This window comes from Meriones unguiculatus, chromosome 2 (assembly GCF_030254825.1).
Source record: "Meriones unguiculatus strain TT.TT164.6M chromosome 2, Bangor_MerUng_6.1, whole genome shotgun sequence".
Taxonomy (NCBI): domain Eukaryota; kingdom Metazoa; phylum Chordata; class Mammalia; order Rodentia; family Muridae; genus Meriones; species Meriones unguiculatus.
Genome location: NC_083350.1, coordinates 148,052,801 through 148,124,889, shown reverse-complemented (window position 1 = coordinate 148,124,889; position 72,089 = coordinate 148,052,801).

The following is a 72,089-nucleotide window of genomic DNA, read 5'->3' as shown; positions in this document are numbered from 1 at the left end:
GGTTTGTAAAGTGCGATCGTGGTGGCTCCCGGGGGACCAGAATTTACCGAGGCAGTCGAGGTTTTTAAAATGCAGTAAGCTGTTCCGTCAGGAGAAAAACGTCTCCTCGCTCCCCACCTTTCCGCCTCTGTAATTGCCATAGACAAGGCGAGCGGTGTCCACCAGCCGTGGCGCAGATGGCTTTCAGAGGCAGACTGGAGCCGGACAGTAAAGGTGCCAGGGGATGCGAGAGGCCGGTCTTCACCTGCTCTGGGCACAGGAAATGCAGCAGCCGGTCACCTGGGATGCCGCCTGGTTTATGCCTCTAATACTGTCACGAGGGGAAGTCAGTACAAATTAGATGAAGAAGAGCTTCCGCCCGAGTTTGAGGGTCCCCTGTGTCTGCTCATGTACATTGTCAGAACACGGGAGCCTACCTTCCTGACGCTTGAGACCGTATTATTTTTTCAGCACTTACATGTGTACCTGAGAATAAATATTGTCTTTGTTTTACCTTTATTTAAACTTGTTTGTTTGAAACTGTTGCTCACAGCTCAAGCTCCACTAGAAATCCCTATGTAAAACAGACTGGTTTTGAATTTGCAATTCTTCTGTCTCCAGCTCCCAGTTACTGGAACTGCAGGCATGTGACTCTACACTCAGAAATTTTATTTTTCAGGGTTGGACATCCTGTATGTTAGGCAAGTAGACTAGCAATGAGCTATCTCCCCATAATATTGATTTTTTCCCCTGTCAAGTTGCAGTGTCTATCTCAGATTGGTTAAATTGCCCTGTAAAATCCATATGTGTAAATGGGTACTTCAGCCTAATTTTTAGGGGAGAAACCTCCACTTACCAACTTTACCCCTTCCTCTCAGAAACCAAAACCAGGTTTGTGTGTGTGTGTGTGTGTGTGTGTGTGTGAACTTTGGTAGTTCTGTAGCTCTTACTCTCATTCTTTTCATAACATAATCATGAAAGAATAAAGAATGGAAGAAATTCTAGTATGTGACTTCAATGACTTCATGGGTTGTTGTGTTAAAGGATATATTTGTATTGACATTTAGAATGTATGTATTCATATATAAAGTGTGTTGTACACAAATACATTAGTTAAAATATTTCTGGTAATTGTATATCCATGAATCTATTGCACATAAAATATCTATATACATAAATGCTCTTACGCTGTATATATTATATTTAAATTCATACATAAATATGAATATAAATAAGATATAAAAGATATTTATATGATACATTTACATTAAAATAAATAATACATAAATGTGCATTTAAAATATTTGTGGTTCCATGTTTACACATGTATAAACTACATAACACATTACTATTTCATACACTGTATTTTATGTATTTGTATTTCTGAGTTTTCCACGGATAACAGAACAAGTCTGAAAAGCAGGTATATTCTTGGCTGATGCGGGGCTTTTGTTTTTGTGTTAATGTTCTGGATTGAGGGGGTGATGCTACTTAAAGGTTTTAGAAGTATTTTAGTCAGCTCTTGAGAGGATAAGTGGTTTAATGCCCACATTTTTTCCCCCCAGTAAGATGTCACACCAGCTTTCTCTGCTGGTCAAATTCAAGTTACAGTAGGATTCTTTAGAACCCAGGGTGTTGGGGGTGGTGGCACTTGGCCTAATTGTTTGGTGACAGAAGGTATTATAAAACTGGGGGTGGCCTCTTGGCACAGGAGAGGAGAGGGAACAGGAATAATTCAGCTGTTGATTAACTTTGCCGTTCTGTGGGAAGGAGCCTTCAGCCTGTCGCCCGGCATGCAGCTGGCAGCTGGAATGTTGTCTACGACCCCTGAAAGCTAAGCAAAAAGGCTGTTGAAGGATGGATGGGGTCAGGCACACTCCAGCTGCCTCCTGTACCAAACTAAAGCCTCAAAGAGACTCACGTGGGCTGCTGAGCCGGACTGCAGAAGCAAGGAGCTAAGGACTTTCAGCCGCCAGTTTGTTCCTGGGCTCCAAAGGACTCATTGTTAAAAGAAGGGAGGGCTGTGGCGGTGGAAAGTATTACCATGTTAATATCACCAGCGAGCTTTTCCAGCGTGCTTTTTCAGAGGCATAGCCAGCCAGCAGTGACAGGCAGAGGTTGAAGCCCATCTTGCCATCGGCAGTTCTGTGGTATAGTTGCGGGGTCTGCAGGGAGGTAGGTGGCTCAGGACACCATGACATCATCTTCCTCAGTGGTGCAGGCTAGGAGCTGGGGTGTGGATCCTGAGGTGCCTTGGCATCACCTCCTTCCATTTGGATGTGGCTTCCAGAAAGAGGATAAAGCGTTAAGTTAGAATTCGTTGATGGCGATGAAACCATCCAGTTTAATTGTCTCCCAAAGCCTTGCTTCAGTTGTTTTGGGCTTCAAAGGTCAAAACAAGAGGGAGTGCTCTGCCATGTGGAGTGGTAGAAAGAAATACTCTGTTTGTCGTCTTCATTTCAAGACCCAAATTCCTTAGAAATTGGATGATTGTTTGGGTACATAATGTTTTGCATGGCAAATGGGATCTCTATGGATTTCCACTCCACCGGTTGCTTCCCTTTCCTAGGGTGTCTCTTCAGCATCTCCAAACACCCAGAGGGAGTTTTCTCTCTGCTGCTCTTTCTAAACACCTGTACCTGACTGCTGGGACAATCTTGTGATTCATTGTTTTTTTTTCAGGATGTTTGGAATGACCTAAGAGTAGAACTTCTATTGGCGCTCTAGGCCTTGAACTGACAATCCTCCTGTGTCTCCCTCCTGAGTGCCTCAGTTGTCCCTGTGTGCTGGCGTGATTCACAAACAAGAGCACGTTTACTAAGAATCGTTAGAAAGTCAAATACCAGGCAAGAGGTGCCAAGTGCGTCATAGACGTTCAGGCAGCAATGAGATGGGGGGACTATGAAGTGAACGATGCCGGTTGGGATTAGCTGACAAGGAGACCTGGAAGGAAGTGGGGTGGCTTTGTGAACTCAGATGGGAAACTTGAAATGCTTCAGGGGTGGCTTTGAGACCAACTGGGGTACTAAATAGAGCAATGAAGCACTGAGCTACAAAAGGAATTCTGGTGACTGGTCAAGATATCCTATGAGATCCAAAAGACGGCTAAGCACTGACACGAGGACAGAGGCACTCTGGAAAGACTTCCCCAGTGGTCCTGAGAAAGGTACAGTCTTATTTTTGGACATTTGTTTACCTGTATGATGTGCCACTGTGTGTGCATGTTTGCCCATGCGCATGCATGTATGTGCATGCGTGTGCAAGTCTGTGGTTGGCTTCAGGTTTTATGCTCAGTCTTTCTCCATCTTATTCACCAGTCTTTCCACTATCCCAGAGCTCACCAGTGTGAGCACTCTAGCTAGCCAGCTTATCCCAGGGACCCTCATTCCTACCAGCTATCAGCTGGGATCACAGGCAACTTTCTCATTCCTTCCTAGTTTTTCCTGGGGGCTCTGGGGAGACTGTGGTTCTCTTGCACAGCAAACACTTTACTCATGGTACCATCTTCTCATGCCAAGGAAGGTGCTATTTCCTCCTCTGCCTGAGTGGGAAAGAGGGCTTGGAAGTGGTCTTGAAGACAGTATGCGTGTGTTTTCCATGTGAATGTAATGTTTTCTAAGGTCACTTGAAATAAAATAAAGCATTATGCTATGATGTAGCCATCTAAACAAACTAGATGGTTTTGGTTGTCTCACAGTCTCAGATGGTTTTGATCTTTTATTTCAAAGAATGAAAAAAAATTGGTTATGCCTATTTCAATTAATTTCCAAACAGTGCCAAAACAGAGTGAAATGGCCATTACATGCTAGTTATCATTAGAAGAAACAGCCTGTGTCTGCAGATAGCTTATGTCACGGCACTGTCATTGGTAAACTTTGTGAACATATTTGTATTTAGAGCATGTACTGTTCTGGTTGGTTTCTTTTTGTCAACTTGACACAAGCTAGGGTAATCTGTGAAAAGGGACCATCAATTGAGATTATCTGTAATCAACTCTGTAGGGCATTTTCTTGATTAATGATTAATGTGAGAGGGTCCACTCTCTTGGGGTGCTACCAAGGATGCTTGGTCCTGAGTTGTATAAGAAAGTAGGCTGAATGAGCCATAGAAAGCAAACCAGTAAGCAGTGTTTTCTCAGGGCCCCTGCTTCTGTTCCTGCCTCTAGATTCCTGCCTTGAGTTCCTGCCCTGACTTCTCTTCAGGATGAACTGTAACTATAAGGTGAGACCAAACATTTCCTCCCCAACTTGCTTCTGGTCCTGGCGTTTATCACAGCAACAGAAACCCACCCAGTATCTAAATGCTTCATCTGTAAGCTGAACACTCAGAAAAAGACCATTTTTTTTTTTTTTCAGAATGGAGAGAGATGAGATGGGTAGTCATGCTCTCTGGCACTTAAAACGAAATGCGTGTATGTGTGCACGCATGCATGTGTGTGTGCGCCCTCATATTTGTATGCATGTGCATGTATACATGTTTGTGTGCAGGTAAGAGGACAACCTCAGAAGCGTTTCCTTTGGGGGCCTTCCATCTTTTATGGAGACAGGACTTCTCAATGGCAGGGAACTTAGAGTTTACAGCAAGTGACCTGTTTCCACCTTGCCTTCATTCTCACCACGGCTCGAATGACAAGTGCATGCCACCATGCCAGGTTTTTGCGTGGGTTTTGGGGTAGAGTTCAGGTTTTCACACTCATAAGGCAAGCACCCTTGTGATGAGCCCCTAACCAACGCTAAATTCTTTAGTGAGCAATTTGCTCTGATTAACCTGAGAAGAGTGGGAAAGAAAGAATGAATCACGAATTTATTACAGAAATTTATGTTGTATTCAACAGATAATTTGTGGCTAAGATTTGTTGTTGGCTTAAAAACATAAGTCTAATTATTTTACTTTTCCTAGAAAAGAGATGAATTTATTTTTTGACTGTTACATTCTTGACAGTTTTATTTTATGGGGTAAATACTCAAGATTTTAGTGTGTTCTAAGAGAGAAGCATTTATGTCCAAAGTGCTCATTTTAAAGTGTTCCTGGTGGGTTATGGAGGCGTTTGTGAGCAGACATGTTGGATCAGTTACTGGGTTTATAGTAATTTATTTCTGGGTTAGTCAAACTGTGAACTTGTTTCTAACAGCTAACCCCCAGTTATTTTTCTAAAGACTTTCTCTTCATGCTTCTGAAATTTAGCTGTTGATAGCACATGGATACATATTCATTCTTTCTCAAGCTCTGAGGTCTAAGCTGTTGAACAAGCCAGACTAACCTTTGACATGAAAAGAAAGCTTAGAGGGAAAGGGGATTTAATTCGCCTTTTATTTTCAAGGCTGTGTCTTGTAATATGGATTTATGAAGAACATGAGCCTCATTTTTCACACCTCCGTGCACTTTGGGACGTAAACATTTAGAGAGATCCACAGGCACAATGGCTACTCTGTGCTGGGGAAAATAATGACAAAAACGTCTAAGAAACTGGAATGGAAAAGAAAGTCCTTTGTATGTTCTTGTAAGTCAGAGAGTTTTGTGGGCGTTTGGGTCTTCTCACATCTTCTAGTAGGTATTTCTGGAACAATAACATGGCTGGACTTGTCCTTACAACCATTCAGGGAGCCTGGGAGGAAAGAGGGCTCATTTATGGTGCAGTCTGGTGAACTGGTTACAGGTCTGCAGAGAGATTCTGTCTTTCCCAGCTAGTGCACTAGGACAAACAGTGTTTGGTAAGTAGATCTGGGCTTTGTAAACGGACTGAAAGTTCATCAAGATGGAGAGAAAAATGTCAAAAATTACTGATACATAAATGTTCTGATGCTTTAGGTCATTTAGACCACGGTGAGGTGACAGATTTAGGAAGGGTTTTGCACCAAAACTTTGGCTGCAGTCTCTGTGGTTTGCCTATTTCAGTCCCAGTGACAGTCTTAGCTCAAGGCCTGGCGAGCTTCAGAGGAAAGGGACAAAGGTGTCGCTTTAGCTTGCATGTGCTTCAGCCCTGTTTGGTTGCCCAAGAGTGCTACAGTTTTTATCCATGGAGCGGCAAAGCAGCTGGAGGCACCATGGGTTCCTGGCAGAAAGATATTACGTCAGATCTCTTGTGGAGAATGTTCATGTTGTGTGTGAGGAGGAGACCACAGCTCTCTTGCACAGCTTGGGGAGGAGTGCATGGGAACTAAAAGTGGGCAACTGTGCAGAGATCCTTGCCTCTGTGAGGAGGGACCCACACTGGCAGTAGCACTGATGGGTAGGTGTCCCCTGAGCAGTCGCCAGCCTGGAAGCCTTTGTCCAGGGAGGCTGGGCTGCCTGGTAGCAGAAGTGGATGCTGGTGAGGAAGTGGAGTCTTTCCCCAGGACCATGACAGTAGCCCAGCTGGGAGAACCAGAGGTTGAGCTGTCCCATATTTGTCTGAGAACATACCGAGTTAGCTGAGTTTAACTTGAGCTAAGGTGTTCAAAATTTCTCTGACCAAGTGATAAAGGAAGTGGGTTAAATTTAAGAAAAAAATAGTACATTACCTAGACTTTCTGGCAAGTATATGGACTCGAGGGGAAAACTGGAAAGTCGTCTCTCATTTGGCTTCTCAATGTAAACCACTCTGCCTTAGACATTTCTGTCAGCTTGTTGCTGATTTGGTCTGGGAAAGAGTTCATGCCTGGCTGGCATTTAGAGCAGTGATTTTTATTGTGTGGCAGAGAGAGGCATGCTGGGTAGTAAGAAACTTAGTTTTCTCCCACGGATGGCTATAGGGCTAGAGAGTAGTTAAAGGTGGCTCGGCAGTTAAGAGCACATTTGTCCCTGCTGAGGACCTGAGCTTAGTTCCTAACAGCTATGGAAAGTTTCTCATAACTGTCTCTAACTCCAGCACCAGTGAGATCTGACGCCCTGGTCTCTGTTAGAACCCACCCTCACGTGCACCCTCCCCACATACACATAATTAAAAATGATGAAAGTAAATATTTTAATAAAGAATTTCAATCAGCTTTTTTTTCAGCTGCCAGATTAAATACAGGCAACATTCCTAAGCAGACATTTCTCAAAGAAGATGCATGTGCCCAGTGAGTACATAGGTACGTGGCCAGCATCTTCAGTCAGCGGGGAGTGTAGATGGAAGAGTACAGTGAGACACTGCCTCACCCCGGTGAGACTGGCTTTTCTAAGAAAGACCAAAGACAGCAAGAATAGCCGATTTTGTGAAGCAAAGTGAAGCTTTGTGCCGGTGAGAATGTAAATTATGGGACTAGTTTGCAGGTTGCTAAAAAACTAAAAATAGAAGTATTATGTGGTCCAGCAATCCCTCCACCAGGCGCGTGCATATTCAAAGGAAATGCAATTAGAAGATCAAAGACAGATCTGCATACACACACTGTCTGCAGAACTGTTCACAGCAGCCAAAAAATAAAAAAAAAATAAAAAAAAATAAAAAAAAAAAGGAGGCAACCTGTGTGTGTATTAGCAGACGCCTGGATAAAGAAATACCCTGTGTGTTTCAATTATCCTGGATAAAGAAATGACACTGTATACACCATGGAATACTGTCCAGCTATGGGGAGATAGACTTCTGCCACTGGTGACAAGATAGATGGGGTTGGAGATTCTTACCTTAGGTAAAACCAGCTTGGCCAGGGAAGACGAGCGCCACATGAGCTCACCCACATGTAGAATGAAAATGCTGATCTCATAGACAGTGAAGTAGAAGGAAATTGCTCAAGGCTTGGGGGAGCGCGGCATGAGGAATGCAGGGCATGAGTTACAGTGAGGAGAAAGAACAGCGAAGCTTTGCAGCTATAGGAAGAGCCCGCGTTGCCCGTCTCAAGAATGAACCATTAAGAATGAATTTCATTAAAAGTCGCACTAAATTTAAAACAAGTCAAATTCGGTCAGAGGGTGGCTTTTTAAATCACTTCTCCACCTCTACCGTAGTTTTGGGGATGACAGACTGTATCGGTGGAGTCTTAGAGCGGCCCCCGAGGTTAGAAATTCTGCAGCCTCGCAGCCAAACTTGATTTCCAACCACGCTTGGACACGCCACGGGCTCCCCGTTTTCTGAGAGCCATTGCAGATTTCAGTGCCTTCGTTTTGTTCCCTCCCTCTTACTCTGAGCGTCTTGTCTCTTCCACTCTCTGCACACGCGATTCGTCAGGAGCCGAGTCCCCGTTGCCTATGTGAGGAGCCGGCCAGGGCCCGGGGTTTGATTGAAGGAAGCGAGAAGTAGCGACTTTCCTTCCTAAACTGGCTGCGTTACAAGCACATACCTAGCATCCCCAACCGCACGGAAGATAACCCACCATAGAGCAGGCTGTTCGTGCAGAGCAGAGCACAGCGTAAGAAGGGGCCGCGTGTTTTCTTCTGGTGTGGTTTTGAGCTCCCAAATCTGATCAGTCCCGAAGTTCAGAGAGCTTGTATTCCCAAAGGGCAGAATTTAGCGGCTACTGAATAACTTCGCAGTGCCTACCCTGCAGCTTGGGGACTAACGGAGTGAATGAACAGGAGTCGACAGCTGGAGATGAAAATCAGCCTGTGGCGCTAAAAAGAGCTGGATCTGTGGATGCAATTTGGATGTGCGGGCCACGCTCCTAAGTCCCTCCCCTGAAGTGGATTTATGTAGAGCCAAATCCTTCATGGTAAGTGGGACTCAGGGTAAAAAGCTAGTCTAACCCTGTCTCTAGTGAAGTGAGGAGAGCATCCCTGGCCAATTCACACAGGAGATAACGTTTGATAATGATGTAAATAAGTACGAAAATATTTTATGCCTTTGCTGCCCTATGCTTTTTAATCACTATTTTAATTGATTAGTTGCAATTTTATTGCAGTTTTTAACGGGTGTGAAAAAGGGAGGGGGCATACCACAGTGTGCTTGTGGAGGTCACAACTTTTGGTTGTTGGTTCTCGCTTTCCACCATGTGGGTCCTGAGGCTTGAACTCAGATCACGAGGCTTGGTGGCTTTTCTGTTGAGCCATCTTGCAGGCCCCTAATGCTTATTTTAGTGTTGCAGGGTATTTGATCCTGTTGTGAACCCCAAGACTGTGAGCTGTGAAAACCTGTTCCTAATTGCGGTATGGCTCAGCCTTTGATTGTAGAGCTTTCTGTTTACTGCCAACAAGTACTTGTGGTGTAGCTCAGTCTTAGCACACGCTTTTAATCCAAGAGTTTTCTGTAAACAGGATTAAATAGATTTAAAACTAGGCCAAGAGGTAGAGCAAGCAATTAGGTTGATAGGAAATGAACATGAGGAGAAAAAAAAACATAGTGAGAGTCTGGAGGACAGATAGAGAGAGACACAGAAACTAGATAGGGCATTTAAGACACATGGAGAAGGAGAGAGAAAGAGCCTTTTCCCTTAGGGACATGAGCTGAGTAGGAAGGGCTTTTTCATTCTGGGATGTCAGCTGAGTAGGAAGGTCATCTGGGTGCTTTCTCTGCCGCTCTGAGCTAGCAGGTTTTCACCCCAGCATCTGGCTTATAAGTCTTTATGCTAATTTTATTTTTTAAGATAGGGTTTCTCTGTGTAGCCTTGGCTGTCCTGGACCCACTTTGTAGACCAGTCTGGCCTCAAACTCATATAGATCCATCTGTCTCTGCCCCCCTGAGTGCTGGGATTACAGGCATGTACCATCAAGCCTGGCTTTTGAAAATTGAACGTTTGGGCTTTTCTTTCTTTATAATAACATTTTTTAGTATGCCACACTCTTGGATTTGTCAAAGTACAAAATGACAGCTGTAAGAGGAAACAGCCTGATTATACATTTTCAAAATATTTCCCATTACTAAGTGATGAGTAACTATGTACTCATATCTAACACCGTCTCCCGTCACAGGCTGAACAAACGTCACCTGAGTTCAGAGCACCAGAAGATTCCCTTAGTCTTTTCAGGCATATGAATCATAAACTTCCTTTAAAGATTTATCGTTCCATAAGAACATCGACTGGATATCTCCTTTATTCATGTTGTGAGCAGGCGTCATGTGTTTTTAGGCCGGAGTGACAACTGCGTACAAAGCTGGGCTCTCAAGAGCTTGACGATCTAGATGTGAATGTGGACACTGTGCTGGGTTAAACTGCTCTGCCCTGTCTGGAACATGGCCAACAGAGATAAGACTGTCAGAGAACAAACACCTCTCTGTGGTGAAGGAAAATTGCTAGGTGTCTGTGTGGGCAATGAGGTGATGTCCTCCTTTCACTGCAGGGCTTCGAACTGCTGCATTCTTTTCTTTTCCAGCAGGTCTACTCCATTCGAGAGGGCTCATCTCTGTGTCCTCATACTTAGTACTGAGTTGGAAACATGATGGACCTTGGGAAATTATTCAGTTGCTCCTTAGTCTCAAGGAGCAACTGAATAATTTCTGAAACTCATGTGGAGGTAAGTGAAACCATTTTTGAAAGTAATGTATTTCAAAATTCATGATTTTCAGAAAATGGAATTCTTGAATACCGCAGAAGAAATTTGAGCCAGGAAGGACTCTTTGCAGATACAGCACTGATCTATTATTATTCAGTGACACTCAGACTGTCACAGGAACACAGCGCTAACCATCATCGCTGTAGTGACAATGGCCTGGTTTACAAAACACTTCCAGTATACTTTCTCATTTCACTTTAAAAAAATGGACCATCACGTTCTTGAACAGGTTCTGGATGTTCGGGAAAACTAAAGAAGGTAGAGAGGACTCTCAGCGCTGCCGACCTCTTTCCCTTCAGTGTCTCTGCACAGCTCATTTGCTGCTGTTCTCAGTATGGACGCACAATCACTCAGGCCGTGTTATGATTTTACCCAATTCCTTCTTTCTGTCCTGGGATTCTGTCTAGGGCACCACAGTGCGTTTAACTGTCGTGTTTTCTGTTCCTCTCTGTTGTGACGGTTTCTCAGGCATTTCTTGTCTCCGACTGCCTTGGCATCTTGGGGGCTTCAGGTAAAGTGTTGTAAAGAAACCCTCAATCGGCCCTGACTTCTTGGGTTTCAATTGGGGATGTAAGATTTCTTTATCGCTTCTAATGTGGACCATGAAAACCTGGCTGAAGGAATATTTCTCAGGCTTTTCCAATGTGGAGTTGCTTTATTCTTTCCCTCGTCGTCCATCTGGCTCCATCAGGCCAGCACCCATAGCCAGTCTTGGTGTTATGAGCAAGAAACAAGCAATTGTTTTTGAGGCAGGGGCTCATGTAGCTCAGGCTGTCCTCAGACTTGCCATGTAGCCAAGGATGACCTTGAACCTCTAGTCTTCACCTCCTGAGTACCAGGATTACAGGCATATGCCACCAAGATCAGTTTTTATGGTGCTGGAGATTGAACCCAATTACACATTCTAGACAAGTGCTCTCCAGACTGAGTTACATCTCCATGGCTAGAAACAACAACAGAAGATAAATCATGGGCTCCTTGTGAAGATTCAGTACATAAGGTTTCCAAGTGTGTCTTAAAATAGTAATTAGTTAATTAATTAATTAATTATATTAAAGGTATTAAATGTATGCAGTTAAACCAATACTTTTACTGACAATTCAAATAAATAAATGTTCAAGAAATTTGAGAGCTCGGACCAAGATTACGCAAGAGAAACTCTGGACGGGAGTATCTTTGATATATCTTAAAGCTTGCATCTATTTAGGGCAGCCACTTATTTTTTTCAAGAGAAAAACTTGTTGACTGGTTTGCAACATAGATATTTTAAGCACCTGTGGGAGAGAGAGCCATATCCATCATCATCATCATCATCATCATCATCATCATTATTTTGAGTTAGTTTCAGACAAGAACAGTTACAAAATGACTTCTTTCTTCCTTCGTTTCTTTCTTTAACTGAGGCTGGAAGTTTGAGATGAAAATATGAAAGAACAAGAGAGGGAGAGGTGGGGGCAGCAGCAAGCTTTAGCCTGGAGGGGCTGAGTGGGTCTGAGTGATTTATGACGGGCCAGGGGAAGCTTCGTGCCTCTTCCACACTTCGTAGGAAGGCTGTGATGAGTTGCAATAACAATCCCTCGACTCTTGCAGGCTTGTTCCAATGAGTCCTTCTTTAAGGGTGCTTCCTTTTAAGCCTGCATTCGGTACCCACCTCGGCTGACATGGCTAATCAGTTTTGTGCTGCCTCCAAGAAGGAAGTCTCTGAGGAGCTTTACAGTTTTACTAGTTTGAGAACATCAACACTCAGCCTGGACCAGACACGTCGCAGAGGCAATAGTTGCCTCCTTGTGAAAATACTTCTCTCCCAGGGCTTTAAATCACATCTTTTCTCTTTCTGCCACTGGTTTTCTTCTTTGAAATGGACTGTACTATGATTGTTTTTCTGCCACTCATCCAAGAATTTCTGGCTCTATGGGAATTGAATGCAAAACCAAAATGATGTCTGATTTTTCTTTCCGTGAACGGGAGAGGAGGGCCAATCCCGAACACCCTTCCATAGTCACTAGGGAGAAAGACCTCAAGAGATCTTGAAGCATCAAAATTACCTTCTTCTGTTGACTTTGTATTCAGAAATGCTGGTCTGGGTAACTGTTTTGTGGATCCATGGTTTTTAGGTGGAAATCAGTGTCTTAGTCAGGATTACTCTCGCTGTTATGAAACACCATGACCAAAAGCAGCTTGGAGGTGTGTGAAGGTTTATACGGCTTATATATCCTAATTCACAGTTTATTGCCAGAAGCCATGATAGGATCTCAAACCAGGCATGGGTAGGAACCTGGATGCAGGGGTTAATGCAGAGGCCATGATGAAGAACTTTCTGGTTTATTCCCCAACGCTTGCTCAGCTTGCTTCCTTAGAGAACCCAGGACTATGAGCCCGGGAATGTCACTACCTATAGTAATATGGGCCCTCTCATACCAATAACTAATTAAGAAAATGCCCTTCCTACATGGTTGCCTACAGGCTGATTTTATGGAGGCATTTCTTCAATTGAGGTTCCTTCCTCTCAGATATCTTATGTCAAGTTGATATTAAACTAGCCAGCACAAGCAGGCAGGGGCACAGTCTTGAAGAGTATGAACTTTGGAGGCAGGCCTTATATGTTCTAATGCTGACTCTGCCAGTTACTAATTGTGTACCTGGTACAGGTTCCATAATCATTCTCTGCCTCAGTTTCCTTATCTGTTCATAAGGATAATAATAGTCCTTAGTCCTAACATCATTTTGAGGATTCAAATGTAAAATGCAAATGTAAAACCATTAGACTGGTTCATTACATAGCAAATTCCCTGTGTTGCTACTTAGTGTTTTTGACTAAACTATTAGTTTTGAGATTCTTGAGAAAGAAAGGACCAAGATGGTAACTGTCTAAATTAAAGGAAGCTGTATTTGGCTGCACTCATGACTGCCCAGCTGGCTACCTCCCCGGAAATCAGGGTTTGAGAGAGAAGCCACACTGGCCTCTTGAAGTCCCTCTTACAGGAGAGATAAGGTGTGCACAGCAGCGAGAGGGTGGGTGGTTCTTCCTTGTTAAAAGGATACAATGGAAAGAAGAGGAACAGAGGCGAGGATATGACAGTTCCAAGCAGGAACAAAGGCAAGGGTGTTCATCAGGGAGCGAGGGTTACAAAGCATTTTACCTCTGACCAGGATTGCATTAATTAGCAAGGAGGTAAAACAGGGCAAACTTAGCTTGTCTCTTAGCTGGGATTTGGGACCAAACAAATGGGAACTTCTTTTTAACGGTTTTAGCTGTAAACACCTAAAGGTATATTCTCTGTTTTGGTCTTACATCAACCTGTGAGGTATTTGTTCTGGTTTTAGTCTCATGTAAACGTTCTCTGGCGTGTCTTCTGGGAGTTCACATTTGTCCCCCTTCCCTCCCTGACTGCGTCCCAACAGGTGACGACCAGTTGTGAGCAGCATTTCCTGAACCCTCTTTCCAGCTGATTTTAATGCTGGGTTCAGCCAGGGGAAGCGGGTGGGGAGGATCTGGAGTGTATAGATGGGTAGAAGGGAAGGGAGGCCTGGGCCTCTTTTGCAGCTCTTTCTCCTGCAGTGAAAGCGCTTCTGTGTGCCTCGGCTCCTGTCCTGCAGCTGTTTTTGCAGTTGCAGCTCTCACTGGGCCTACAAACACCAGCTCTCCCCTTTCCCTTCCCCAGGTGAGCCTCTGGATGGCCCAGTGCCCTTTGTTAGCTCAGGCTTCCTCTGGCATAAAATTGGTAACTGGCAGAGTCAGCATGGGAACCTCCGAGGCCTGGCTCCAAAGTTCATGGACTTCGAGACTGTCTCCTGCCTGCCTGTGCCGGCTAGTTTTATGTCACTTGACATAAATAAGTTAAAGTCACCTGAGAGGAGTGAACCTTAGTGAAGAAAACATATCCATAAGCTGGCCTGTGGGCAAGCATGTCGTGCATTTTCTTAGTTACCCATTCCAGTATCTCCCCACTTGAACCATGTTGGGGAGAATCTTGTTTCCTGCTGGGCTGTGATCCATAAAGTGTTCTATAATCTCATATTTTAATTAGACAGATTTTGGAGTATCCCATCTCTGAATCCGTTCTTATTAACAAATGGGGAAAGCTTCATTTAGAAGATGTCATTATTCGTTAGAATATCTTTCTTCTTAATTCTTCCACTGGGTTCTTTTTTTAATAAAACCTTTATTTATAAAACTTATTTTATCTCATCTGTATGTGTGCCTGAGTGTATGCATGTGCACCACATCTGTGCAGGAGCAGAAGTTAGGAGAAGGCACTGGATGTCCTGGGACTGGAGTTAGAGATGTCTGTGAGCCTCCGTGTGGGTGCTAGAAACAGTGTCCAGACTCTCTGCAAGAGCAGCCAGTGCTTTCAACTCCAGCCATCTCTCCAACTTCTCCATTGGATTTCTTGAGGATTGAAATAAAGAAGTGTGGGTGCATGAATATGTATTCCTCCTATTGTTCGACACACTGCCAAATTTATAGTATGTGTTAAAAAATTACGTGTCATAATGATTGAGATAGCTTCCCAGAACAGCAAGCATGATGGTCTACTCCATGGCATGTTAAAAGCTTCACAACTATTGAGGCTTTTGTTCCAATCTCTCAACAATTGCTTGTTAGATTTTAAAGGATTTATTGCTTGTGAAAGGTTTCAAACACTAGTGCCGAGAAAGAAAACCCCAGAGTCTCACAGCACACTGTGGACATCCAAGCTCCTCCTGCCTCCTGCTAGAGAGCTCAGCTAAGCTCACTTAAAGATGAGCTCACTTTCTAAGTGGGAGTTTTGATGTTCTTGGAGACAGGGAGGTTTACATCCTCAGAGAATTCTATAAGATTAACTTTCCGAGTCATTCATATGAATGTCTTGAATGGTCCTGGGCTTGAATTGAGGTGGGGTTAATTGATTTCATGTAGATGGACTTTGCTCTGTGGAAGACAATGCATTTGATGGGGAAGTCAGTTAGTTGCTGAACTGACTGGTGACCTGAATAACTGGCAGCAAGATCCTAGATCTAATATGTTGGCATTAGCACAGAGAGTACCAAAATACAGCTGGAGAAGAACCCGGCAGGCCCAAATTAGTCCACCCCATCCACGAACTGCTGTGTGTGAAGGGGCCTGCAGAACTGAAGCTGCAGGATCTCCATGACACAGGATAACAACAGAATAGCTAAGAGGAGTCCTGGTGAGCATCCAGTATTGATGGTGTAGCAGAAGCCGGAGGCCTGGAAGCAGACCAAGGACTCATTGCAATGTGCATTTGCAAGTGAAGTTGTTGCCTAGCAGGACTGCTCCTCCCTTGGGGGTGGGGAGGTCAAAGAACCTGCCATTGAGTTCCTGTCAGAAATAGTCCCTGTTCCCCTTACTATGGGAAACCAATTGGTTACTGAGCTACCACAGGCTACGTCCAAGCAGAGGTTCACAGAGGAGGACTTTGCAGCCAGTCTTGAAGATACCTGATAAAACAGGGTCAGATAAAAGGGGAGGAGGTCCCCCCTATCAGTGGACTTGGAAAGGGGCAGGAAGGAGAGGGAGGGTGGGATTGGGAGGAAATGAGGGAGTGGAATACAGCTGGGATATGGAGTTAATAAAATGTAACTAATAATACAAATTTAAAAAAAATACAGGAAAAAAGTTGTTTGGACAAAAAGGTGTATTGTGGGACACATCATACCACACAGCAGTTTTCATGGGGAGATTTTTTTTTTGTGTGTGTGTATTCTTTTTTGGTGGGGAGAGGTTGCAAGGGCAGAGGGCAGATAAGGAGGGAGGAGGAGATGAGTGATATTGGGGTGCATGATGTGAAATTCAGAAAAAAAATCAATAAAGTGTAAAAAAAAAAACCCCACAAACCCTAAAACAACAACAAAACTGAAACAACTAAACAACAAGAAGTTCATGGAGAAATGTAAGAACTTCATTGCAAACCAGCTTGAGCCCTGAGATCCTTGCTTGTCTAGTCTTTAAAGAGTAAAGGGCAAGAACCTGGACCTTGTGGGGTTATTACGCGGAGATGCCTATGAAAGCAGCTAGAATATAGGAAGTGCTCGAGGAATGAGAGCAAGGAGTACTGAAAAGGACCACCTAGAGACTGAAGCATGCGCGCTTACGGAGATGCGTGCTATATTTACTTGGCTAATGTTCTCTCAATGGGGGCTGGAGAGATGGCTCAGAGGTTAAGAGCATTCGCTGCTTTTGCAGAGGACCTGGGTTTGGTTCCCAAAACCCACATGACAGCTCATCACCAACTGTAGCTCCACTTTCCAGGGAACTGATGCCCTCTTCTGGTCTCCGTGGGCACCAGGCATGCACATTGTGAACCCACATACATGCAAGCAAAACCACTCATAAACACAAAATAAAAACATCTAACATACTGTATCGCTATTATATTCTATTCATTTGCAAGTAGGCCAAGAGAGAGATAGACACACTGAAGAGAACCTCTGGGGTTTGATCAGCTAGTGTTAGGGCAAAATAAATATCATCTTTTCAACTTTTGAGGAAGACTTTAGCCTGTTGGTGCTTTGACATTTTATCCTGTATCTTATAGTTCACATCACCTTGAGAGCGTCTTAACGTCAATGTCTGACAACATTAGTTAACTCATGTATTCTGCCATTTTTAGGGCTGGTTTTGAGCAACCCGGGAATGAGGTGTTGTATGCAAATATACACACGTGATTACACCCTTTCCTCATCCCCTGTGTAGAGTGCCACCTCAGAGGAGACACTTAGTGCTTCTAGTTATAATGTCCTACGTTTGTACAGAATCCCTGAGCCAGGGGCTGCGGAGACAGCTTGGTGGATAACACGCCCCCAAGTGTGAGGATGGCAGTTCAGAGCCCCAGCATCCGCACACACAAAGCTGGGTGGGTGTGTCCCAGCCCACCTGTAATCCTGGCAATTCCAAGATGGAGACAGGGGATCCCTGGGGTAAGATGACTGTGTAGATGATCTGAATCTGCAAGCTCGGGTTTACCACGAGACCCTGTCTCATCAGATGAAGTGGAGGAAGACACTAAACTTCAGACTCTGGCCTCTACATGTACAAGCACACATGTGCTCTCTCAGATGCAAATACACTCACAAACACCCCCCCTTCCTCTCTCTCTCTCAAACATTAAGAGAAAAGGTAAATGAAAGAAGCAACCACAGGGAGAAGATGGGACATCAAGATGTGTTGCACAAGTGAAGAGCTGGGACTCCTGGTGGCTCTCCCTGACAGTGGTCAGGATTCTCCAGAGAGACAGAGCCAGTGTGATAGCCTGCTGCTTGTGTACTGTAAGATGTTGGTATACTGATTGATTTGGCAACAGAGGAGGGAGGGCATGTGTGAGACTCTGAGAGCCAACGGCACACCTTCGGGTCGGGTCTGAAGACCCAAGACCAGTAAGTAACATGAAGACCAGAGATGACTGATGTCCCAGCACAAACTGGCAGAAGGCGAATGGTTTTCCTCTAGTCAGGCCAAAGATTTGGATGTTTGGGCTCGTGTTGGCTTCATCTGACGTTTTTACTCAGGCTACTAACAGTTTGCGTATAGTATCTCTCACAAACACTCTCGTGGACACAACCAGCTATCTGAGCATGCCATGGGCCATGCTAGCCGACACACACAACAAACTATGTCACAAGGTGAGGTCCACTTCATCCTCTGTGCCCTGTGTTGTTACTGTTCCTTATTGGCTTGAAATTTGTTTCCTATGATTTACTCTGCTTGGCTAATGCATAAATAAAGATTAATGTCTCTCTACTATCTCACAAACCCACTTGATCAGTGTAGAAAACCTAAGAAGCCAGGAAGACACGGCATCCAATCTCCCATCAGTGTTGCCCACTGTCTACAGGCAATGTCTGCTAATGATCTGGGTATGCTCAGCTCTTCTGAACAAACCTATGTTTACATATAACTGCCCTCTCAGGTGATGGTTAGTTTAAAAATGTATTAGTCTGAGAACACTTTAGAAAATAGTGCCTTTTTTTTCTAGCCCTCTTTAGAATATTTAAAATAGCAATCTGTTGGAAATAATGCTACCATTTTTTGACAGTAACTTTCAACAACAAAAGAATCTGATTTCCTGAACTGAATGAAGGTTGGTATCTACCTTCTTTGGAGAAGTCCACTTATCTGGACCACAAATCAGGCCTTCTTATTATGGTTAGATTGTGTGATGTTTAACATGGATTGTCTACTAGACAGGATCTAGAATCACCCAGAAAACAGGCCTCTGGGAACATGTTGGAAGGATTTTTCAGATTTTCATTGTTGAGGAGTGAAGAATTTCAAACATGTAGGTGGCACCATTAGATGGCTGGAGACCCAATCTCACTAAAGAAAAGGACCCAAGCCCCAGAATCCATCTCTTTGCTTTCCAACTGGAGAAGCAGAGCGATGTGGCCAGACACATCATGCTCCAGTCGCCATGCCTTCCCTCTGTCATGAACTGCATCCTCAGACTGTGAGCCAACCCTCGACTGTGAACTTAGCTGCTTCTGCCTCAGCATTCTGTCTCAGCAAAGCGAGATCCAGGTGAGTTCCACTAGATGGCAGCATTGCCACACGTCCCCGAATTCTGGGCTGCACGAAACTGGCTCAAGTTTAAGTGCTTACTGAAGACAGACGTTTGGACAGGAGTAGGAAGCCTGAAGGCCAACAGTATGATTTTTTGATTGTTTTCTACCTGAACACCAGGGGAGGGCTTGTTTAGAGTTGGTCACATGGAGCCTGCATGTGCTTTTAACATGCCTGTGTGAGCAAACGCACCTCCTCTGTATAAAGCAGACCTAGGGAATGGAGCCATCTGGGAAACAATCTAGAACGGCAAATTTCCCTTGGGCAGGTTAAAAAAAAAAAAGAAATCTCTGTATGTAATTTAATAATTACACAGTACACAACAAGATGTGTTTTCAATGTGTCAGAAATAAACGTTTTAGGCACAACTTCTGTTGCCAAATAATAATAATGATAATAGCCAGAAGATAGCTACAGCCTGCGGTTTTCTTGTAATCCTTTCCAGTAACACACGTGCACTGCACACACACACACACACAGACACACACACACACACACACACACGAAAGTGAGGGTGACACACATATTTCAGGATAAGTTCAATAAGTTGAACTCTTTGAAGCAACACAGTCAGTAAAACAAAACATTGAAAAATCACAATATTTAACTTCCCTGTCAAAGAACACACAAACATTAGCAAAGAATGAATACGCCCTCATTTAAAAATTATCTTAAAAGTTCTGGGTTTGAAACAATGGGGAAAACATGTGATTTTTAGACGGGATGATTTGTGACCAGTCAAGTCTTTCTGAAGCATTATTCCAGGCTTTAGTCACTCTCCATGTATAGAAGGGACTCCTTTTTTTTTTTTTTTTTACGTTGGGGTGTGCTCTCACACAGCCAAAGCTGGTTTTGAAATTTCTGCACAGTCTAGGATGCCCAGGCACAGAAGTGTCCCCTACCTCTCCAATGCTAGGATTATTGGAGTTTGCCACTGTGCTCTGCTTATGTGCTAGCAGGGGTTGAACCCAGGGCCTCATGCATGCTCGGCAAACACTCTTACCAACTGAGCTACATCGCAAGCCTCTATGCCTCTTTTTCCCATCATTTCCTCCTGTAATGGTCTCATTTCCATTGGAAATAAGGTAAAGTAAAAGGCATTTTTTTTTAAATTTAATTTTATCACTTTTCTCCACGACATGTAGATGGAAACACTGGACACAGAGGCATTCATTTACAATCCTAGGTCTTGAGAATCTGGTGCAGGAGGAGTGAAAGTGAAGGGCCAGCCTGGGTTACACCACAAAACTTATTTCAACAAAGAACACAGCAGTGGAATTTGTTCATCACGTGGTTTAAAATGGAATTAAAACTCCCCAACTAACTGTGAACTCTGACACCTGAAACTGTCCAAGCGGGAAATTTCAGTATTGGAATAAAAATTCTAATTAGATTTGTGAGCAGCAAATTTTGGAGTGCTGCGAGCCTTGGCTGACTTCTTCCGCTCAGGTTAGTCTCAGGTCAAGTGTACCTGGGAATTCTGGTCGGTGGCAGGACTTTCTCCAGAAATCCAAACTTGCTTTAAGGCGAAAAGCAGGTCTAGCAAACAACTGAGAGGTCATTAAGGAAGCAGCCCACATGTAAAAAAAAAAAAAAATAGTCTCTAACAGACCAAGGCCACTGGGGCAGAGATCTGTCACCTGAGTCGGCTTTGGCTAACAGGAATAGAGCTAACAGGAGCTTCATGGCTCCTGGCTCCCGCATGTGTGTGAGGAGAGAAAGTCGTAATTTCCTTTGAGCCTTCATTTAAAATTGGCTTGAAATGCTATTAGTTGTTGAGTCTGGGGAGGAGGAGCGGGCATGAAGGTTAATTAAAAGAGCACGCGGCAAGGCGGCTCTGTCTCAGGACACTTGGCAGTCAGAAGCAGACCAGCACGAGGTATGAGGTCTCCTCTGGGCTGCAGGCTTCCTTACTGATGGAAGCCTTGTCAGTTGCCGAGTCTCTCTTCCGTGGATGTTGGCAAAACTTCTGCACATTGCTAAGCCTCACGGAGAAATCTGAAGCCTATCTGAGATATCTGAATATCTGTTCTTATTATTTTCATCTTTTGGAAAAATATGAAAAAAACAAGAAGACAGAAGAATAAACTGTCCTGGTTATATTAACTTGATTCATCCTCTTAGTATGAAAACCTATTTTAAAATTATTTTTGGTATGGTGCTTACATAAAATCAATATATGTATATTTCACACAGAAACCCAATATACATCCAATACACATGTATATAAGGCAATAAATAAGTCATATTTTTATGTATTACATGATAGGTTCTTTATGGCATATTATATTTTAAATTGCTTGTGAATTATGTGAAACTTTTTTTTTCCTTCTGTTTACTCCTCCCAGTTCCTTCCCACATCCTCTCATATCTGGATCTACCTCCTTTCTGTCACAAACAGGCTTTTAAAGGATAATAAAATAAAGTATAATATAATATAATATAATATAATATAATATAATATAAAATAAAAAAAAAAACTAATACATCAGAATAGGGCAAAACCAACAAACAGAGGAAAATAACCTAAGAGAAGGCACAAGAAACAGAGACTCACTCATTCCCACACTCAGCAAATCTCATCAAGATGTTAACTTGGAAGTCATATATGCAAATGACCTGTCGGATAAAATGAGAGAAGAAAAACATAAATAAAACAAAAAAGATAAAAATTTAAAAAGTACAAAAAAGGGAGAGAGAAAAGCCCTGACACAACATTAGGAGACAAGGAACCTCCAAAGATGCCTTTGAGTTTGTTTTCTCTTGGCCATCTATTGCTGGGCATGAGGCCCACCCTTATGGGTAGTTGCTTCCCCAGTGAGACTTCTGTGGAGGAAACTAAATTCTCATTTGCAGGTCATATCAATTGAAGCTATCTTCTGGGCTAGGGATGGCAGGATGTGTCCACTTTTCCTTTCAGCTCTAGGCCCCCAACTGATGCAGACCCAAGAAGGCCCTGTGCAGGCTGCCTCTGAGTTCTGAGTCTCTGAGTTCATATGTGCATAGATCTTGTTGATATAGACGATCTTATTTTCTTGGTATGCTCCGTCCCTCGGGCTTCCTCTTTTGTAGGGTTCCCTAAGCACTGAGGGGAGGGATTTGATGGAGACATCCCATTTAGGACTGAGTGCTCCAAGATCCCTCAGCTTCTGTTTTCATCTACTTCTGGAGGAAGCTTCTCTAATGATGGCTGAGTAAGGCACTGTATCAGCGTGGCAGAATGTCATTAGGAGTCATTAAAATTTTTTCCAGCACATTATTTTTATTGATTATTTTGGAATTTCATATCATGCACCCTGATTACACTCACATTCCAGTCCTCCCAGGTCTTCCTCAACCTTGTGACCTCTTTGTACAGAAGAATAAGAATAAGAATAAGAATAAGAATAAGAATAAGAATAAGAAGAAGAAGAAGAAGAAGAAGAAGAAGAAGAAAAAGAAGAGGAAAAGGAAGAGGAAGAGGAAGAGGAAGAAGAAGAGCAACAACAACAACAAAGTCCAAATTATGTTGCCCATATACTTACTAGAGTTTGGTCAAACACCTGGTGGCCAGACACTTAAAGAAAGCCGTGTCCTTTCTTACTCCACACCTCTGCCAGGAGCCATCATCAATTGTGGAGAGCTACACTTCAGGATTCTTATTTTAAGAGTTCTCTCTGTGTGTCTAGGCTGTTACTTACAGGATGAAGGTACGGACTGTCACAGAAGCCTCCTATGTCACTCATTCTCAACTGTGAGTCTGTAGTCAATTCCACTGCAAAAGTAGACCACAGGTATCCACATGGTCTCCAGTGTCAGCACGTGCCATGGACTTCAGCATGGTCGCTCAAGGCAGTAAGACCTTAGACATCATATGGCCTTTGGTGGTACATTATAGGCGAGGCTCACGACCAAAAATAGGAATCATTTTACTACTTCTATCTATCTATCTATCTATCTATCTATCTATCTATCTATCTATCTATCTATCTATCTATCTATCATTTATGAACAGTAGTATTTTGTTTTTACCTTTAGTCCCTGGGATATCCAGCTCAGGCTCTTGGTCATGCAAGCAGTGTGGGTTGCATCTCATAGAGGGGGCCTTAAGATGAATCAGACATTGGTTGGTTATTCCCACAAACATTGCGCCACCCTTGCACCAGCATATCTTGCAGGTGGGAACCCTTGTAACACATAAGGCTGTAAAATACTTTGTAGGCCCCGTTCATGCTCAGTGTTTGTGGGTTCCCGTGGGTACCCTTTGGATGTAACCAAATCCAGATACTAGAAGCATCACTTGGTGGGAAGAGATGTCCATTTAGGGCTCTGACTCTCCCCCATTATTTGGTGATTTTTGTCTTCATAGATGCATGTATTTTAGAAGGCTTCTGCTGTATTAGGTATTCTGCCATTAATTTTACCTGTCTCTTCCTGTATTTCCTCCCTCATCACCTTCTTGCTTCCCCTTCTCCACTTGATCCTCCCATTTCAGCATCTCCCCATTAATTCCTAGCCATCTATTCAGTTTCCCTTTCCTGGAGAGATCTGTTTTCCCACCCTGACTCCAGTTCCTTACTCTGTACCTAACCTCTGTGATCCTATGGATTGTAGGTAGCTTGGTTATTGTTGATGTAACAACTAATATCCACTTATAAGCAAACACAGACCATATTTGTCTTCCTGGGTCTAAGAAACCTCACTCAGTATAATTGTTTTTTTTTTTTGTTTTTTTTTTTTTCGTTCTATACATTTACTTGCAAATTTCTTTCTTTAAAAAAAAAAAAATGATTGTTCAAGGTTCCTGAATAAACTGCATTGAAAAAAAAATGGCTGAATAATACTCCATTGGGTGCAATGCGTTGCAGAGGGACTTGCAATAGTTGAGCAAGTATCTCGGGTAGGGTGAAAGGTATAGGCCAAGAGTGGTATAGCTGGATGTTGAGGTACATCAATGCCCATCTTCCTGAAGAACTCCCACCCTGACTTCCATAGTGACTGTACAAATTTGCACTCTCATCAGAAACGCGTTAGTCCTCCCCTTGCTCCCATCCTGGCCAGAATGAGCTGTCACTTGTTTTATTGATCTTAGTGATTCAGACTAAGATGGTATCTCAAAGTAGTTTTGATTTGCATTTCTTTGATGGCTAAGGATGTTGAACATTTAAGTGGTTCTCAGCTACTTGAGCTCCCCCTTTTGGGAACTCTCTGTCTAAATCTATACTCTATTTTGCAAGTTGTTTAATTTCTTGATATCTAGTTGCCCGGGTTCCTTATATATATTAGACCTCTATTGGATGTGTTGTTGGTAAAAAAAAATCTTTTCCTATTCTTGCAGCTATGTCTGAATGATGGTGTCCTTTGTCACTAAGATTTCAGTTCCATGAGTTCCCATTTATTAATTATTTATCTTAGTGCCTGCACTAATGATGTTCTGTGCAGAAAGTCTTCTCCTGGGCTGATGAATTCAATACTATTCCCTATTTTCTTTCTATCAGGTTCAGTGTCAGTGTCTCTGGTTTTATGTTGATGTCTTTGGTACATTTGGAGCTGAGTTTTGTATAGATTGATAAATATGGATCTATTTGGATTTTCTACATGCAGCCATCAGTTTGACCAGCACTATTTGTTGCAGATGCTGTCTTTTTTTTTTTTTTTTTTTTTTTTTTTTCTGGTGTGTTTTTGGTTTTTTCAGGTAAACATGAGTATGTGGATTCGGGCCTGGGTCTTCACTTGGATTCTATTGATTAAAGTGTCTGTTTAAGCCTTTTTAAGTCTGGAAAAATGTTTCAACTCTGCTACGGTTTCTGACAGGTGATTGGACTAGGCCATGCACAGCACTGGCTGCAGATTTTTATATTTTCAAGAGACTGAGAGCACTATGATGGTTCTGCAACCACGGTGGTCTCTTTCCCTTTGAATTCTGAAGGACAAAGTAGCTGCCAACAGATATAATTCCTCCTGGATCAGAGATGGACCTACTCCATAGGCTTACTTTGCAGTGAGTCAGAGAGCCGAAGCACATGAATTCAATAGTGAAGGGGTGCTTGCGAGCTGTGCTAGCAGAGGAAATAAGTGCTATTAGGTGAAAGCTGAACAGTGTAGAGGGGCAAAACATTCCTCATTTTCATCAGCTAATAATCAAAACAGTTTGACACTGGCCAGACAGAGCCAAAAATATGGAAGCAATTATTGAATTAAATGAAAATATCACAAAATTATATGTTATTATGTTGTGTTTTAAAGGTAAAAACATTTCACGAAGATTCTATTACGTATTGATTGAATGAAAGAGAACGTTAGAGGGTTTAAAGGCAAAATAAGAAGACTGATATCTTAAGGTATCAGTGGAAAATATATGGAGAATTCTTACTCCACACACAGAGGCTTACTTTAAACCGCGGGCTGACGGCCGGTATCATCAGATTGGAACAAACCAGTTCTTTGATGGAGTGAAAATTGCTTCACTGACAAGAAAAAGATGCCTTGAAATTCTACTTAGGGGTTTGGTCAAATATATATAGTCTTCAACAACAACAAAAATATGACTATGGTTGTTATAAATCTTCCACTCTGTTTCTACTTTTATGGGACCATTACGCACCCTAACTGCATTAACACTACAATAACAAATAGTGTTTCCTGTCATTTCAAGAAGTCTGAAATGGCGATGAGAGATGTTTCCTACCTATGATGTCAGAGGTTATTTAACTGCCATTAAGTTGATAATGACACTCTTTCTTGTCACTTACAGGCGATGAGGTATTCTTGATCGGACCATGTGACACAAAATGGCCCCTATCCTATGACAAGTGCCTTTTGAATACTCAGTTTTCATTACTCTAATGACATTAGCAGAGCTCCCGAATTATGTTTGGCATCTGGAATGTCTAAACAGTATTATAAAAATTAGAATTTCCTCTGTTTTTATACTAAACATAACTTCCTTGTTTTTTGAATTATAAGAAAGTCGCTGTTTTCCATGTTGAGATATGCACAGATTGTCTATCACAGAGCTCAGGTTCTGTTGTGTTAACTGTAGCTACCAGAGTCATTTATCTTTCCTAAAGACCAGAGGAATGTCTAAGTCACACTCATGAGACATGATGAAACATGTTTTCATTAACTGTCTGGTCTTTTTCTTTTGGCTTGAGGTATAAAGTAAAGAATGTGTAATGGTCCAGGCATCTATCACACCAATCTTGGTATTTCCTAGTACCTGGTATCCTGGTTAGACTTAACTGTCAATTTGCTACAGCCTTGAGTGGTCTACAAGAAGAAGCCTCAGCTGTGGATTTGCCTTGATCAGAATGGCTCATGGTTGTGTCTTTGGTTGTGTTGTCTGTGTTGAAGACTGATGTGTCAAGGCAAAGTCCGCTGTTGTAGGTGACGATTAATATTTATTATTGATTTATCTTCTGGTAATGCTGCTGTTAATCCTCAGCAGCTGTATAATCAAATCACCACACAGAGACTGGGTTTTTAGTTAACCTAGAACACAATGCTGGGCAATATTTACTCCCTCCTAAACCTCCAAGCCCTCAGTTTCCTAACATTTAGATTTCCCACATTATACTTGCTTTTTGTGAAATCTTAGGTCTGGTTATGCTCCACGTCCTCCAAGATCTCTCCTACAGCTCCACTCCCCTAACCCCTTCTCCTCCCACTCATCTCCTGCCTTCTGGCTCCTCCCCTCTTTCCTATCTTCTGGCTCCTCCCTTCTCAACATTGTGTCTAGTTGCTTTATTTTGTCCTGTTTACGCAAGAGTTGAGACAGGATGCTTAGAATGAGTATCACAATGCAATATCCGGATTGAAACCAGAGAGTTGGGGGTGGGGTGGGGGAGAAATCAGTATTTGAATGAACAAAAGTAAGGTGTATACATTAAAAAAAAAATTATGCCAGCAGTCCGCTATGGGTAGCACTTTTCTCTGCCAAGGTGGGTCTGTGCTGTATGAGCAAGCTAACTGAGCATGAATCATAGAACAACCCGAGACACAGCATTCCTCCATGGCTTCTTCTTCTGGTTCCTGCCCTCACTTCTCTCGATGATAGATTGGGACTTAAAAGCGTGAGTTGAAATAAACTCTTTCCCCCCCTAAGTTACTTTGATCTAAATGTTTTATCACAGTAACAGAATACTTACCTCCATCTTTTGCTTTCCTCTGCTTTGCAGAAGTCTTGGAAGGAAAGAAAGAAGACGCCTAACTATATGACAAGCAGAGATGTTACAGCATCAATTTAGAAGCTGAAAAGAACACCGACCATGGAATAAGACGAGTTCTTTCCCAGCTACCACACATGTGACTGAGGCCTTACTAGACAATTCAGCCCCAGACAAAATGAATATAGAGCAGATCTGCTCAGTCAATCACAAACTCACACAAAATTAAAAGTTCTAATGGTTTAAGCTGATTATTTTTAGGTTAAAGTTGCACATAAGCAAAAGATGATTGATATAAATAAAATTGGAGTATTTGTTTACAAGATGTATTATCCAGATAAATTTTTTTTTTTGCTATTGCTTTTAAATCTATTATTGAAAATGTCTTCTATGGAAAATTTAGTTGCACAAACTCACACAACCACATCTTTAAGGATCTCATGATTTGATCCTCTTAGTTGAGAGTTATGTGTTCCTCATGAATTCCTGAGTTTTTTCTTAGTTTTCCAAAAGCTAGTTGTAATTTGTCAAGATGCCGGCACTTTTTTTTTTTTCATTTAAATTTTGCTATAGTATTTTTAACTATTATTTTTTTTTATGTGCACTTGAGAGCATTTGGGTACCAAACACACTAGCTACCGTTAATTCAACATGACACATTGTAGTTGTAACATTAGCACCAACATGTTTTTCACATTCCTGCCGGAATTTGCACTGAGCTCTGAAAGCTATCAGGAAAGTGCTCTAGCTGTACTTATTGCCAATAAGAGTTCTATTTCAGATGTGCACAAAGAATACGCCACCCATTTTTCTATCAGGAAATATCTGGGTGAAAAAAATCATTTGTATTTGCTGGACTGTTTTGTTTTCTCTTCTGATTGTTGTGGGTTGGGAAATTCGAGAAGTTGCAGGGCTTAGAAAGTGTGAGCATTAATCTTATTCCAGAGCTGTCTTGTTTACTGTTGTTATTTTGTCCTGATGTTTTGATCAAGTATGTGAACTGGTTTCCTCTTGTCTAGATTGGTTTGAAAGAGCAGACTCCAGGGATGTCTAGCATGCCCCTTACCCTGCCCCCAACCCCAGATGTGCAGAGTCAGCCTTCTGTTTCCTCAGATGATCTGGATCATTGTAACAGCTGGCTCTGTACCGCTCTTTTTCAGGGAATGCATTTTAAAACCTGTCACATAAAATCACACGTTCAAATTAGTGACAACTTTGCATTTGCAAAATCGAAGTATAACTCACGCTAAGAGTTATGATTGGAGAGGGAAATGATACGTAATGAGTAATAGAGAACTCCTTCTCAGAAATGGAAATAAGAAAACCCCAAATTTCCTATGTCTAAAATATCTATCTTCAGAATTTATTGATAGAAATTTAAGAGTAAGAATCTTAGTTCCATAGTGGAAAAGCTGTCATGTGTGCATCAAACTGCACAGGAAGGAACGTAAGGATCCAGTCTTTCTTCCATCAGTCTGAGGAAACATCAATGGATGGGTTACAATTCAAAGATCTTCTCTATTAAGACCTAGTTTATGCCATGATTGTTTCCTTTGATAACGTGTTCTTGTTAATTCTATAGATGATGACGGCATTTTTCCCCTGGTAGGTTAAGATTAGATCTGTTGTGTTTTATTCTAAAAGACCATTTTTTTGCTTGTTTATTTTTGGTGGAGGCCAGAATTTTATGTGATCATTCACTACCTCAGAATGGATAGAAACAAATCTTTGATGTCTTATGAGTACATCACAGAATTCTTCTAGTGCTGACTTAAAAACCCCAGAGAGTTGTGCTTTAAAACAAAGTAGAATTCAGAGTTAGGTAATTTGGACTCACTCTGCTGGTTTGCTGGGTAGCCTTCAAAAAGTCACTTAACCTCAGTCAGAAAATGCTTTGAAATCCTTTGATAAAGGTTCCTGTGTTTAACCCAAGTATCACACTAAATTCTAATTTTATATAATCCTCAGGGGAAATTTTGAGAGCATTACATAGAAGCAGAATTTGGCACAATAGAGTCATTATGGATTTGGGAATTGAGTAAGTATGTTCAATATTTATGATTCTTAATACTTCAGCAACTGGACTATGAATGATGGGAAAAGCTTGTGTTTGCAAAGACACTGTAGAGTGGAGACTGGATGCCATGGAGTGAAATGATCAGGAGTCCTAAGTTGCCTGGCAGCTAAAGCTAGGCTCCCTGGTGGTGATTTATCAGCTTGTCTTCTAATGAGGGATGGAGAGATACTCAAACAAATTAAATGGTCTCTCTGCATAGACATCATGCTTTGAACATCTCTGATTCTGGTTCTGGGAGGAGTAACAGGGAAAGATAACCTGTGGCACCATTTCTACAAGGTCATACATGCCCAGCCTGATACCTGGAGTCTGTGCCAAGATACCAACTCTACCTCTTCCTTTATGCCCTGGCTATTTCAGTTAGCCTTTCAAAAGAAAGTAAAATACTTATTTTTATTTCATGTGTATGAGTGTTTCCTGCATGCATGTATGTTTTGGTACCATCTGCATGCCTGGTACCTTTGGAGGCTAGAAGAGAGCACTGGATTCCCTGGAACTAGACTTACAGACAGTTGTGGGGTGCCCTGTGGGTGCAGGGAACTGAACCCAGGTTCTCTGTAAAAGCAGCAAATGCTCTTAAGCACTGAGCCACCTCTTTATCTCCCATCCCTTGCAAAGAGGGTCTTTTTGAGAAGTGTAAGATCTGGTTTTACCTATTGTAAATTAGAGAACCTCAAGTGTAATGGCAGACTGGATGACATTAGGTGATCATTACAATGATGTCTATGATCACACTGTATAAACAACAGTCTTAGGACCAGGCAGGCCTGAAGTTGCCATGTCCCTGGAATTAACTTAGCGATTACTCTGGAAGCTTGTGTGTAATTTCATTTCAGTCACACAGAAGGTTAGTGAGTGACATTGAAAACATTTCTGGATTCTCAAGTTGTTCCACAGATCTTCACTGTGCACCTGCTTCCTTCCAGAGCTATTCTTGGTTTGAGGGATATGGTAGTTCAGGAGACAGACACTGGCACTGCTGTTCTGAGTGACTGTTTTGAATAAACTCATCATTTCCTGTGAAATGTAACCTCTCTCTCTCTCTCTCTCTCTCTCTCTGTGTGTGTGTGTGTGTGTCTGTATTATGCTCATTTTAGAATGCTATGCCTTGTCAGCTACTGCAGTCTCAGGTGACCTGAAAGAGCACCAGGAGGCAACTTGTTTCATTAGATAAGTAAGCATTTCTTCATTAATCTTTATGGTGAGTTGCTTTTCAAGCCATTGGCACATTCCCACTGAGTTCTAAATGAACCCGCCCTTGGCTAGCTTCTGCTCTCTGCTCTCCCCAAAGGTTATTGCTGATCTGAGATTGCTCTTGAAGGTGTGACCGCTGCTTTCTCGATGGTTACTTCCCCCCCCGACATTCCATAGCTGATGAGGTACCACACAATTTCATTATTTGCACATACTCAGACATAGTCCAGTTGTCCTGTTGTAGGCAACAAATACATCTGTCATGCATTAATCGTGTTCCTGGAATGAATCTGGAGCCACAGAACCTCTGTCCAACCTGTTTGCAATCTGGGGAAGATGGAGAGGATTTCACAGTTGAGGATCTTAAGTGACAGAGCAGACACATACGGAACGTTGAGGAAACAGGAGGATGAGCTATCTCAGATGTTTGGGGATGTCCAGACACAAAGGAGAAGACTCACTGGTATTACTGTTTCTGTGTTCACAGGTTACTATAAAACAAAAAGGGTTAACACAACTATAAACATTTCTGCCCTAGTGTCCCTGGGCCAAGAATCTGCAGGTATTTATCTGGACTATCAGGCTCTTGTTTCTCTCAGGAGGTAGAGTTGGGATGTCATGTCTGAAGACTTGCCTAGGGCAACAGTATTTGCGTTCAAGATGTTTTCTTCATGTGGCTTTCACATATGTTGTTTACTGAGGGGCTGGCAACCTCAATTCCTTCACACCACAATCTGGCCCCCGTTCTTCGTGATATAGTGGCTGGCTTCTCCAGAGCTATCCAAAAGCAGCCAATGCAGAGATCCTTGTGCCTTGAAAATCCTTTACCTCTCTAGGGTTCTACTCACTCCACGGACCAGCCATGTGTTACTTGAGAGGGACCAAACACAGGTGTGATCCTCAGGATGTGAGCCTCTCAAGAGCCATCTTGCAGATTGTGAGTGCACTGCTTATCAGAGATGACTCACTGTAGTTCAGTGCTTGTCACTAGAATATCTACTCCATGGGGCCTTGACAAGCATGGCTGATAACGTTAATCTCAAATTTTATTCGCTGTACAGTTATCAACATCATTTCCAGACCTCACAGCCACCCTAAAATGGTTTCACTGAGTATGTGCATTTAACTGAAGCCAGAGGCGCAAAGACGAAGACCTGGGCCCTTGCCCTGGAAGATGCATAGACCCAAGAGATCCAGGTCACCAGCTGCTGTCACCCAGGGCCTCTGTGGTTTTGCTGGAGAGGGCAGTCTTTGGATTGTAGCTCATCTGTTTACCCCGAGAAAGTAACAGTGATTAATTGTTTATTGATTCATGTATTTAAATTCTATTTTCTATTTCCCTCCCTCTTTTCCTTTCTCCCTTCTTCATTCTCTCCCTCCCCCACCTTTCTTTTTCCCTCTCTCTCCTTCTGTCTCTGTCAGGTTACCTGATGGTGGAGTTCCAGGTCGGGTCTGTGTAAGAGCAGCAAATGCCCTTAGGTGCTGAGCCATCCCTCCAGGTACACCATGTCTTTTTTAGAGAGATAAAGTCGTGTATATATGATTGAAAAATTCAGCTTATTTTTTCCATGAAAGATGTCTCCTTTTGGTTTTCATAGATAGCTGAATTCATTGCATCTTCCAGAGTCAATCTTGATTTGTTTCATTATTTAACAGAAATTGAAGCCAGTTTATTCTGTCAAAGCACCCGAAGGATTGTTCGAGAAAAACAAAGAAGTATTGTTTCTAATACAGAAACAATTTTGTAGTTTGAGCTTTCCCTTGCTCCACTCATTTGTGGCACTAACCCCTCAAGTTCTATTTCTGCCTGTTATAATGTTGCCTCATAACTACCCACTTAAGGCAGCACAGCCCATTGCCACGGAAATGAATTACAACTTTCAGATTTGGCATCCTGGCTCTGTTTCTTTACCAAATAGGCAAGGTATACTTTCTGCAAAGCCAAGCCACTTTAAAACAGAAAACAGACGGGTAAAGTCTAACATTAGGAAGGCTGGAAGGACATGTTCAGATGCCTTAATGATACATTTTAGATGTCTGCTCCCACAACTATGAAAATCCTTGCGATACCCATCATTTCTCTCACAACATACATTTATTAAACAGTATTGAGCTTTTACTTGCTTTTAATTGATTAGCTTTATAAATCCCCCTCTTTTACACACAGTATACTTAACAGTGACCTCAGGCACGTGCTGCTGTGTCAAATTAACCTTCCTTTGTTAGGATGCTAGACTGAATATGTGAAAATGGATGTTTTGTGTATAAGATGGGGCTGGGTCTCTTCAGTGTCTTTTCTCTCTAAGCGTATGCTGCATGTGTGCATCGCATACACAAGTCCTCCTGAAACAGACTGATTACATAGTGTTCTCAGTATTTATTGTCTCAAGATCTTCCTCTCTTTTCTCATCAGTCTGGAAGAAATTTAGTGCGTAAACAAGAAGGAATTGATGTGATCATCTCCACCATCAGGCCTAATGAATGTCTGGCTTTGTCCTGGCTTCCGCGTAGCAGCTGGTGCTGTGCCGATGGATGGGTGCACTGTGAGCAAAAATCTACCTTTTAAGTTTTGATTCACACGTGTGTACACACAGCACACAGAGCACTGATTTCCAGTTCCCGGACACAGGATATGTCATGAAAAAATATTAATCATAAATGTCCTGAAAATTGGATCTGATCTTCCTAATATTCTCCTCGCTGTTGCAATGGAAATGTTTTCTAATAAAAAACATCCAAGTCTGCCAAACCAGTGCAGCGATCTCCAGAGTATCATACCACTTTCCAAGCACAGTTTTATGAGCCTGATGTCAAGTGGCCAAGCTTGGCCACCAAGCTTGCTCCAAAATGCTGAACTCTTAGCAAAAATGCTTTTTATAATAACTCCGATCCCTTGCCCAGACTAACTCTCGAATCTGATAGTGTCCAAGTTTGTTATTAATTTTTTTATTGGTCCTCTCTGAGTACCCCCATCCAGGGCTGTCTGTTGGAACACTCCTTATTTCTTCTGTCTGCTTTCATTCACTTAGTTTTGTTTATTCTGTTCTATGTAAGTTATCGCGAAGCATTGATAAGGACAGAAACAAAAGTTCCTATCTGCATTTCCTTATTTGCAATATTTGTATTGATACTTTCTTAGCTACCAATTCAGTGTTTAAGGTTATGGGATTTTTTTTAATTGGATTGTTTTGACCATTCACATGCAGGGCATTGATTTGTGGCTTGATACTTTCCTCTTCCCTTGCTGTTTTTAATTCTCCAAGTTCTGACTGAAACCTAAGTTTCCCCCTAGCATATTATGAATGGAATTGTACGTTAAATCAACAAAGTCATACAAGACATTTTGGGGGCAAATGTTTGTAGCGAGGTAGCCTGTGAAGTTCTGAGCATGTCAGGGGTTGAGACAGAAGAAAATTGAAAACGAAAGAGGAGGTGAAAAATACACTATTTTGTGTTAGCATTAAAGTTTTATCTTGCTTTATTATTGGGATTTCCAGTAAATATGTGAATTCAAATATGCTATGTGCATTCTTAGTGCCTCTGTCCACACCACTCCCCTGACATACGCCTTTGCTTGCACCGTAGTTCAGAGCACACTGTCCACTAGAGTTACTTAATCTCACCTTAGAAATGCTGTAATTTTGGAAAACATTAAGAGCAATTATTTGGTTCTCAAGTTGCTTTGCAGTATTTCAGCATTCTGAGATGTCTCCAGGAGTATGGAGACACCTCACTGCTAGAAACAGACCTTTCCTAGATTTAGTCTCTGGAGTTGTTCAAGAAATTTGATTAAAAAAAGAGAGTGGGAGGGAAAGAGCGAGGGGGCTACAGCTGGGATACAAAGTAAATAAACTGTGATTAATATAAAAAAATTAAAAAAAAGAACAGCAACTGAAAAAAAATACCATTGATCCATGGTGAAGTGAAAGTATAAGTATATTATAATCAGTTATTTAAGTAGAGTCTTAAAAAACTTTTATTTCAGCATCTGACAAAATCCAACATCCATTCATGTTTAAAGTATTGGAGAGATCAGGAATACAAGGCACATATCTAAACATAGTAAAGGCGATATACAGCAAACCTATAGCCAACATCAAACTAAATGGAGAGAAACTTAAAGCAATCCCACTGAAGTCAGGGACAAGGCAAGGCTGCCCATTCTCTCCATATCTCTTCAACATAGTTCTGGAAGTCCTTGCTAGAGCAATAAGACAATTGAAGGAGATCAAGGGGATACAAATTGGAAAGGAAGAAGTCAAAGTATCACTATTTGCAGATGATATGATAGTATACCTGAGTGACCCCAAAAATTCTACCAGAGAACTCCTACAGCTCTACAGCTGATAAACACCTTCAGCAAAGTGGCAGGATACAAAATTAACTAAAAAAAATCAGTAGCCCTCCTGTATACAAAAGATAAAAGGGCTGAGAAAGAAATTGAGGAAACAACATCCTTCACAACAGCCACAAATGACATAAAGTACCTTGGTGTAATCCTAACCAAGCAAGTCAAAGACTGTTATGAAAAAAAAAAATCAAGTCTCTGAAGAAAGAATTAGAAGATATCAGAAGATGGAAAGATCTCCCATGCTCATGGCTTAGCAGGATTAACATAAGAAAAATGGCCATCTTACCAAAAGCAATCTACAGATTCAATGCAATTCCCATCAAATTGCCAACACAATTCTTTACAGACCTGGAAAGAAAAATTCTCAACTTCATATGGAATAACAAGAAACCCAGAATTGCTAAAACAATCCTCTACATAAAAGATCTTCTGGAGGTATCTCCATCTCTGATATCAAGCTATACTATAGAGTAACAGTAATAAAAACTGCATGGTACTGGCATAGAAACAGAATGGTGGATCAATAGAACCAAATAGAAGACCCAGAAATAAATCCATACACTTATGGACACCTGATCTTTGACAAAGATGCCAAAACCATATAATGGAAAAAAGAGCATCTTCAACAAATGGTGCCTGGATGTCTACATGTAGAAAAATGCAAATAGATCCATACTTACCACCTGCACAAAACTAAAGTCCAAGTAGATAAAACCAGATACATTAAATTGGTTAGAAGAAAAAGTGGGGAAGACACTAGAACTCTTCCTGAACAGGAGACAACTTCCTGAACAGAATACCAACAGCACAGGCTCTAAGAGCAACAATCAATAAATGGGACTCATGAAGCTGAAAAGCTTCTGTAAAGCAAAGGACATCATCTTCAAAACAAAACAAATGCCTACATATTGGGAGAGAATCTTCACCAACCCTCTGTCTGACAGAGGGCTAATATCCAGTATATATAAAGACCTAAAGAAGTTGAAAAGCAACAAATCAAGTAATCCACTTAAAAAATGGGAAACAGAGCTAAACAGAAAATTCTCGACAGAGGAATATCAAATGGCAGAGAAACACTTAAAGAAATGCTCAACGTCATTAGCCATCAGGGAAATGCAAATCAAAATGACCCTGAGATTTCACCTTATACCCATCAGAATGGCCAAGATCAAAACCTCAAGTGACAACACATGCTGGGGATGTTATGGAGAAAGGGGAACCCTCCTCTACTGCTGGTGGGAATGTAAACTTGTACAACCACTCTGGAAATCAATCTGGTGCTTTCTCAGACAACAAGGAATAGCACTTCCTCAAGATACAGCTATACCACTCCTAGGCATATATCCAAAAGAGGCTCAAGTACACAATAAGAACATTTGCTCAACCATGTTTGTAGCAACTTTATTTGTAATAGCCAGAATCTGGAAACAACCCAGATGCCCATCAACTGAAGAATGGATACAGAAATTGTGGTATATCTACAAAATGGAATATTACTCAGCAATGAAAAACAAGGAAATCATGAAATTTGCAGGTAAATGGTGGGATCTGGAAAGGATCATCCTGAGCGAGCTATCCCAGAAGCAGAAAGATGCACATAGTATATACTTACTCAGATAGACATATAATATAGGATAAACCTACTAATATCTGTACACCTAAAGAAACTAATCAAGAGGGAGGACTCTGGCTAAAATGCTCAATCCCCATCTGAGAGGCAACGAGGATGGACATCAGAAGAAGAAGAAAACAGGAAACAAGTTAGGAGCCTCCCACAGAGGACCTCTGAAAGGCTCTGCCCTGTTGAGGTCCAAAGCAGATGTTGAGACTTATGGCCAAACTTTGGGCAGAATGCAGGGAATCTTATGATAGAAGTGGGAAATAATCATAAGATCTGGAGAGGACAGGAGGTCCACAAGGAGAGCAACAGAACCAAAAGAGCACGGGGGTCTTTCCTGAGACTCATACTCCAATCAAGTACCATGTATGGAGATAACCTAGAACCCCTGCACAGATGTAACCCATGGCAGTTCAGTGTCCAAGTGGGTTCTATAGTAATGGGAACAATGACTGTATCTGACATGAACTGATTGGCCTTCTCTTTGATCACCTCCCCCCTGAAGGGGGAAGGCCACAGAAGATGACAATGCAGCCACTCCTGATGAGACCTAACAGACTAGGATCAGAAGGAAGAAAAAGAAACCCTCCCCTACCAGTGGACTTGGAGAGGGGTGTGTGTGGAGAAGGGGGAAGAAGGGAGGGGTTGGGAGGGGAAGAGAGAGGGAACTAGAGGGGGAATACAAAGTAAATAAAGTGTAATTAAAAATAAAATAAAATTTAAACAAACAAAAAACTTTTATTTATTCTCCACAATAAAAGAGAGAGAGAGAGAGAGAGAGAGAGAGAGAGAGAGAGAGAGAGAGAGTAGGATCAAGAGGGCTGGTTGGCTCAGGTGCAGTTGGCTGGACCTAGGGATTAGTGAATGTACCAATAGCTACTAGAAGGGCTAAGTATGCAGACAAAGTGTCGTACTACCTCTCTTTTTCATTATTATTAATTATTATTATTAACAATTCATTTGCTTTATATCCCTGGTATAGCCCCTTCCCTCATCTCTTCCCAGTCCCATCTTCCCTCACTTATCCCTCTTCCCTAGTCTGTAGATAAGGGGAAGTCCTTCTCCCATACAGTCTGACCCTAGCCTATCAGGTCCCATCAACATTGCCTGGATCTAAATATATGCTTAAAATCTAACACTGTAAGAAATAGGGGCTGCTCCCTTGGGGGGGGGCGCAAAGAGCCCGCCACTGAGTTCATGTCAGAGACAGTCCCTGTTCCCCTTACTGGAGAAACCCACTTGGATGCTGAGCTTGCTAGGCCACAGAGGAGGACATTGCAGCCAGTCCTGATGAGACCTGATGAACTTGGGTCAGATGGAAGGGGAGGAGCACCTCCCCTATCAGTGGACTTAGAGAGTGACAAGGAGGAGATGAGGGAAGGAGGGTTGAGTTGGGAGGGAATGAGGGAGGGAGCTACAGCTGGGATACAAAGTAAATAACTTGTAATTAATATAGAAAATAAAAATTAAAAAAGAAAAAATATATATGGGCTGGTGAGATGGCTCTGTAGTTAAGAGAACTAGTTGCTTTTCCAGTGGACCTGAGTTCAATTCCCAGCACCCACAATGGCAGTTCAGAATTGTTTGTAACTCCAGTTCCAGGGGATTTGACACCCTCACACAGACATGAATTCAGGCAAAACGCCAATGCACATTTTTTTTTAAAGGAAAGAAACAGTTTCTTTAACAATAACTTGCTTAAAATAATGTGGTAATAAATTTCTGTATTTATTACAAGAGGGTTGAGACAGGAGGAGTGCCACAAATTAGAGGCCAGGTTTGGCTATAAAACCTGTCCCATTGCTCTGGGGGTCTCTGCCCTTCCTGGGCAGCAGAGTGACAAGCTGTGGGAGGCTAGAAGGTAGCTCAGTGTAACATGAGTCGGTAGTCATGTTGATTCAGACTTTGGGAGTCTGACCCCAAGCAGTTTCCTTAAGCACAGCACAGTCTGGTGAACACCATGCTTGTGATGGCCATCTCAATCCCGAGTGCACAGCAAAGCATTTCTAAGTCTCCTTGAGGAACAAAAAGTCCAGCTCAGAGGGACTCCATCAAGACTTCTCATAAAGTACATGTGACACCTTCCGTAAGACAGAATCTATAGACTGACTGAGAAAACAAGTTTATGAGGAGGGTCTGGAGGAGTGTAGTTGTAGTAGCGGGTTTCTTCCTTCCCCCTTAAGCTTCAGGAGTAACAACTCCTGAGACTCATTAAATATTATATAGACACCTCGGCCACATGGCTAGGCAGTCTCTGACTAGCTCAAACTTATACTAATCCCCATTTTGCCACTTGATGGTTACCTGAGCTCAGGCACCACGCATCCATCCTTGTCACATCTTGGCAGCTGAATCCACTTGAGTTTTTGATCTTAGCCATTCTGATAGGTGTGAAATGAAATCCCAGAGTTCATTTTTATTTGCATTTCCCTGATGACTAAGGACACTGAGCATTTAATTAACTAATTAACCAATTAATTAATTTATTATTATAATTTATACACTTTATGAAATGAGCATTTATTTATTTATCTATCTATTTATTTATTTATTACAATTAATTCACTTTGTATCCCAGCTATATCCCCCTTCCTCATCTCCTACCAGTCCCACCTTCCCTCCCTTCTTTTCCCCTATGCCCCTCCCCTAGTCCACTGATACTATCTGACCCTAATCTATCAGGTCTCATTAGGACTGGGTGAACATTTTTTTAAGTGTTTCTCCGCCATTCAATATTTCTCTGTTGAAAATTCTCTATTTAGTTCTGTACCCCATTTTTTATTGGATTATTTTGGTTTGTTGGTGTTATTTACTTGAGTTTTTCTATATATTCTGGATATTAGCCCTCAGTCAGATATAATGTTGGTGAAGATCTTTTCCCAGTCTGTAGGCTGTCTTATTGTTCTGTTGACCATGTTCTTTGCTTTACAGATGTTTTTCAGTTTCATGAGATCCCATTTATTGATTGTTGATCTTAGAGCCTGAGCTCTTGGTGTTCTGTTCAGGAAGTGGTCTCCTGTGCCAATGTGTTCAAGGCTCTTCCCCACTTTTTTTTTCTAACAGATTCAGTGTGTCTGGTTTTATGTTGAAGTCTTTGAGCCATTTGGACTTGAGTTCTGTGCAGGGTGATAAGTACGGATCTATTTGCATTTTTTAAAAAAATGTAGACATCCACTTAGACCAGTGCCATTCGTTGAAGATGCTATCTTCTTTCCATTGTATACAGGAGGGCTATTGATTTTTTTTAAGTTAATTTTGTATCCAGACACTTTGCTGAAGGTATTTATCAGCTGTGGTAGTTCTCTGGTTGAATTTTTGGGGTCACTCATATATACTATTATATTATCTGTGAATAGTGTGATACTTTGACTTCTTCCTTTCCAATTTGTATTCCCTTGATCTTCTTTAGTTGTCTTATTGCTCTAGCTAGGACTTCAAGAATTATGTCGAAGAGATACAGAGAGATGGGCAACCTTGCCTTGTCCCTGATTTCAATGTGGCTGATTTAAATTTCTCTCCCTTCAGTTTGATATTGGCTATAGGTTTGTTGAATATTGCCTTTACTGTGTTAGGTATGTGCCTTTTATCCCTGATCTCTCTATAACTTTAAATATGAACAGGTGTTGGATTTTGTCAAATGTTTTTTCAGCATCTAAGGAGATGATCACGTAGTTTTTTTTTTCAGTTTGTTTATATAATGAATTACATTAATGTATTTCTGTATATTGAACCATCCCTGCATTCCTGGGATGAAGCCTACTTGGTCATGGCGGATGATATATTTGATGTATTCTTGAATTCTTTTTGTGAGTATTTTACATTAATGTTCAAAAGAGAGATTGTTCTGAAGTTTTCTTTCTTTATTGGGTCTTTGTGTGGTTTAGGTATCAAGGTAACTGTGGACTCAAAGAAGAGTTTGGTAGTGTTCCTTTTGTTTCTATTTTATGAAGTAGTTTGAAGGGTATTGGAGTTAGCTCGAAGTTCTGGTAGAATTCTGCACTGAAACTGTCTGGCCCTGGGCTTATTTTTGGATGGGAGATTTTGATGACTGCTTCTATTTTCTTAGGGGATCTAGGACTATTTAATTTACTTACCTGATCTTGATTCAACTTTGGCAAATGGAATCTACCAAGAAAATTGTCCATTTCATTTATATTTTCAAATTTTGTTGCATATAGGCTTTTGAAGTAGGACCTAATGATTGTTTGGCTTTTCTCAGTGTCTGTTGTTATGTCCCCCATTTTATTTCTGATTTTGTTGATCAGGATAGTGTCTCTCTGCCTTTTAGTTAGTTTGGCTAAGGGTTTGTCTATCTTGTTGGTTTTCTTAAAGAACCAGCTGTTGATTTTGTTCATTCTTTGAATTGTTCTCTTTGTTTGTAATATATTGATTCCAGCTCTGTGTTTGATTATTTCCAATTGTCTACTCCTTTTGGGTATGTCTGCTTCTTTTTTTTTTCCCTAGGGCTTTCAGGTGTGCTATTAAGTCCTTATATGAGATGTCTCAAATTTCTTTATCAAGTAACTTAGTGCTATGAACTTTTCTCTTAACGCTGCTTTCATTGTGTCCCATAAGTTTGGGTAATAAGAATTTATTTTCATTGAATTCTAGGAAGTCTTTAATTTCTTTCTTTAGTTCTTCCCTGACCCAGCTGTTGTTGAGGAGAGAGTTGTTCAGCTTCCATGAGTGTATAGGCTTTTTGCTATTTCTGTTATTGTTGTGTTCTAGTTTTAGACAATGGTGGTTTGATATGATACAAAGTATTATTTCAATCTTCTTGTATCTGTTAAGTCTTGCTTTGTGCCTGACTATATGGTGAATTTTGGAGAAAGTTCTGTGCGGTGCTGAGAAGAAGGTATACTATTTTGTATTTGGGTGAAAAGTTCTGTAGACATCTATTAGGTCCATTGATTTAAGACCTTTGTAAGTGGCATTATTATTATTATTTTATTTAGCTTTTGTGCTGATGAGCTGTCCATTTGTAAGAGTGGGGTTTTGAAGTCTCCCACTATTAAAGTCTTGGGATCTATGTGTGATTTAAGCTTTAATAAAGTTTCTTTCACAAATGCAGGAGCCCTTGTGTTCATAGATGTTCAGGATTGTGATGTCCTCCTGGTGGATTTTCCTTTGATGAGAATGAAGTGTCCCTCCCCATCTCTTTTGATTAATTTTGGTTGAAAGTCTATTTTGTTAGATGTTAGGATGGCTACTCCAGCTTGTTTCTTGGGTCCGTTTACTTGGAAAACTTTTTTTTCCCAGCCCTTTATTCTGAAGCAGTGTTTATCTATTTTTGTTTCAGAGGTGTGTTTCTTGAATGCAGCACAATATTGGATCCTGGTTCCACAACCATTCTGTCAGTCTGTGTTTTTTTATTGGAGAGTTGAGTCCATTGATGCTGAAAGATATTAGTGACTAATGATTTTTAGTTCCTTTTATGGTGGAGTTCGTGGTGATTGTGTGCTTGTGTACCTGTTTTCTTTTGCTTTTTTGTTGTGAAGATATCTTTTTCCTGTGTTTTTTTTTTGGGGGGGGGGAGTTAGTTGATCTCATTGGGTTGGAGTTTTCCTTACAGTATCTTTTGTATAGCTGGGTTGCTGGGTATATAGTGTTTAAATTTAGTTATGTCATGGAATACTATGTTTTTTCCATCTATGCTGATTCAACTTTTTGTAGGGCATAGTAATCTGGGTTGGCATCTCTGGTCTCTTAGGGTCTGCATGATATCTGCCCAGGCCCTTCTGGCTTTCATAGTCTCTGTTAAGAAGTCTGGTGTGATTCTGATAGGTCTACCTTTATGTGTTACTTGGCCTTTTCCCTTTGCATCTTTTAATATTTTTTCTTTGTTCTGTATATTTGGTGTTTTGTTTATTATGTGAGGGAAGAATTTCTTTCCTGATCTAGTCTAGTTTAGTTGGTGTTCTGTAAGCCTTTTGTATGTTTAAGGGCATCTCCTTTTTTAAGGCTGGAGAAATTTTCTTCTGTTATTTTATTGAAAATGTTTTCTGGACCTTGGAGCCTGGAATCTACTTTTTCATCTATTCCTATTATTCCTGGGTTTCTTTTCATCATGTCTTTGATTTCTTGGGTGTTTTGTGTCAGGAGCTTTTCCCTTTTTATGTTTTCTTTGAGAGACTTATCAATTTTTGCAATAGTATTTTCAGTGTCTAAGATTCCCTCCTCCATCTCTGTATTCTGTTGGTGATGCTTACCTTTGTGGTTCCTGATCTCTTCTCTAAGTTCTCCAACTCCAGATTTTTCTCTATTTGTGTTTTCTTTATTCATTCTAATTCCATTTTCATGTCTTGAAATATTTTATTCATTTCCTTCACCTGTTTGATTCTGGATTCCTGTGTGTCCATGATGGCCTCTATTTTTTTTTTGTATGATTCCTCTTTATGTGCCTCTAATAAATGCATAATCATAGCTTTTAAGATCATTTTCCTGCATTTCAGCTGCATGAGAATATTCATTGATTTGGGGGGATTCTATTGAATCCATGATGTCTTAGTTTTTGTTAATTTTATTCTTATGCTGGCCTCTAGTCATCTGGTTGTCCACAGCCTTCACTGTTTTTTCCCAGAGCCTGGACTGCAGACTGGGTCTACCTGTTTCTGCAATCTAGAGTAGTCTACAGGAAAATGGGAAATGTCCAGGGGCTCAAGAATGTATACAGGAGATTCAGATGAGCCTAAGGAAGGGAGGGTACTCTGCTGAGTTCACTGTCTCTGCTGGCTCAGTGTTTGTGACCCAGGTAGGCCAGGCAGCTGGGGCGCAAGCAGAAAGATCTCCAAGTCTAAAGCTGCTCCAGTGTCCTGTAGAGTTCCTGTAGAGATGGCAGATAATGACTTGGGCCCCGTGCCTAGCTCAGTTCTGTTGAGTTCACTGTATGTTCTGGGCTCACAGTTTTTGGCCCAGGTAAACCAGGAAGCTGGAGAGCAGGCAGAAAGATCTCCAAGCCTAAAGCTGTTCCAGCGCCCTACAGGCCTCCTCGGGATGGAGGACAATGAGGCTTTGGTCCTGCACCCAACTCATCTCCACTGGGTTCACTGTCTCTGCTGGCTCATTGTTTGTGACCAGGTAGGCCAGGCAGCTGGGAGCAGGTGGGAAGATCTCTGAGCCTAGAGCTGCTCCAGTACCCCACAGACTTCCTCGAAATGGCAGATAATGGGACTTGGGTCCCACACAGAGCTCAACTTCGGCGGTTCACCGTCTGTCCTGGGCTCCTTGTTTCTGATCGAAGTGGACCAGGCAGCTGGGGAGCAGGCAGAATGGAGGCGTGCCCCACCCCTCAGTATCGGAAGGTATCCACTCCACAGGACGGTGAGAGGTAATGCCACTAGCCACCGCAACCAGGAAGGTGTCCACAAGATGGTGAGAGTGTGCGTTTGTGTTTGGAATCTCACCCCCAGTACCAGTGAGAGTGAGTGCACAAGGTCTGAGCTGCAAGCCACCAGGACCAGGAAGTTATCCACAGATAGTGGGCTTGGGCAGGTGGCCTAGGGTTGTGGCAATGCCAGGTGGGAGCCTGACAATTTTTCAGGTATTAGCCAGCTGGCCTGAAAATCGGCTCTCTCATTTCCCAGTGGGTTCTTCTCTCCCCCGAGAAACACAGCTGTCAAGGTTTTGGGGTCCACAGTCCGGCCTGCTGGTCGTTCTGCTCTCCCTGCTGAGCAGCTGTTCAGGTACCCTGAGTGGTGGGTGCTGCCATCTTGGATCCCCAAACTACCTCTCTTATTATTTTGCCAAGTTGTTTAGCAATTGTTCTCTTATATACATCTCAGAGGGTTGGTTGTATAGGGTGTATTTACAGTTTTTCTAAATTTCATTCATTAATTTTCTTTCCAAGAAAGCATGTGACTTAAAAGTCAGGAAGGGAGGTTTCAATAGGATCAGACAGGAGTCACGTGAGAGTCTGAAGTATGCTCCTGACTGCCTCAGAGCTGTTTTCATCTCAGTCAGGCAGAGTCTCCTTTCTCCCAAGATGCCCGTGAATCACACCCCTTTCTCCTGCCTTGAGGTCTGGGGTCTCCTCTCAGCTTTCCCTTCTCTGCCTGCAGTTTGGTCTTAGGTTGTTTACCGGGCCCCTCATCTCTCTGGTCACTGCAGTCACCTCTACGTGGGCTTCCTCGCTGTGGATATTTCTTGAAACGAGGGTCAGGGAGGTGAACGGTGTTGTGTGAGTAGACACGCAGGGTATTCTTGCTCTGGAGAGCAGATGTGTTCTGTTTCATTTCAGATGACTATCTTGATTAGACCATGAACTTTGATGTTCTGTTTTGTAAAGAGAAATATTGGGTTAGCTTATGGCTTCTTTCTAGGGATAAACCTTTCAGAGTCTGTCACTTCCAAAGCATAATTTAGATTTGATTTCTTAATCTTCTAAGTTTCACGGTATCTCGGTCTCATCTGATATCCTACCAATCCTTTGCACATACTTTTTGGAAGTCATTTAAAAAGTAAGACAGGAATTTATTCTTATAGACCCTGCTCTTCACTTTTTTTTCCTGCTTAAAGAAATACACATAACTTTAGCCAAAGCAATAATATAAACTTCACTCCCTTACTCACTTTTCTCAAGCCACAACAACTCAGCCTCCTCCACCACCCTTCACTCAAAATTAGGATAAAAGCATCTTTGGGTATGGAACGTCCTTAAGGGCACTTTGACAAATCCACATGCTACACAGAACACCATATCTAACAATAAAGCTAAAGTTTGTGTTCAGACAAAACTTGTCTGCCTGTCTGTCTGTCTATCTATCTATCTATCTATCTATCTACACACTCACATATATACACATTATATATACATTATATACAACACACACACACACACACACACACACACACAAACAGTTTCACTCTTAATCAAAACTGGATGTCCTTCAGGATCTGGATAGATAAATGGTGTTACATCTAGATAGTTAAATATTGCTCATTGCTTTAAAAAGAAAAATGAGCCATTAAGCAATGGAAACACGAAGAGAAAAATCCCAGTCGCCACATGAAAGAAGCTTGTTTGACAATGCTACATCATATATGATTTCAACCATGTGACACTATGGAAAAAGCAATTAAGAAATAGCTGGTACCCAGAAGTTAGGAGGAGTAAGGGATAGATAGGCAGAGCACAGGGGATGCATTAGGACAGTGAACAGAAAATATTGTGTGAAACTGCTGTTGTGGACACACGCTGCTATGCATTTTGTTTCTGCTTAAAGAATCTGCAGTGCCAGGAGGGGCTGAATACACGTCCTGGGCTTTGTGTGGTAACAGCTCAGGAGTGTGGGGATGTACTGCCTGGAGGGAAGGGACTGGTAATGGGGCATCCAAAGTGGGGGCAGTGGGTGTGGGGACTATCTCTGTATCTTCACCCCACTCTTGCAATGAACTTAAAGATAAAAAAAAGAAAAAGCGAAACATCTAAATGCTTGACATCCATGCTGGTCAACTTTCTGCCATCATTGCAAAATATCTGAGAAATTCAACAGAGAGGAGGGAAGGATAATTTTGCTTCTCAGTTTTAATGACTTCAGTTAATAACACTTGGCTTCCTTGCTTTGGGCCTGAGGTAAGCGGGATGGTCAGAAAGGAGAGAGAGAGAGAGAGAGAGAGAGAGAGAGAGGGAGGATGTACCCTTTAAGAGTGTGCCCACGTAACTTACTTTTTTAAACTAAGCTCCACCTCCAAGCCCCCCCACCCATTAGTGGAGCGTGTGGTGAGCCCATCACTGGAGAACTTCACAGATGGGGTCTGAGCCTCCCTGACTCGGTCCTCTCTGAACATGCTGTGTTGGGGACTGAGCCTTCAGCACGTGGGGATCTTCCAGATCCAAAGCATCTCAGATGTAGTAAGCTCAGTAGGAACAGGAGAGCTGAATGGGAAGAATGACCGAAGGACAGTAGGCGCTGCTCAGGCTTTGTGCAGTATCAGGACCTGCAGTATCGTTTACAAAGCCCGTGTATGACCTCACATGCCCCATGCCAGTGCAGGTCTCCACTCCCTCCACACTCTTCATCAGCACTTGTTGCTGTCCATCCTTCGTGCCACAGCCTTAGGTGGGTGTGGATTTGTCGGCCATGTTTATATCCACTTTGGGAAACTTCTACTTAGAACTTAACCTAAGTCTCACTTGGGGTCTTTTCATTCCTGAATCAGAATCGCCCTTTATCCTGGACATGGTTACATTTTGCATATATGATTTACTGATGTTTCTTCCCCTCTGAAGGTGGCTTTTTTACCTGCCCTAAAACAACCTTTAAACACACACTTCAGACTTTAATGGAGTCTATTTTCTCCATTTTTAATTTGTGGCTTGCCCTTGGTGTCATTGCCCAGAGGGCTTTGCCTAGCTCATTGTCAGAACATTATCTTTTGTACTTAATCTAAGAGATCACACCTTTAGCTCTTACATGTAGATTCATGATACATTCCGAGTTACTTCTCTGCTCAGCTCTTGAGATCATCCTTTACAAGATACTTTCACCACAATTAAAAGTTTGCTTTGTTATTCCTGTCACATGGACTTATTTTCCCTCTCAACTTTGTTTCGCTTCTTTGCTAGGATCCTTTCCTTACTCCTCATGCACTTTCAACCACTTCTTGATTCTATGTAGGGTTACAGTCTGGAAGATAGGTAGTTACAATCATTGTATTTCATATTTTCTGGATGCCCAGAGTTGACATCAAAGCCAACACAAGGGGCTGAGCTACCATTACCTCTTCTTTATAGAAGCTGCCTTGTCTCTTGAATGTTAACTAACCTCATCCGAATGCAGTCCCTGAGAGTGACTCCTGCAGGTTTCTGAACTCCTCTGACTCACTTGCTTCACTGGAAGGCCTCTTGACTGTGTCTTAGGACTCTGATGTCTGCTGTGGTATCTTTCGCCCACCTTAGTGTCTTGTACATTCTGCTTTCTCAGGTGGCTAATTACTCTTTCTGTTTAGGCACTCACCTTATTGCTTGATCATTCCTGAAGGAAAGCGCATAAATCAGGTTAGAGACAATATTTATTGCCAGGGGTATATGATTAGTAATGATTTATTTAATTATTGAATAAACAAATGATTGAATTACCTGTCAGATTTTCCTACTGCTTGGTTTATGAGAGAAGTATTATTTTAACCTTATACATTTTCTGGAAACCTACTGAAATATAACTTCAAGGGAATGACAATTTAATAGATTTTTGTTTCAAAAAAAAAAAAAAACACCTCCACATAGTTTGGGGGCAGGAGATTTTCTTTCTTTTTACAATATAGAGTTTGAACTCTTTCTTTTATTAAAATTGTGATGAAATTTATAGAACTTACAGCAAGACATAGCTGGCCAAAGAAAGTTCTTATAAACCTAAACGAAAACTTACTTAAGCTTTCAGAAGCCCACTGTAAGCTCAAATCGTAGCTCAGATATTTTCTATGGGTACTTTCACGAAGTTTCTCTTCATGCTGGTCAGGCGTCATTTAAAGTGCTTATGTTTGCTTCTGGTTTAGCATTGCCTACGGTTTCTGAATGAGTCTTCTGTGGCCTGAGATGTCTGAAGCTAAGTGGGACTTGGGGATCTATGGAAATCATGAGCCATCCTTCTCACATTCATCCATTGGGTATAAATAGATCATAAAGATGGTTGAGGCATGGACCCCAAGTGCCGTTACTCTTCTCATTGTAGCAAGTCATGATGAAAAATACAAGAGAGCATACATAGTGCTCTGACAGCGTGATGATTTCTGCTGCTCCTTTCCTTGTGTTTGTACTCAGAACATTTTACGGCAATGTAAAAATGACTATGACAACTTCATTATTATTCCTACAGGATTTTTGGTGGAGACAGGTATTTTGAGGAAGGAGACATTTATTTATCATCCTGATTGTTTAGATTGATTTTTCTTACACCCTGTGTACATTTTAGTAATTGGTTCAGAGCAATTGCTAAGGCAAACAATCCTAATTCTGCACATTGTTATTCACCCTCTTTTTCTAATTTGTTATTCATTCACTAAGCAAACATCTACCTGAATTCTAGACACTATGGTAGGAGTGAGAAGGACTTTATAGAATTCATGTATCTGAAAGTAAGGAATCAAAAGAATGATGTAGTAATATGGTGGGTACTGGGGGTATCATATAAAAGAGCATCCAGAAATGTGCATAGGACATAGGCTGAAGATTAAGGAAGCCTTTGTAGAGTGGATCTCAATCATACTGGATCCTGACAAATGAATGGGAGTTTACTAGAGCAAAAAGCCAGGGAGATTATTTAGTGCAGGAGAGAAGCCTATCAGCTGAGGTTTATGAATGATGATTTCGTGAACCACATTTTTGGTAGAGGAAGACTGCAAGCTTTGAAATCATTTTAACAGTTTAACAGTTGGAACAAAATCTATAGACACTTCTGGAAGACTCAAGCATATCGCTTTTAAGGTCCCCCAAAAGCATTTGCCATTATTGATCTTGCTGCTCCCTTCACGTCAACAGCATGGTCCTGAAGACTTCTCCACACGCTCCCCTCTCCCATCACAGTTTCACAACTGTGTAAGACACGTGTGTTTTACAGTATGAACTTCTGTGGAGCATGGCCGGGGTAATCACAACCTGTAGCCAAGAGCAGGTGACCATATGGGATGTGCAAACCTGTAAAGATTGTTCTTGCAGCTCTAGATAAGCCTTTACATATTGTGACACTATATTAATTTTATTTAGTTTTGTTTTTAAGCAGTGCTTTTATTTTCATAAAAAACACATGAAGAGAAGAGTCATGTGAAAATCTGAGACCTAGCTCTGCTGTTATTTCTAATGCAATATACATTTTAAAAATGATAGAATGGGCTGAATGAGGTATAGAATCTTTTGGAGTACAAGTGTTCTGGAATATTTTTCTGATACAGGAAGGAGAGCTCTGTTTGGTGTTAATGAGAGAAGATATTCCTATTCTGTGCCCTCAGGTTTGATGATCACCCCATGATCATTTTGAAATAGTATCACTATGATTTCATTTAGATCTTTAAATACTGTGTCTTGTACTGTTTTACTCTATACAATAGAGTCTAACTCAGCAAAAAGTGGTCCCATGGATGAAGTTGGTTCCTGGGTGCCCTCCATAGGAGAAGATTAGAGATGTATAGAGGCGGTTTTCTTTCTTGTATGTTTGTGTATGTGGTGTGCACACGTGTGTGCATGCCCATGTGTGTGCATGTTCAAAGGCTGTTGTGGAGGTCAGCATTCTTCCTGTATTGCTCTCTACTTTAGCTGTTGAGAACGACTCACAACCTAGAACTCACTATTTGACTAGTCAATAAATCCCAAGGATCCTCCTGTCTGTACCCCCTCAGTATGGTGTTACAGCCTCTGTGCCCAGCTTTTTATGGGGGTCCTGGGGAATCCAAACTTCAGGCTTAAAGAACAAGCTTTGTAGCCACTGGGTCATCTCGCCAGCCCCCAGTTTCAGCCTTCTTTCGAATTATACGCCGTTGTGCAACATCCCAGCACCAAATGCAGTTATTATTTATTCAAGGCTTGTGCTGGCTTGGCAGGAAGGAAGGTGACTTCCAAGGTTATTCACTAATGGCTCCAAGATGGCTTTGACGGTTGGTGAAGAGTTTGGCTGGGGCTGTAGGCCAAGCCCCTTCGTTCCTTCTCATTGAGGCCTGCCTCTCTGCCGGGTACTTGAACTTTGTTACAGAGTGGTGGCTGGTTTCCAAGGAAGAGTGTCTGTGGGTCAGGAAGTCAGAGAGTCAGGATGTGGAAGCTGCCAATTTCGTTGACGTCGGGTGTGGAAACTGGCACTCTACTGCTGCTTATTTGCTCGACAGGCTACTCAGTCGGAGGCCAGTGACCAGAGCTGAGGGGGGGGGGACCACAATCCCAGCTCTAGGTGGGATGTGTACCAAGTAACTTGGCAGAATGCTTTAAAACCACCACACTCCTGTCATGAAAGTGCTCTGTTTTTATTCTGATTTTTCTTTTCATGAGGAAAATGTCTCGGCCTCACTTGCTATGAGTTTAAAATGGAAAGGTATGTGTGTGTGTGTGTGTGTTTTAGCAATGTTTTCCTGTGTTATCTGAGTGGTCATGTCTACTTGATGCAGCCTGGACTCCACACGCCCAGTTTCCATGTTTGTAGACAGAACATTTCCATTCAATTTGATGAGTTAATTTTTTATGCTTCATTCAAAGCTTTTGCTAGTTCTGATTTAGGATTGGAGTCGAACAATTGTATATGGCTATGTATATGGTCATACACATGCTCTTGTGTGCATTTGTGTCGATCTTTATGGAGTATGCCCACTTTTCCTCATTCTATGGCCCCTGACTTTTGGATTTGAACTCCTCCATTCAACTTTGGCACACAGTTCAGGTTTCCATCAAACGGCTGACCCTTCTGTTACATCTTTGGCAAGCAACTGTCCAGACTACATCAAAATAGTTCCCATGATAGACAATTTAATGACTCAGTGTCAGACAAGTTAATCTGAAGACACACTTAGGTTTTAAAATGTTTTTATCTTATTAAGCTAAATTTGAGTTCCTGAACTTTTTAATGTGCTTGAAATTTCCAAACTTTTCTACTCAATGAAAAGCCTTCGGAATTGACACTATTTATTATGGTTTTTCCTTGATAGGTTGAATCTTTTTATTTCAAACTCAACAGCTATTTCCTGGCTTCAGTCAGTTGAATTTCCTCTTGACACCTTAACTGAGTTTATTCTTGTTTTTGGCATTCTCGAATACTCAGCATGCTTAAGGACAAGGTACAGCACCCAGAAGGGACCCTCTCACTCAGTGCTTAAGGACCGAGCACCTAGAAGGAAACACTCATGATGATCTTGGCTGGGATTAAGAAGCTGGAACAGGTTGTGAAACATCTGTGAGGAGTTTGAACTGTCTGAGCAAGATCTTCTCCTCCTCCCCATCACATTCTGTTGTGTAAATGTACCACAATTTCTGTATCCATTCCTCAACTGAGGAACATCTGGGTTGTTTCCAGATTCTGGCTATTACAAATAAAGCTGCGACAAACATGGTTGAGCAAATGTCCTTGCTGTGTACTTGAGCATCTTTTGGATATATGCCCATGAGTGCTATAGCTGGATCTTGAGTAAACACTATTCCTAATTGTCTGAGAAAGAGCCAGCTTGATTTCCAAAATTGTTGTACAAGGTTACATTCCCACCAGCATTGGAGGAGGGTTCCCCTTTCTCCATAACCTCTCCAGCATGTGTTGCCACTTGAGTTCTTGATCTTAGCCATTCTGATGGGTGTAAGGTGAAATATCAGAGTTGTTTTTACTTGTATTTTCCTGATGACTAAGGGAAATGCAAGTAAAGCACTTAAAGCATTTCTTTAAGTGTTTCTCTGCCATTTGATATTCCTCTCTTGAGAATTCTCTGTTTAGCTCAGTACCCCATTTTTAAATTGAATTACTTGATTTGTTGCTGTTTAACTTGAGTTCTTTATATATTCTGTTTATTAGCCCTCTCTCAGATATAGGCTTGGTTCCCTGCCTGTAGGCTGTCATTTTGTTCTGATGACAGTGTCCTTTGCTTTACAGAAGCTTTTCAGTTTCATGATGTCCCATTTGTTGATTGTTGAACTTAGAGCCTGTGCTGTTGGTGGTCTGTTCAGGAAGTTGTCTCTTATGCTAATGAGTTTAAGGCTCTTCCCCACTTCTTATTCTTACAGGTTTAGAGTGTCTGGTTTCTGAAGAAAGAAATGAAGAAGATATCAGAAGATGGAAAGGTCTCCCTTGCTCATGGCTTGGCAGGATTAACATAGCAAAAATGTCCGTCTTAACCAAAACAATCTAGAGATTCAATGCAATTCCCATCAAATTACCAACACAATTATTTACAGACCTTGGAAGAAAAATTCTCAACTTCATATGGAATAACAAGAAACCCGCTAAAGCAATCCTCTATAATAAACGATCTTCTGGGGCTATCTCCATCCCTGATCTCAAGCTGTACTATAGAGCAACAGTAATAAAAACAGCATGGTACAGACATAGAAACAGATTGGTGGATCAGTGGAATCAAATAGAAGACCCAGAAATAAACCCACACACTTATGGACAACTGATTTTTGACAAAGATGCCAAAGCCATGTAATGGAAAAAAAGATAGCATCTTCAACAATTGGTGCTGATCTAACTGGATGTCTACATTTTAAAAAAATGCAAATAGATCCATACTTATCACCCTGTACAAAACTAAAGTCAAAGATCTGAACATAATAACCTGTTTCTAATCCTTGATGTCAGTGAGCTTAATCTCCTGAGCCAACTACGGATCTGGGCCTTCAGAAAGCCAGGAACAGGAATATAATGTCCACTGCATTTTGGTTGGCTCTTTTCAAGTGATTTCTTTCTTTAACAATGCATAAATTGCTAAGGGGTTTATTTGATATATGTGTAAGAATCATGCTAAGGTTCTTTCTTAGCAGTCAATGTTGAGGGGGTACTTTTAGTTACAGAGTAGTAAATTTGATGGGAGGAGAAGAAACAGATTGATCAGTTCTGAACCAACAGTAAATGTGACTGCTTCCAGCTGTCTATCGGTGTCTCCGTGGCTACAGTTATGTCCTCCATTGCATCACCCAGGCTCGAGCTGTGGGCAGAAAAATAGTACACCACTATGATGACTTCAGACCACAGAACGAAGAGATGCACACGCGTGTGTGTGTCCATGTGTGCGTGAGCACGTGTATGTGTTTGTTCATCAGTTGCAGATTCTGAAGATTCTTTTCAAAAGAACTGCATGAAAAAAGTTAGCTCCTACCTGCCCTAGGAAATAGTACATATGCAGAAGTTAAGTGCTTCATCGTGCAAAGATGGCAGAGAAGTTTGTTTCAGATGACTATGAAAACTTTTGTCAGGAAACCCTCTCTGTTCCTCTGAGATGAGGCCATCTTGGATTTGCTAACCCAAAATACAAGCAAATGCATCTGCTACTGGTTTGTTCTTAGTGCATTTTTTTCCTGTTTGAGAATAGTAACTTATTTTATAAATCATACATGAAAAATCAATTATATTTAACAGGGTATGGCACAAATCCAAGCAGTACCATTCCAGAAAGGAACTGCAAAAGCAAAGAGTAGAACATTTGGGGGTAATTTTCAGGAGTTCCTCTTTTTTTTTTTTTTATACATGGCTTGCTTGTATAGAGCATATTTTAGTTGTAATAGATAGTAGATAGCATCATTTCATGGATGGAAAACAGAGCAATGGCATTTTAGTTTGAGGCACATAAAAAAGTCAACTCAAAGGGTTGAATCCTCTGGCTTTTCTTACCACTGTCATTTCTGCCTTCTTTCGAACATTTCCAAAGCACGAAAACGTTTTGTCTTACCCTGTGGCTAGTTTCCTTTTAAGGAAATTGTGCTCAGAAGACATTTCTCACATTGAATTGAATATGGTAATGTGACATTTACCTTCTTCTGTATGGTTTGACCTTTTTACAGGTTGACTTTTCAGAGAAATTGAAGATCACTGTTATACAACCTTATAGTTTCCTTTGTACAAAGCATATATAAAAAGGTAAATTTCCTTCCGTCTTAGCGCTAATAGGTATGATTTTTTTTTTGACTGCACTCCTGATTAATGTCACTGTTTGATATTTGGGGAACAATCGCAAAAAACCAGCACTCTCCCTGACAAACTAATTCTCAATGTTGTTAAAATGAAAAGTTAATTAAATTCATACAGCGCATTCTCTGTCCTCCTAAGATTAGGGGCTGGAGATAAATTAGAACCAAGAGAATCATGCTCTGAAGAAAGGCAATAGAAGAGCTGGCTTGCCAATTCCTCAAAACCTGAGACATTGTTGGCAATGTCCACATGGCATCATCTTGGGCAATGGGTAAAGACTCCGTCTGTCTTTTAGCCCCTTCAGTGGCAGTAGACTCTGTGGATGACAGTGGCCTGTGGACTGAAGCCCTAAAGTGGGGACACTGTAGATGCTTGTTTTCTGGCTCCCAACCAGCTTTCCCTCCACTCTTGAGCAGCCTGCCATCCAGGTCCTAAAAGGTGCTGGTCACATTCAGGGTGGAGCTTCCCAATCGATTAACAATCAGAATAACCCCTCACAGACATGCTCAAAGGCCAGCCTGATCTAGATAATTCCTTATTAAGACACTTTCCTCAGGCGACTCTAGATTGTGTTGATGGTTAAAGTGAAAAGCACAAATGTGGTCCACTTAATTTTTTTTTTTTTGAGATGGAATCTCTCAGAATCCTGTGACTTACCAGGTAGGTAAGGCTGATTGACCAATGATTGATCCAAGGAACCATCTATCTTTCTAATACTGGGTTTATTCCATTGAAGAGAGTTTTTCAATGAAAAAAGGTTTTCATTCATTTTTTTATGTGTATAGCTGCTTTGCGTGTACGTGTGTGTGTGTGTGTGTGTGTGTGTGTGTGTGTGTGTGTGTATCATTTGCATGCCTGGTACCCTTGGGGACTAGAAGAGGGAGTCAGATCACCTTGAGCTGGAGAAAAGATGGTTGTGTGTAGCTGTTGGGAAATGAATCATGGTTCTCTGGAAGAGTAATTAGAGTTCTTAACTGCTGAGCCATTTTTCTCTTCTGCACTATACTCAGGTCCTCATGCTTTCAAGACAACCAGATGAGCCAGCTGAGTCATTTTCTTAGCCCAGAGCCACAGACTAGATGCAGCTCTGGATTCTGCTTCTGCTCAGGTTCGCGCTTCTGTGACTTGAGACTTGAGGCTGCTTTGGAGTGTTCAGCTCACCAGTCACGTGATGGGCCCTGTGCTGGTTGCTGGGGAGCTGCTGCAGGGAAAGACAGAAGGGACTGTGTGGACCATGGGCTGTGCTGTGGCAACACTGCCATGGCTTCTGATTAAAAGAATTCCCAGGAACTGGTGACCATGATATGGAGAAGCTGCCATCCAGAGAGATTCAAATGTTTGAAAAGAGCTCTCCCTGTAAGACAATAAGGACAGCGTGGGCACAGAACCATGCTGTGTGTTTCAAGCAGAACAAACCTAAAAGGTAATTAATTACTTTAGCATTTAGTTTTTCAGGGTACTTTTATTAATGGTTTGAAAATCACATACAATGTATTTTGATCATATTCAACTTCCACCCCTTCCCACAACTCTTCCCAGATCTACTCCTACCTCTATATTTCAAAGCTTAGTATCTATCTATCTATCTATCTATCTATCTATCTATCTATCTATCTACCCCCCTCTCTGTGTATATGTAGGTATGTGTATATATAAACCTCATCAAGTTCAATTTGTGTTGCCCCCACACTCTTGGGTTTGGAACCATCCATTGGAGCAGAGTTGACCTACCAGTGGACACACTCCTAAAGAAAACTGACTCTCCATCCCCAAGAAGCCATCAAGTGTCAACTAGGGGAGGGGGGACTCATGAATCCACTTAATCTCCACGTAAATGTTGACTGCCTTGCTTTTGTCAGGGAACCACAGCCTCATGCAGCCGTCCTGTCATGTGCAAGAGATACCGTTTGGCACTGGTCCTTCCCAATCTCTGATTCACACAGTCTTTCTTCTTCCTAGAATTTAGTTTTGAAAAATAGGTTAAGTGAAGTAATGAAAAATGGTGATGAATAAAGTATGGAGAGAGGCCATAGATTATCTGAATTCCAGGCCAGATTTTTACAGAGCACGAGCTTCTTCCTGTGTAAGCTTAAGAGATGGTGGAGAGGCCACACAAGAAGCTTATAGTGAAACTTGGCAAAGTCACAAAAGATAAATGTTCTCTTAGTAACACTAGGAAACTGGGAACACGGTACCGTGTGTGTGTGTGTGTGTGTGTGTGTGTGTGTGTGCGTGTGTGTGGGTGTGTGCGCTTGTTTGGTAGAAAACAGCCAGCTGAGGAACAGATCTACCATGTTCTGTGTCTCTTGGAGTACTTCTGTTGCACTGGAATCTCAAGGGGGGACATTTTCCTGAAGAATATTCTTTGTTGCAGGAGGAAATCAGTTTCTATAGAGGCTATACAGACCCCAGAATTTCTCACTGTGTTATGTGGAAGCAAGAATGAGCTGATTATAGGAATAAAACCAGCATGGGATTAGCACAAAAAAGACATGTTAATCAATGTAATCTAATTTAAGCCCAGACATAAATCCACAGACGTATGGACACCTGATTTTTTATATAAAAGGCAAAAATACACACCTGAAAAAGATAGCATCTTCAACATGTAGTGCTGGCCAAAATGGATGGCTGCATGGAGAAGAATCCAAAAAGAGCGATATTTATCACCCTGCTCAAAATTCAACTTCAAATGGATCAAAGACTTGGTCAGAAGGTCAAATACGCTAAGCCTGATAGAAGTGAAAGTGAGGAATAGCCTTGAATGCATTGGCTATGATTGGAGAAGACTTTCTGAATAGAACACCAATAGTGCAGGCACTGAAATCAGCAGTTAATAAATGGAATCTCTCTAAACTGAGGAGCTTCTCCATGATAAAGGACAACATCACTCAGACAAAGCAGCAGCGAATGGAATGGGGAAAGATTTTTTTTTTTAACCCCACTACACAACTGATTGAGGGCGAATATACAAAATATATAAAGAACTCAAAAAGCTAGAAATCAATAAAACAATTAACCCAATTAAAAATAAAGTATGGCTCTAAACAAACAAACAAAAATTCTACATTCTACAAAAAGGAAAGTCAGATGGCTGAAAAACACTTAAACTCACCACACAGTTCAGGATGGCCCCAGACTTGCACTAATTCTTCTGTCTCAGCCACCTGAGTGCCAGGATTACAGCCATGAAGCACCGTCCTGGCTGTGGGAGACTTAGATTTGGACTAGGCATCTGCATCGAGCCCAAGAGACCAAACCAATGCACAGCGTAATGGCAGAAGCCAGTTTGGTTGGTAATTAAAGGCCCCGAAGCAGTGAATTTAGCCGTGAACAACTTACTAGTCCAGCTACAGCCAACTGCTAGTTGATTAACTAAATTTTAGCCAACTAAATTGTTTTCTAGATCACAACTGATTTTCTGAAAATATTGTCTGATTGCATTGTTGGCCCAGATTCTCAGAAGCTCCTTGGTTCTGGGAGCCAGTTGATTCTTGAGTAATGGGTGGTGCTATCCTCTGCTTAAATAAATCCTACTGAATTAAAAACAAAGAAGCGTGTTCACGGAAGTTTCTGACATCCAGCTTTCAATTATGTCAGCACTCTTAATTACCACCCCTCTGTTGCCAGGACCTTCACAGCTGGTGTTCTCAGTGTTGACAACGGCTAGAACGAGATCCGCAAATGTCCTCATCTTAATGAAGAGTGATTCGATCGTGTACATCCCCCTGTACAGAGCTGTCATTGTGTTCTGACTCCATGAGGTCATTATGTCATGTGAAAAAAATAGGTGGTCAATGTCTATTAAATGAAGAAACCCATTAAAGCCTGAATTCTTTATCCATTTTTGGTAACAGAGCTTACTGGTAATGCAGCAAGCTGGACCCAGCAAGCAGCTGAGAAGGAGATTTCTCCGAGGTCGTGTGTAAATTCTGTCCGATACAGATCTACATTGCAGTCTCTGCACTATAACATAGGACCTTTGTTTGGTGAGAACACGATGTATTTATTCTGTTCTCATGAGAAGTTCAGTTCATCAGTGCAGCATCTTCTTTAAGGCAATGGCCATCTGCCATCGTGTAAAAAACTCCAGCCAAAATGTCAGTGAAGCAGACTGTCTAGTCCTGGCTACCGAACCTGGTCTCAGGGACACAGTTAATACTCTTCACTTCCTTTCTCCAGTCTTCAGCTTAAATTTCCCTTAGCTCAGTCCAAAACTTTAGCTGCCCTGGCTTGTTTTCTCGGTGGGATGACCTAGATTCTCATCTCTAAGTCATCTCAACCCTTAGTTACTTTGTCTTTCTGGATTTATGGCTAATGCAGTGGTCTCTTGGAAACTGCCACTGGAAAGATACATTATGTTGTGTAGCAAGCATGGGGCAGAACTGTAGGATATGCGTTGATTAATCAAGGTAGATGGTAGAAAAAAAAACCTTGGTTACATAATGTGTGGCATAATGAAAGCAATTTAAGCATTTTTCTGAGTTGCTCTTTCATAGGCCTTGATTTCAGATTCTTTTTACTTAATAGTTTCAGAATAGTGTACATTCCAAAACTCAAATAGGATGAGAAAGCTATAACCTGTTACATGCCAAGGAAGCAAACTGAAAAAAAAAGAAAAGAAAGAAAGAAAAAAAGGAAAAGAGCAGAAACTTTAAACATTAAAATGAAATAACCCATTGTTGAGTCACAATTGCAAGAGAACAAGGGTTGGTGATGAATCTGGAAAACAAATTGTCAGAAAACAGTAAAGTTTTGAGAACCAGAAATCTCTGGACAGGGGAAGTGCAGAGCAGTGAAGGGTGAGCGATGAGGAGCAACATGGCTTGCACAGTCGATCAAGCATAGTAAAGGGCTGGCGCCCTCCCCATTTGCATGAATCCATTAATTCCAGCATCGTGCAAGGTTTCACGTTGCTCTTTACGTCGTTGGCAGTCTCATACAGCACCATTAGTGAAAGGAGTTTTCTTTTTTTCTAAAATTGGGATCTCAAAAGAATTTCAGTGAATGAATTGGAGCATAGGGTGGATACAGCAGAAGCTTCAAATGGACAGTTTAAAGGGCAAACTGAGGTTGTTCACATTCTGGCTCACTCATTGCAAAACTAAATGATACATGTGCATATATGCACACACACACACATACACACACGCACACACAGAGCTTGGTTTGTAAAATACTTTCAACAAGATAGAGATCCTTTATATCAATGTTTTGTAGTCTAGAGTATTACCTCCCAAAACATCAAAGGTCATAAAATTTCACTTACCAGAGTACAAAATGTATGTTTACTTATATCATACACAAAGTGTTGTAACAATATCTCAAAAGGTGGAAAAGAAACAATGTTCATTACTCTAAAGAGCCAAAATGATTAGTTGGTGTCTTCAAACGTTTTAGGCGAAAGGTTTTTATCCTAAAGGAAGTGAATGACAGAGCTTGCCTGTGACCCTGGCATTTGGGAGGCTGAGGTAGGAGAGCTGTGTAAGTGTGGCAATGCATGCTTGTGACACCGACATGCTGCAAACTGGGACAGGAGGATTGTGAGTTTAAGGCCATTTGCATAGCAAGACCTTGTCTCGCAAAAGCAAGCAAAACAAAATGTAAGAAAAGCAACATTTTTTTTTAAGAGACAGGTGACTCTCTTGAATATCAAGGAACATCATAGAGACTGTCAACAAGATTGCCTTTATTCCCAACAAGTGACATATCTAAAACACCATAAAGGAATTAATTGGAATATTGTAACACACACACACACACACACACACACACACACACACACACACTAAAATAGGCTCTACATATCACAGCCGTGTTGGGAGAGCCTGGACTTCCTTTAAAGGTATTAGAACCACCCATGTGTGCTGTACTCCAGCTCGCTGCATTAACTGTTATTTTTCACTTTTGAAAGTTCATGTGTATAGCATATGTGTAGGTGTTCACGTGTGTGGGGGGTACGCATGTGCGCACAGGTGCGAGCACATGTTTGTATGTGTGTGGAGAGGTCAGAGGGTAACGTTTGTCTTTCTTAACAGATCTCCACCTTATCTCTTGGGGCAGGATTTCTCCCTCGAACCCAGGGGCCACTGTTTCAGCCTGTGTCCCTGTCTAGCTTGCTCCCGAGAGCCTCTGTCATCACTTTCCAGATGCTGGGTCTGCAGGCAGGCATTCGGGTCGGAGCTAGAGATCCAGACTCTAGTCCTTAAGCTTCTGTGACAGGTGCTTTCCACTCGCTGAGCCGTGTCTTTAGCCCTATATTTTTATTTTTTATTTATTTTTTTCATACAATATATTTTGATCACCCCTTCCTAATCCTTGCTTACGTATGGCTTCATATGATTTACCTTTACCTGATTTCATGTTATTTATCTCCTTCCACAAACCAAAACCAAAACCAAAAATGAGATTCAAGACAAAGAAATAATCTTTTAAAAAAGTGAGACAAACAAAACATCCCCCAAACACAAAGTAAACAAAAAGCCGTGGGGTCGGCTGTGCGTCGGACAGCTGCTCCTGGGCATGCGGATACTCACAGCAATGCTCCACCAAAGAAAACTCATTTCCCCTTTCCCAGCATGAACCAACTGCAGATAGCTTGGTTAGGAATGGAACTTGGTGTCCATTCCAGGGATTTTGGGATTCTGGGATTCTGTCTGGTTTCTGCAGGTCCTGTGCGTGCTGCTGCAGCCTCCATGAGTTCACACGAGCGTCAGTCCTGTGTGCCCCGGAGACACTGTTTGCCTGGCACACCTGTCACTTCTGACTCTTAAACATCTTCATGCTTCCTCTTCTGCAGAATACCCTGAGCCTTCAGGGAAGAGTGTGAGGAAGAAACCTCGTTTAGAGTTGGATGCTCCAAGGTCTCTCACAGTGTGCTTTGTCCGCTTGTGGGTCTCTGCATCTGTTTCCACCTACTGTAAGAAGCAGCCTCTGTGATGAGGGTGAGGGATGCTGTCTATGGATTCAGGATCACTAAGGCTGAGCGATGCTCTAATCTATGGGTATAGCAGTGTGTATTTTTTTTTTTTAAATTTAGGTACCGTGCAGAAGCTCTGTGTTTTCCGACCTTCCCAGAATCACACAACTTGAACTCACCAGATGACTGAATTTCTTAGGATGACAAGCTTCTAAGGCTGCTCATGGGTTTCAACCCAAGCATTGAATTGAAAAATGTTTAAAAAGGCTTTTAGTGACAAAGAATATAAAGAAACAAAACAGAGGCAAAGAACTTGATGAACTTTTATGTTGGTCAAACTTACTGCACTTGTAAAAGGACTGTTAAGAACAAAAAGGTGGGGGCAGGTGTGACATCTCAGTGGGTAATGGCACTCAACACCGCTACTGACAGCTTGAATTAGATTCCAGGGGTACATGAGGTGGAAGGCTATATACGCCCCATGACATGAATACCCTCTCATCAGGTAAATAACCACAAAACCAAACAGCTGACAATGTCTACGTTCCTCACTGAGAACGCTTGTGCAATGGAGCTTCTCTTTTGTCATGTTTAAATTTATTTCTTGAATAAATGAGAGAAGATGAAGGCAAACCTTTGTGTTCTGTAGAACAAAGTGATAAAGATGGGAAGCCACCGAGAGCATTATTTTTGGACTGAGAAGTGGATTGCTGTAGAGGTCCTCCCAGTTCTTCCCAGCCCCTGTTCCAGTCTTTCATGCTTAATGGAAGCACCCAGCATTGAGCTGACTCCCATTTTCTTTGCTCGAGTTCAGATGCAGATACAACCATCAACCAATGATCTTCCGTGATGCTTGTGTCAATGGTGGTGATGCTGTCAGGACCCCGACTCTCTGGATACAGATGACAAAGAATGTTAGCCGTCATCTTCATGTGAAGGAAACCAATCTGAGGATGAAGCTTAAACTGAGATTTTAAAAAAAGCAGAAGAGAGGAGCATCTACTAGCACTTTTGTCATGGGCCCAAAGGTGAGCAGTTTCTAGAGTGATATAAGCAAATACATTTCCTACCTTGAAGAGGCAGTTTATATCCAGCCTTGAAACTGAAAGTTTTTTCTTGATAGGGCTGAGGAAGATTTGGGATTGTAAGCAGTGAGATGTCTCTGTGATATAAGTCATAGAAACAAAGGTAACACACAGAAGTTTGGGGGGCCTGTCAGATTGCAAGATAGGAGAAGGGGGGCGCTGTGTCAGCAATCAACTGTAGAAATTCGGCCTTACTTTTCTTTACGACATCACTGCTAGTAAACATTGTGTCTTATCCTTTTGCTTTAGTTTCCTTATACATTATAAACCTCATTGTGAAGAGATTTTTCCTAGTTCATGTGCTAGCACCTACAATTAGGTCGATAACATGGCCACACAAATGTTATGAATGAAACATGTGAATGAAAGAAGCATGAATGAAAGAATGAAGTGAAGACTGCACTTCAAAGTTCAGCTCAGGTCAGGAAGTAACAAGGTATGGCTGCAAGAGCTGATTCAGCTTGTGAGCTCATCAGCAAATGCTCTTTAGCTTTATTATGACAAAAGAGATCATACATTTTTTTTTCTTGTCAGAAAGCAACTTATGGAGGAAAGTTTATTGTAGCTCACAACTCCATCACTTTGAGGAAGTCAAGACAGGAATCTGAAGCAACTGGTCACATTTACAGTCAAGAGCAGAGAGAGGGTGAATGCTTAGTGCGTGCTCACCTACCTTTCTCCAGGGCCCAAACCTAGGGAATGGGCCACCCAGTTAGGATGACTCTTGCCACATTACTTAATGCAATCAAGACAATTTCTGCCAGGTATGTCGTCAGGCCATCCTGATCTAGTTAATACTTTATAGAGATTCTCTTTTTATGTGATTATTAATTGTTTTCAGTTGACAAAACTGACTATCCCAGAATCTGTCCACGATTATGGGATGGCTTTGTACCCAATACTTGACAATCAGTGAGCAGAAGATGTCACATTACTACTGATGCTCCTTGTGACAGGTTGGTTATAGCTGAGGATGGGTAGGGAGGAAGCCTAGGATTCCTGTTGGAGCAGAGATGACAGGGAGAATCAGATGGCTCCAAGTGGATGGATGTGGTGGTTTGAATAAGAATGGCCTCTGTAGGGTCATATATATGAATGTTCGATTCCCAGTTGGTGGACTGTTTAGGAGAGGATTAAGAGGTGTGGCATTTTGGGGGCTTTCAAAATCCCACACCATTTCCAGTTAACCCTCTCTTTGCCTGCTCCCTGTAAAGGATCAGGACGTGAGCTCTCAGCTACTACTCCAGCACTGTGCCCACCTGCCTGCTACTAAGATGGTCATGGATTAACCCTCTGAAACTGTAAACAAGACCCCAAAGGTCTTCCCTTTTATAAGTTGACTTGGTTATGGTGTCTCTTCACAGTAATACAACAATAACTAAGACAATAGGGAAGCAGTTGGCTAAACTGATAGGAGAATTAGGAGTTAGGAGTGAAGTTACATTAATCCTGTGTGATGCTGAAGGATTGGTTTTAGAGTTTATGGTTGTTTCATTTTACTGGAAGGAAAAAAAAAATGGAAGTTTCAATAGATGAACTATCTGAAGGTACCTTCCTTTAGCTAAAACAAGTTTATAATAGGGTAAAAGAAAGAGATCAAGGAATACTGTGGAAGAGGGAGTTGGGAAGTGTGAAAGTGCTTGAAGGACAAAAGGCTATTAAACACCAGTCCCAAGCCTTAATACTGCTATCGTAATCACCAGTTCACATAACTGTGGTTAGCAGCTCTTAGTCCACACAAGATGAGTTAGGAAAGGGGATGGGCCCATTGGACCCTACCCGTTATCTCTGAACTATTGGCTGTGGATAGATTCTGGGAGAGGGAGACATGGTCTCTGACTCGTGACATGACTCCATTGGAGGGCTCCAAACCTGCGCTCACAGAGGTGGCTGTGATTGGTTTTGGTGGGTCACAAAACAAAACCAAAAGCTGTAAAGTTGAGAAAGGGAGATTTGTGGGGAAGGTGGGTAGGGCTGGCAGGAAGGTTGGTGTTGAAAGTGGTCAATTTGCAAAGTGGATGTATGTGAAAAATGAAGAGGGCAAAGACGCCCAGCACGTCTGCAAGCTGGTGGCTGGTGCAGAGTATGAGGAAACCTGATATTAGGACTTAATTGAAGGGTGAAGAGAGTGAAGAGGAAGTTCCAGTTTCTACCTGCCTTACAAAGAACATCAGTGAAAGGCGCTGGAAAGCATTCCCCACGCTGGCTGTCAGTCCTCAGTCTAGTAGGCTGGAGGAGGCTCAGACAATGGCTGCTCTGTTGTGGCTGCCCACTTTCTCTCTGTCTACTAGCAGAGCCTCTCATTGCTTCACACCTACTTTTCACAGACCCCAGAGCCCCCAGCTCCATTTAGCGGAATAACAGCTTTCAAATAGCAATCTGGAGTTTGTCTCCTGTTCTCCTTTTTTCTTTGTGTTGTCTCTTGTTTTTCTTATGTTCCCCCCTCTAGAAGGTTTGTCTTATCTTTTAATTCTCAGCAATTTATTTCCACTTTATAGAAGTTGCCTGTTAACTGTAAAGACAGTCATGCACTAGGTGTCTGTGGTGACAAAGTCTGCTGTTTCGCTGAGAACCTTCTCCAGGGTGGCCACTGTGACTCTGCTCCAGCCTGCTGGTTTGAGAGTTTAGGTCACTCTTGAGGAATGGAATAAAATCCATCCCTTGAAACTGTAGGAAAGTAGGAGCTCCTCTGTTTGCTTCTTGATCTGTCCCAGGAAGAATCTGATTGATTATGCAGACCTTATTCAAACCCATTTCATTTTCTTTTTTTTTTAAATTTTACATATTTTATTATGTCAGCATATTATTCATGAAATATACCATAAAATGAAGACTTACAAATGTTATATCAAATATTTTTCCAATGTTAAAAAAAGAAGAAACAGAATCTAACTTGCTTAAACTTTCAGTGTAGCTCATTAGACATGTTGATCTTGAACATCTCATGAGTTAATAAACACTCATTTTTAAAAAGTTAAATAAATGGCATAAAATATGTCATTTAAATAACTTACCTATAAATTATAAAATCAATAAAGCGTACATAAAGTTGCAACAAGATTGAGAATTTATTGATTGATTTACACAGAAATTCACATTTTTTTGTGGAAGTGGTGGGTAGAATGGGCATGTCCTCCACAGGCTCAGTTGAACACTGAGTCTCCAGTGAGTGGAACAGTTTGAGAAGTGTTAGAAGCATTACAGAGTTGGCCTTGTTTTGATAAATGTGGCTTTGTAAGAGGTGTGTTGCAAAGAGTGTGCTGTCAGGTTTTAAAAAACCCACAAAAGATCCTCATTATCTCTTTCTCCCTGTGTGTCTGATGTTTGTGGATAGGGATGTAAATCTCTTATCTACTATCTACTGCTCTAGTTACATACCTATTTGTTTCTTGCCATAATGATTATGAACTAACCCTCTAAAACTGTATAGTAAAATTAAATGCTTTGTTCTTCCAGCATTGCCTTTTCATGGCAATAGATAGTAACTAAGGCAACAATTAAGATTTTCTTTCTTTTTTTTTTTTAAAAAAAAAAGCAGATAAATAAGATTTAATCACCCAAATTTCTTCCACCATCTATGGAGTTTGCACAGATAAATAAGTTCAATTTGGGGGAAGGAAACGTAAGAGGTACCACAATTTATGCCTGTGGTGCCCAACTCAGCTGTTTTCATTTATTATTCCTTTTTTTTTTTTCAATGCAGTTTATTCAGGAACCTTGAACAATCATCTGACCCTGGGGAAAGCCAGCCCACAGCTTAAATAGCCTCTGGGTAGCCAACCCCAGCGTGCCACATGGGCAATGCAGATAGGTCCACATACATGGAAGCAAGCCATATCCTCAGCCTTAGCCAAATGTGGAATTGTTCGTGACAGAGAACACTCACCATCGGGAAGGTGGAAGGCGGAAACCAGCTCCTTCTTTAAGGCATAGCATTCCGCAGCTCTCTACAGTTCCCCCTTTTTGTTTTAGACGCATCAGGCAAAAGTAGAGGTCTGATCTTTGATATTAGAAATAAATTGGGACTTTGTACCGATGTTCATTTAGGTGTCATCCACCCAAAGAGCATCAGACCCGTCCGATACCTTTTTCTCAGAGGCGGGACCTGGGGCATCAACCGGCATGCAATCAGACATGCTCTTCTCTGGGTCCAAAGCGGCTGACCCTGAGTATAGTGCTTAGCCTCGCATCCTGAGCGTAACATTTTAGCTTTTTATGGTAGCCAACCATGCTTGGGGAGACTGTCCTGCTCCAATGGCTGTAAAGGCCTGAATGGTCATGGCTGCATTACACTGTTGTGAGACTCTAATCTTGCATATATACCACAGGCAAACCAAGGAGACCAACACCAGAAGGCCTGGTTTTAAACTTTTGATGTAGTTGAGGATTATTTTGAACTTCTTATCACCCTTTTCCCCTTCCTCAGATCTGGGATTTCAGGCATTTACTCCATGCCCAATTCATGTGATGCTGAACTCAGGACTTCACGCAAGTGACGTAATGCTATCAACTGAGTTACCTCCCCAATCACCATAAAGTTTATGAATCTCACTTTTATCATCTGTAGAATGAAACTAACACTAATGCATGCTCGGATATATTGTGAAGAGCAAAGGTGTGGTAGAGTACTGTACACACCAAGGCTTCCCAGGGCTACTTACGGGCCTTCTACCTTGGACTGGTTTTAGTTTCAACTCTCCCACTGATGTTCAGCTTAATCCACAGAGTGGCATTTAGCTGGAACATGAAGTGCTCATGGGCCTTCTGGGTCTGGGAATAAATAAGTAAATTTTTATTTATTTATTTATTTATGTTTTGCCAGAAATGATGTATTAATTAGCTTTCAACCAGTATAACAAAATACTCAAGACAACGAGTAAAAGAGGAGATATTTAATGGACTTATTTTAAATCTAGTTATTATCTGGACCAAAGAGTCCTGTTTTCTGCTTCTCAAGAGGTAACTTCTCATGAGAGGCTCCGCTTACTTCCACAGTACCTGCATTGCCAGGCCACAGAGGAAGACAATGCAGTCAGTCCTGCTGAGACCTGATAGGCTAGGGTAGAGAGAAGGGGAGGAGGACTCCCCTATCAGTGGACTAGGGGAGGGCCATAGGGGGAGAAGAGGGAGAGAGAGTGGGATTGGAAGGATATGAGGGAGGCGGCCACAGCCAGGTTACAAATTGAATAAACTGTAAGAAATGATAATTATTAAAATAAATAAATAAACAAAAAACTTCAGTATTACTGGCATTGAGGGCAGAGCAAGGTGGAGCCTTGCTACTTCTCTAGTTGTAAATTCTATTTTAAAAACATTAAATAGAAGAGGCACTTAAGAACCTTGAAATAACTTTATACTTGTTTTCAGATTGAAAGATTTGTTTCAAAATAGAGATGAGCTTTTTGAATGAAGGGCTTTGGATATAAAAGTTCATGGTGAAGGAAAAGTACAAAATTTTGCTGGGATTTTAGACTCAGAGGTTTCTCTCTCTCTCTGCGTGGTGTGTATATGTGCAGGCATATATGGTGTTTGTGTGGTATGTTTGTGTGTGTGCACAAGTTTGTGTGTGTGTGTGTACACCTAAGGGGACAACCGTAGGTATTGAAGCTCATCTTCCATTCCTTGAGATAGGGTCTCTTCGTTGTGGACCACTGCATAGACAAGGTGGGCCGCACTCCGAGCTTTTGGGGACTCTCCCTTCTCTACTTCCCATCTTGCTACAGGAATGCTGGGACTGCTGATGAAAGTTGCTGCCTTCGGATGGATAGAGGTCCTGAGGATTCAAAATCAGGTCCTCACAGTTGTCTGGCAAACACTTTACCCAAGTTTCCCAAACCTGCTGTTTTTACTTCTCCTACTTTCAGTCAGTCCTTTTAGAACTCAAAGGAACTTAATAAGGACTATAAAAATAACTTGCCAGTCCAAGTTTGAGTGAATGTTGTCATGTGTTGGGAACTCCAGTTGTTCAAATAATTAGGTTAATTATTTTGAACGCTCAGCTTCAAATAATTGGGCATGCGTTGCATGTCCTCTATCCCCAGGGAATGGGTTCTTCATTCCTGTTGCAGTTCTACAGCATGGAAATTCTTAGTTTGTGTTAAAATAGGCTGAATTCCTCATGGTGAGTTGACTTTCCCAGGGCCTTGGCTCCTGACATGCTTTGGTCACCCCCAGTGCCAATTGCCTTTCTTCTTTAGGTTTCTGCTTTCTGTCACCTGACCGTGTGCATCATCACTGGATGCACCGAGGCTTGGAGAGGAAGGTCAGCATGTGCTTAGCAGAATTCATGCCCACAAGTTCCGTTTCTTCCTTGAACAGATGTGCGGGGCCTTGCCATGCGTATCTGGCTTGTTTTCACTAATCTGTATTAAAACATCCTGCAAATAGCCACACACTTCCAAAAACTCTCAAGCTAGTCAACAAATCAAGCAGGTTTTTTTTTTTTTCCTCAAGTTCTATTACAATGGCAACCTGAAAGTTGAGTCCCATGCTGTACCATTTCCTGAGATACTCATGAAGAGAGAAAACCACAGGGCACAGTAAGAGTTTGTATTTTGTAACAGAAATTACCAGCTTGGTTCTAAAATTTATGTGGAAATGCAATGTATTGCAGGAGTCAAAACAATCCTGAACAAAAGAGACCAACCAGAGAATATATACTGCCTAAAGAGTTTCTATATAGCTGAAGTTATGAAGGCAGTATATCTTGGGTGGAAGGTCATATTTTTGTATAAAATACAAGGATAATTCAGAAATAGACAGGCACACATAAGGCTAATTAGTTTTTACCCCTGAAAACTTTCCTTTCTTTCTCTCTTTCTTTCCTTCTTTCTTTCCCTCCCTCCCTCCCTCCCTCCCTCCCTCCCTCCCTCCCTCCCTCCCTCCCTCCCTCCCTCCCTCCCTCCCTCCCTCCCTCCCTTCTTTCCTTCCTTCCTTCTTCCTTTCTTTCTTTCTTTCTTTCTTTCTTTCTTTCTTTCTTTCTTTCCCTTCCTTCTTTCCTTCCTTCCTTCCTTCCTTCCTTCCTTCCTTCCTTCCTTCCTTCCTCCCTCCCTCCCTCCCTCTTTCTTTCTTTCTTTCTTTCTTTCTTTCTTTCTTTCTTTCTTTCTTTCTTTCTTTCTTTCTTTCTTTCTTTCTTCCTTTCCTTCTGTCTCTCTCTATATATTTACTTTACATCCTGGTTGAATCCCTATTCCTCCTTGCTTCTCAGTCCCACCCACCCTCACTTCCTTTTTCCTGCTCCTCTGTTCTTTTCCTATCCAGCTCATCAAGGTACATCTGGGCTAAATGTGTCCTCTTCCCCCGTGGCCTGGCAAGAAATCTGGCAAGAAAATCTGACCAAAAATCAGGCAAGAGAGTTCATGTCTGATGCAGTCCCCACTTCCCTTACTTGAAGACACATGTGAAGCCTAACCTGCCTCTCTGTTACAGCTTTGTAGGGGACCTAAGTCCAGTTCATGCATGGTCCTTGGTTGATGCTTCAGTCGCAATAAATCTCTCTGGGCCCTGGATGGTTGGCCCTGTTGGTCTTCTTGTGGAGCTCCTGTCACCTACAGGTCCTTTATTCTTTCCTCCCACTTTTCCACAGACTCCCAAATGCATCACCCAATGTTTGGTTGTGAGTCTCAGCATCTGTTTTGAGGCATTGCTGGGTAGAGCCTCTCAGAGGACAACTCTGACAGGCTCCTGTCTGCAAGTTTAGCAGAGTAGCCTTCATAGTGTCAGGGGTTGGTACTCTCTGATACAGTGAGTTTTTAGTTGGTCCAGGCATTACTTGGACATTCTCTCTGCTCTGTCTGCTCTGTCTTTACCCCTGCACCTCTTGTAGGCACAGTAAACCTTGGGTTGAAGTTTTGTGGGTGGGTTGGTGTTCCCCTCCCTCTGCTAGGAGACTTGTCTAGTTAGAGGGTGTCCTCTCCAGTCTTTATAGCTCCTGCTACTTGGGATCTCTGCTTCAGTTGCCTCATATCCTCCCAAGAGCCTACCCTGACTTAGGTCTCCAGCTTGTCACAGAGATGCACCCACCCTCACTTTCTCTTTTTTCTAGAGTCCTTCTGTCCTCTCACCCTCGCTATCCCCAAGTCTGTTCTCCACACTCATATTTGTCTTTGCCCCTTTCCTATCTTATTTCCTCTCTTCAACCACTACCTCTGTCTATACTATTGCCCCTTCTGAGTGAGATTTAAGCATCTTCCCTTGTATCCTCCTCGTTACTAATCTTTTTTGGGTCTGTGCCTTACTGGTAGTCTGTTTATCCTATATGATATGGCTAAAATCCACTTATAAGTGAATACATCCCATGTGTGTCTTTCTGGGTTTGGGCTATCTCACTCAGAATGATCTTTTCTAGTTCTATCTATTTGCCTGCAAATTTCATGATTCTTTCTTTTTAATAGCTGACTAATATTCTATTGTATAAATGTGCCACAGTTTCTTTATCCATTCTTCTGTTAAGGGACATCTAGGTTGTTTCCAGATTCTGGATATTATGAATAGAGCTGCTATGAACATAGTTGAACAAGTGTCCTTGTTGTATGCTGGAGCATCTTTTGGGTATATACCCAGTAGTGGCATAGCTGGGTCTTGAGGAAGAACTATTCTTAATTTTCTGAGAAATCGCCGGTTTGATTTTCAACGTTGGTTGTACGTTTGCACTCCCACTAACAATGGAGGAGAGTTCTTCTTTCTCCACATCCTCTCCAGCATGTGCTGTCAGTTGAGATTTTTGATCTTAACCATTCTGACTAGTGTGAGATGGGAATATCAGAGTTGTTTTGGTTTTCATTTCCCTGATGACTAAGGACGTTGAACATTTCTTCAAGTGCTTCTTGGCCATTCATGATTTCTGTTTAAGAATTCTCTATTTATTGTCATCCTCTGATAGACTAAGATCAGAAGGAAGGAGAGGGGGACCTCCCCTATCAGTGGACTTGGGGAAGGGCAGGTGTGAAGAAGGGGGAGGGAAGGTGGAATTGGGAGGGGAGGAAGTAGGGGTTTATGGGGGGATACAAAGTGAATAAAGTGTAATTAATAAAAATAAAATGTAACAAAATATAAACATAAAAAATAATTCTCTGTTTAGCTTCTGCCCCATTTTTAAATTTTGTTATTTGGTATATTGTTGTTTGATTTCTTGAGTTCATTATATATTTTGGATACAAGCCCTTTCTCTGATGAAGGGTTGGTGAAGATCTTTTCCCAATCTGTAGACTATCATTTCATTTTATTGACATTGTCCTTTGACTTACAGAAGCTTTTCAGTTTTATGATATCCCATTTATTAATTGTTGATCTTAGCACTTGAGCTGTTGGTGTCCTGTTCAAGGAAGTTGTCTCCTGTGCCAATGAGTTCAGAGATCTTCCTTACCTTTAGTTCTAACAGATTTAGTGTATCTGGTATTATATTGAGGTCTTTGATCTACTTGGACTTGAGTTTTGTGTAGGGTGATAAATATAGATATATTTGTATTTTCTACATGTAGACATGCAGTTAGACCAGCATCATTTGTTGAAGATGCTGTCTTTTTTCTATTATTTGGTTTTTGGCTCCTTTGTCAAAAATCAAGTGTCCATAGGTGTGTGGATTTATAACTAGGTCTTTGATTCAATTCCATTAATCTATTTGTATGCCAGTACCATACAGTTTTTATTACTATTGCTCAGTTTGTATTACTATAGCTTGAAGTCAAGGGTTAAGATACCTATAGAAGTTATTTTATTGTATAGCATTGTTTTAACTATTCGGTTGTTTCCTTTTTTAAATTTCCATATGAAGTTGAGAATTGTTCTTTTAGGTCGGTAAAGAACTGTGTTGGTAGTTTTGATGAAGATTGCATTGAATCTGTAGATTGCTTTTGGTAAGATGGCCGTTTTTACTATGTTAATTCTACCAATCCACTATGGCCATCTTACCAAAAGCAATCTACAGATTGCTATGTTAATCCTACCAATACATGAGCATGGGACATCTTTCTATCTTCTGATATCTTCTTTAATTTTTTTCTTTAGAGACTTAAAGTTCTTGTCATTCAGGTCATTCACTTGCTTGGCTAGAGTTATACAAAGATGCTTTATATTATTTGTGGCTATTGTGAAGGATGTAGTCTTTATTAGCCCATTTGTCATTTCTATACAGGAGGGCTACTGATTTTTTTTTAAATTAATCTGTATCTAGCCTCTTTGCTGAAGAGGCCATAGGAG